We start from the raw sequence: 72,089 nt of genomic DNA on the forward strand, positions 1-72,089 counted from the left end.
AAACATCTAAAATACCAAAACAAAAATTATAAAATTTGTAACTACATCAAACTGAAAATAACCAAAACAGATAAGCCTTTCTCAAAAAAACCACAAAGTTAAAGGGAAGATGATGAAAATGGGTAACCAAAAAAAAGAAAAAGAAAAAGAAAAAAAAGAAAGTGGGAAACTATCCTGAAGACTTCAAATATTTTGGTATTAAAAACAAACAAACAAACAAACAAAAAACCATGCCAGATGTATACACCAAATTGAAATGCTAACAGAGAATGTCACTAAAATAAGCAAACACTTGCCAAAAAATAAATAAATAAAGTAAAAAAATGAAAGAAATAAAAATAGCTAGATACATAGGATCTAGGAAACTTAAAAAGCTCCCAAAAGGAGTATGAAAAGCTAAATATAAAGGTGTTCCATATTTTGTGATATAAAGATATACATTGGAAGAATACAAACTGATTATCACATTTTCTCCAAAAAAAGAACCTCATACAGCTCATCATCTGAAACTGTTTTTCCCATCTCACCATTCTCCATGCTTTAGGAATTAGAACTGACATTTCCCCTCTGTGTCACATCTAAACTTTTCCAATTGCTGTTTCCCCATCTAAATATATTCTCCTCGTTCTTTATTGGCTCACTCTTTTTTTCCTTTAGTTTTAAATTTAAAAATCATTCAGATTCCTCAAAAAAATAAACATTAACTACCCTGTGATGATCCTGTAGTCCCACTTCTGCATATATACCCAAAAGAACTGATATCAGGATCTCAAAGAGATATCTGCCCTCTCATGTTCATTGCAGCTCTATTCATAACTCAAATGCAGAAGCATATGTATATCAACCTATATGTCCATCAACTGATGAATGGATATATTAAATGTGGTATATTCTATGGAATACTACCCAGCCTTTAAAAAGAAAGAAATTTTGCTACATGCAACAACATGGGTGGACTTTGAAGACTTATTTTAAGTGAAATAAGCCAGACACAGAAAGATGAGTAATTCATGATCCCACTTATATTAAATATCTAAAATAGTCAAATTCATAAGGTCAAAAATTAGAATGGTACTGACTAGGAATAAGGGAAGAGAAAAATGAAAAATCATTAATCAACAGTCATCACGGAAATAAGAAAGCTCTAGAGATCTGCTTTACAATTTTAAACTGTCAATGTAAAGTTGTGAGGCGGCTACAATTAGGCAAGAGAATTTATTTGGGATCAAAGAACTGCTATTCAGGATATACAGACTTGGGTAAGTAACTCAAATAGTATCCTACCAGGGAGCAAAAGTCAGCAGTTTTTTAAGCAAAAGGGAATGTTTGTATACATTATTTACAAAGAACTTTTCCTTGGTGTTAGGCGTAAAAAGCCAATCTTGACGGAATACAATTGGTTGCTAAGCAAAATCTATTATTATAACAAATTGCAGGTATTTGGTTTGAGTCTTAGGGATATTTGGGATTTGGTCCAGTTTAAAATTTCATAGCTTTGTGGGTGAGGACAGGTTCACCTCATTAATGGCCTCCCAGCTTCACTGTAAAACCCCTTGATATAAGTGACCCCATCTCATTTCACTTTTCACATTTCCTCCTTTTGATTAAGATCTTTCTCGGAAAGCATCCTTAATCAGTCATATATTTACTTAGTCCCATGTCGCTGGGATGGAACTATCCCAGGAAATCATGTCCCATGTTGGAGGGAATTTTTAATCTTGGACAATTTAAGGACACTTTAAGGACACTGTCATTAGCATCAGACCACAATGAGCAACATGGAGGCAGTCAGAAAAATGGTTCTTAGACAGTTTCCTCATCTGGGGCTTTAATAAGCCACCTGGAATTTCAAGCGAATCAATCCTTGGAGTGACCATAATCAGATGCTCACCTTCCTTAGCAAGATGATAAGCATAAAAAGAACAATTAGCAATAATAATATTCCCTAAAACAAATGTACATTAGGTGTTAATCTAGAAAATTGTTAAGAATGTCGAATTATGAAGTATCTAAAGGCTCAGTAAAATTAGTGCAATAGTACAGATCTGAGGAAATAAAACCTTACTGTTGGCAAGTCAGCAAGGCCTGTTAAATTTCATATTTTAATGAGATAAAATCTGAAGTACAAAAATGGAATCATTGCTAGCAACTCTTTTCATTTCTTTTCCCTTTTCCTCATAAGTCCCTGAAGAATCATCAATAGAGTAATGTTAGTCACTAAAAGGCCAGCATAGTTTCAATACCTGCCCTGGTTCCATCCAGTCCCTCTGTGACAGAGTTGTGGGGAGCAAGTAAGGGGAGGTCCTGTGATTAATTTCTCCAAGTCTTCTAGTCTATAAAATCCATGCCTATTAAAATTATCTGACATAGTGTTCTGTGCTAACATAAGCTGCACAGTTGGGCAATTTACAGCATAAGATTCAATTTTTAGTAAACATCTGGTTAACACAGGAACACATATAATTAATATTAATAGCAATAAATGAGTTTGTCCTATCATTCTTAACCATGATCCTATTTCTGATGGTAAACAACTGAAGAAATTGAAATAATCTCCAAGTCCGGGCTTGTGTCCTACTTCACCTAATACGTTGATATTATCCTTTATTAATTGTAGTTGGGTTTTTTTTAAATATTTTATTTATTTATGTGACCGACAGAGATCACAAGGAGGCAGAGAGGCAGGCAGAGAGAGAGGAGGAAGCAGGCTCTCTGCTGAGCAGAGAGCCCTATGTGGGGCTCAATCCCAGGACACTGAGATCATGACCTGAGTCAAAGGCAGAGGCTTTAACCCACTGAGCCACCCAGGTGCCCTAAATTTTAGTTCTTATGTTGTTACTTCACTAGATTAATTACTATAGAAACAGCATTTTTCTCCTCATAAGGCACAAGAGCTTTCTTGTTGCTCCATTAAGATATCAAGTGCCCTTGATAGTCTCTAAGACAACTTCTGCCAGGCTACTGACTTCAGTTTGTTGATAATTCGAATTGAACAGAAGTTTTAAAAGTGCTGGTGATGACTATGGATAAGGTGCATATTTCTTTTTCTAAGTCTATTATTCCAGTCCAAGGGAAAAAAAGGCTTGGGCAAAAGTATAACCAGGCCTCTTTCTATCTTAGATTGAGAATTATAAGAAACAAATTGAAAGTTGCTGGAGGGGAGGGTAGTGGGGGGATGGGGTAATTGGGTGACTTCTGATGGAAATGACTCATCAGATGACCCACTGGGCAGCTGATAAACTTGTAAATGTCATGAAGCAATACTGGTTGGGAGATATTTCTAGGGCTGCCAGAATGGCACAATTGACTCCTTAGAAGAAGCTAAAAGCAACAAATCTAATTTTGAATGACCAAAAATCTTGATAATGGCCAATGCAGACAGAATTTGGTCAAAAATATCAAACCGTTTTAAACATTTGAGTAGTCTCGCAGATTATTATGAAAGATAATTAACTGTTATTTGACCAGAGACAATAAAAGATTTTACAGGCAAATGCCATAAGGTTACAGACTTGTGAGCAAAACCTATCAAAGACCTAATAAAGCACAGAAAATTACTTCAATAAAACACAAAATCTTTGCTTTTCTTTCATAATCTCTTATCAGAAGCAGACCAATAGTACAGGAAAACCTTGTCCTTTTAGCAGATGAAAGAATATTAAGTTTTATCCTGACATTGTTCAGCTAGACTAGAAACGATACAATAAGCAGAGGCAACAGGATCCCTGTATCACTGTTGAAGAAGGTTCTCAGAGAGCAAAGACTTGAAAGATGCGACGCCAACTTCAGAACTGATGACAGAGCTAGCAATATCTGTGATGCCATTTCCAGAATTCCCAGGCTTGCAAGTGACTAGGAAAAAATGAAGGAAGTTCTTTTGAACAAAGATTGTTGCCTGGCTGTAAGTCTGAAAAGACAACCTATTTATGAGGCAATCAAAGAGTGATTACAGCTTGGCCTCGAGAAGTTACGACTGTGTGTGTACAGGGCAGAAGAGTGATTGTTCTTATACTGACTTTGTCAGCCAGCTGCACAGATCCTTTTGTTGCTCAGTTAAATGTGGTATAAAACCAGTAGCTTTCAAACATGCTGGATCATTTCACAGCAAGAAATAGTGTACATTTATGTCCTAGGACATACATACACATTAGAACCATATAAGTAACTGAAATAAAAGTTCAATAAATGGACATGTATTTCCTTGACATGGAAATATTTTCAGGAAGTATTTCCTGACATGTATATATTTTCAGTATATGCCATGCATACTCTATTTTCCATTCTATGACATTATTCTTTTTTATTTATATAAAGGTAATAAATAAATCTATAATAAAATCTGTAAATTATAGGTAAAATTAAAGACACATATATCATCCATCCACCTACATTGATAGGTATTGTGTATTTTCTATTTAAATAAATGTTAACCATAACTCATCAATGGTCTGTGATTTCAGTTTGAAAAATGAGAAGTTACAGCAAATCCTTCCACAGGGTGAGAAAACTCTGTGGGAGTTCAATGCACCTTATCTTCTAAAGGGGCACCTGTGGCCTTGTCTGCATTCTCTCAGCATCAATGCACACAGTTTGCACAGAGTTAATTTATGCTTATTACTCTGTTTCAACATTTTCTCTGGTTCATTTTGTAATGTTAGCTCTTCTTCCAACCTTTTTAACCATTTGTAATCTTTCCTTTTCAGTGAAAACTAGGAAACCAGCAATTGGGGGTTATAATAAATTAGCATCCTGTAGTATATTAGCAACCTTTTAAAAACATCTGAAATTTTCAGAAATATATTCTTCCTCATAATACATTTTTGTAAATATTAAAAGACAAAAGTAAATAAACTTATGTTTAACAGTTAATGTTTCTCTGATTTGTAAGTAATTTAAATATTTAACAAATATCCATTATTTAGTTTAACTTAGTATAAACTTTGATCTTATTCATATTAATTACTTGCTTAACATCACAATTATATTTGGATTAAACACTAAATAGCTAAACACCATTTTGTTATTTGTCTCATTGACAAATTTCAGAACATTGAGATAACATGAGCTTATTTGATTGTAAACAAATGTAGAAAAATTTGTTTACCCACATTATATCTAATGCTGATAACTCTGAAGACATTCCTGTTTTTCTTAAACCAATAAACTTGAATTAGCTTTTATATATCAAAGATCATCCTAGATCATATGAACTTGAAAAAACGTCTATGTTAGTTTGATTATATTTCTGAGAACTTTAGGAATATTTAATTTATAAGCACTTGATTTTTGTTGACAATTAAATAGAGCTCTTACAAATTAATTTTGGTAATACCATCCAGAGGTTGAAAAATACTATGTCCATAATGTGTATACAGATAGACCAAGAGATCTTACAGATTTTGATGTTTCTTTTTTAAATATTCCTCATATTGTCATATGCCCCAGATATGAAACTCAAAAGAATAGCTGAAACCCAAGTTGTGTTTCTGGTAGATGGACCAAGTTAAAATCACCAGCTCAAATGTCCAAAGTCTTTAACCAAAGTCTTTTTAATTTATTATTATTATTATCACTTGCATGCTCTCAGAATCCTTTTAGAGCTGTATGGGAGCTATTTTGTCTTTAGAAGCTTCTGTATGCCAATCAAAGAATGCATTCCATGGTCTTCAAGTGGTTTGGAATCTTTTTTTCTAAGAGTCTCTGTTAAGGTGGGCTCGTTTAAAACAAACTTCTCCAAAATGGCCAATGCAATGTTAAATTATCCAACAGCTATTTTAAGGAACCAGGAATTACTCATATTCCCCCCTTGTGAAAGAAAAGTGTATTCACCAATAGGAAGACCCATTGCCACCACCACCACAACATAACTGTGAGCTGGCACCATAATCATCTCCCTTGGTATCTCCAACTTGGCCCCAAATAAAGGCTACAATCTCAACCAGAAGGAGGGAGGTTGGAACCTGAAAGAACTCACAGTTGAAGGAGACAGCTGTCCAGGGAAGTGATGAGTACAAATGCTTGAGTGAATACCACGGCCAGTTCTAGACCACACTGAGCCTGTAGCAGTGGGATTGCTTCCAGTCCAGCTTCTGACACCAGTCATGTCAACCTAAAATTGTCAGGAAGCAAGAATTAAGCAAGAGTATTTATTTGGAATCAAAGAATTTCAATTCAGGGTACACAGACTTGGGAGAAACTAAATAGTGTCTTACTAGGGAGCAAAAGCCAGGGTTTTTTGTTTGTTTGTTTGTTTGTTTTTATTTTTGTTTTTGTTTTTTTAAGCAAATAGGGAATTCTTGTATTAGTTGTTGACAAAGAATTTTTTATTAGTGCTGGCAACAGAAAGATACTCTTGACTGAATATAATTGACTCAAAGTCTATCACTAAATTGTCTCTTACTATAGTGAAGGCAGAAGTTCAGGTTGAGTTCCTGGAATATTTTGGGTTTGGCCCAGTTTAAAAGGTCATGGTTCCACCAGTGAAGACTTGTATGAGACCCATCTCCTTAATGGCCTCCTGGCTCCATTTAAAAACTCCTTAACATGGAGAAGGAGCAAGATGGTTGATGAGTAGGAAACTGAATGGATAGTTATCAAAACATTCTGAACACCTACAAACTTAACAGAAGGTCTAAGAAGGGAAGAGCAGCAATTCTAGTAACAGGAAATTGACCACTTTCAGGAAGGTAAGACATGTGGAGAAGTGAATCTGAAGAGACAAAAAGATAGACCAAGGGGGAGGGGTCAGCACCCAGCAAGTGAGAGAGCAGCAGAGTACAAAATCAGAATTTTTATAAGTCTGCTCCACTGTTGCTCCAGAGGCTAAGTAGGAGGTGGAGCCCTCATGGGGACAATGTGGTCTCAGCACCCACAGGGACACAAAAAGACCAGAGATGTCGGAGTGTGGCAGAGCTCCCAGGTATTGGAGCAGTGAAGCCAACCACAGAGACAGAGCCGAGGCGTGTGGTCTCAGCTTGGGGTTACCTTAAGCCATGATCCAAGGCACAGCAGGGCAACTGCAACTGAAGAGATCCAGAGAGACTTCATTCCTTCTCTGGGAGGTGTTACATAGGAGTACTTTGCAGGTATCTACTGGCAATGGAGACTCCAAACCCAGCCATGTGCCAGAGATAGAAATGCTTGTTCACAGGCTGGGTGATCTCGGAGCACACCTGGAGACCAGGGAGAGCTTCTCTGAAGCTAAAACTCAATTACAAAACCCACAAAAGTGGATTGACCACTTTTCTTGGAGGGTGCACTGAGGAGTGGGGCCCTGAATTCTTGGCTCTTATGGGGTGGGAGAATGGGAGGCTGCCATTTTCATTCCTGTCCTCCAAAGCTGTACAGAAAGTGTTCAGGGAAAAAAAAAGCTACCAAGAGCAGATTTCTTAGCCTGGTCCCTGTCAAGGGCAGTGCAATTCTGCCTCAGGAAAAGACATTTGAGAATCACTGCAACAGGCCCCTCCCCCAGAAGATCAGCAAGAACATCCATGCAAGAGCAAGTTCACCAACCAATAAGAAATGCAAAACTCCAGAGATAGGGGAAAGCAACATGTAGAATTCATGTTCCCCGCCCCCCATGGTCTTTTATTCGTTCAGAGTTAATTTTTTTTTTAATTTTATTTTTTTCTTATTACAGTTTTTAAAATTTTTCCTCTTTCCTATTTTAACATTGACTATTTTATGTTACCAATACCTTTTCAAAACTCTTTTTAAATTTTCATTGTTATACTCGTATTTTATTCCTTCATTGTTTTTAACGTTATTTTTTTGTATAAATATAGGGTTTTTTTTCTTTAAAATTTTGGATATGATTTCTTCTAATAGATCAAAATATAACCTAAATTGAGTGCATGCTTTCAAACTAGTCTCCAGCCTGATTGCATTCTTTCCTCTTTTCAACCGACTTCTTATCTTATCAATTCCATTTTTAGAATCTATTTTAATTTTAATCTTCACATTCATATTCCATCCCTTCATCCTGTTTAACCTTTTTTTTTTTTTTTGGTCTATATACAAGTTTTTCTTTTTTCAAAATTTTAGGAGTTAGTTTCTTCTAACAGACCAAAATACACCCAAAATTAAGTGTCCAGCTTTGTTCTATTCACCAGTGTAATATATATATATATTTTTTTCCTCCCCCTTCCTTTGCCCCCTCCCCAGTTTTGGGTCTCTTCTGATTTGGTTAGTATATGTTTTTCTGGGGTCATTGCTACCCTTTTAGTATTTTATACTCTCATTCACCTAATCTTAGCTGGATAAAATGACAAGGTGGAAAATCTCACTACAAAAAAAAAAAAAAAAAAAAAACAAAAACAAAAAACAAGAGGCAGTAGCAAGGGCTAGGGACCTAATCAATACAGACATTAGTAATATGTCAGAACCAGAGTTCAGAATGATGATTATCAAGGTGCTAGCTAGGCTTGAAAAAAGCATAAAATATATTAGAGTATCCCTTTCTGGAGAAAAAAAAATACAATCTAATCATGCTGAAATAAAAAAAGCTATTAATGAGAGGCAATAAAAAATGGAGGCTCTTACTGCTAGGATAGATGATACAGAGGCAAAAGTTACTGGTATGGAAGACCAAATAATGGAGAATAATGAAGCTGAAAAAAAAAATATAAACAACTACTGGATCATGAGGGGAGAACTCAAAAGATAAGTGATATCATAAGATGAAATAATATTAGAATAATTGGGATCCCTGAAGAGGAAGAAAGAGAGAAGATATATTGGAGCAAATTACAGCAGATAATTTCCCTATTTGGTGAAGGGAACAAGCATCAAAATACAGGAGGTGCAGAGAAGCCAAAATCAATAAAAATGGATAGTTATCAAACCCAAAATCAATAAAAATAGGACTACACCTTGTCATCTAATAGTAAAACCTACAAGTCTCAGTGGCAAAGAAAATCCTGAAAGCAGCTCAGGACAAGGAGTTTGTAACATACAATGGTAGAAATGTTAGATTGGCAGCAGACTTATCCACAGAGACCTGGCAGGCCAGAAAGGACTGGCATGATATATTCAGAGCACTAAATGAGAAAAACATGCAGTCAAGAATACTATATCCAGCTAGACTATCATGGAAAGTAGAAGGAGAGATAAAAAGCTACCAGGACATTAAATGTGTAGATTGCTTTAGGTAGCATAGACATTTTCACAATATTTATTCTTCCAATCCAGGAGCATGGAACATTTTTCCATTTCTTTGTGTCTTCCTCAATTTCTTTCATGAGTACTTTATAATTTTCTGCGTATAGATTCTTAGCCTCTATGGTTAGGTTTATTCCTAGGTATCTTATAGTTTTTGGTACAATTGTAAATGGGATTGACTCCTTAATTTCTCTTTCTTCTGTCTTGTTGTTGGTGTACAGAAATGCAACTGATTTCTGTGCATTGATTTTATATCCTGACACTTTACTGAATTCCTGTACAAGTTCTAGCAGTTTTGGAGTGGAGTCTTTTGGGTTTTCCACATATAGTATCATATCATCTGCGAAGAGTGATAGTTTGACTTCTTCTTTACCAATTTGGATGCCTTTAATTTCTTTTTGTTGTCTGATTGCTGAGGCTAGGATGCACGTGTACCCAAATGTTTATAGCAGCAATGTCTACAATAGCCAAACTATGGAAAGAACCTAGATGTCCATCAACAGATGAATGGATAAAGAAGATGTGGTATATATACACAATGGAATACTATGCAACCATCAAAAGAAATGAAATCTTGCCATTTGCGACAACGTGGATGGAACTAGAGCGTATCATGCTTAGTGAAATAAGTCAATCGGAGAAAGTCAACTATCATATGATCTCCCTGATATGAGGACATGGAGAAGCAACATGGGGGGTTAGGGGGATAGGAGAAGAATAAATGAAACAAGATGGGATTGGGAGGGAGACAAACCATAAATGACTCTTAATCTCACAAAAAAAACTGGGGGTTGCTGGGGGGAGGTGGGATTGGGGGGGCTATGGACATTGGGGAGGGTATGTGCTATCGTGAGTGCTGTGAAGTGTGTAAACCTGGTGATTCACAGACCTGTACCCCTGGGGATAAAAATACACTATATGTTTATAAAAAAAAATAAAATTGGAGGGGGAGGCAAACCATAAGAGACTATGGACTCTGAAAAACAACCTGAGGGTTTTGAAGGGTCAGGGGTGGGAGGTTGGGGGAACAGGTGGTGGGTAATGGGGAGGGCACGTTTTGCATGGAGCACTGGGTGTTGTGCAAAAACAATGAATACTGTTGCGCTGAAAAAATAAATAAAATGGGGAAAAAAAAAAAAGCTACCAGGACAAAAACTAAAAGAATTTGCAAACACCAAACCAGCTCTACAGGAAATAGTGAAAGGGGTCCTCTAAGCAAAAAGAGAGCCTAAAAGGAACAGACCAGAAAGGAACAGAGACAATATACTGTAACAGTCACCTTACAGGCAATACAATGGCACTAAATTCATATCTTTCAATAGTTACCTGAATGTAAATGGGCTAAATGTCCCAATCAAAAGACACAGGGTATCAGAATGGATAAAAAAAAAAAAAAAAGAAGACCCATCGGGGCAACAGGGTGGCTCAGTAGGTGAAGCCACTGCCTTCAGCTCAGGTCATGATGTCAGGGTCCTAGGATCGAGCCCCGCGTTGGGCTCCTTGCTCAGTGGTGAGCCTGCTTCTCTCTCTGCCTCTGCCTGCCTCTCTGCCTGCTTGTGCTCTCTGTCTCTATCTCTGTCAAATAAATAAATTAATTAAATCTTTAAAAAAACAAAAAAGAAGACCCATCAGTATGCTGTCTACAAGAAACTCATTTTAGACCCAAAGACACCTCCAGATTTAAAGTGAGGGAGTGGAAAACAATTTACCATGGTAATGGACAACAAAAGAAAGCTAGGGTGGCAATCCTTATATCAAATAAGTTAGATTTTAAGCCAAAGACTATAAGAGATGAAGAAAGACACTATATCATACTTAAAGGGTTTGTCCAACAAGAAAATCTACCAATTGTAAATACCTATGGGAGCACCCAATTATATAAACCAATTAATAATAAAATCAAAGAAACACATCAATAATAACACAATAATAGTAGGGGACTTTAACACCCTCTTTACTGAAATGGCCAGATCATCTAAGCAAAAGATCAGCAAGGAAATAAAGGCTTTAAATGACACACTGGACCAGATGGACATCACAGATATATGATACTTTATATGGAAAACACAAAAGACTCCACTCCAAAACTGCTAGAACTCATACAAGAATTCATTAAAGTGTTGGGATATAAAATCAATGCACAGAAATCAGTTGCATTTCTATACACCAACAGCAAGACAGAAGAAAGAGAAGTTAAGGAGTTGATCTGATTTACATTTGTACCCAAAACCATAAGATATGTAGGAATAAATCTAACCAAACAGTCGAAGGAATATGTACTCAGAAAACTATAAAGTACTCATGAAAGAAATGGAGGAAGACATAAAGAAATGGAAAAACGGAGACACCTGGGTGGCTCAGTTGGCTAAGCAGCAGACTTCGGCTCCGGTCATGATCCCAGCGTTTTGGGATCAAATCCCATATCGGGCTCCTTGCTCAGCAGGCAGCCTGATTCTCCCTCTGCCTTAGCCTGCCACTCTGTCTGCCTGTGCTCGCTCTCACTTGGCTCTCTCTCTGACAAATAAATAAATAAAATCTTTAAAAAAAAAGAGTCTTAGAAAAAAAATGGAAAACGTTCCATGGTCATGGATTGGAAAAACAAATATTGTGAAAACGTCTATACTACCTAGAGCACTCTATACATTTAAAGCAATCCCTATCAAAACACCATCAATTTTTTTTCAAAGAAATAGAACAAATAATCCTAAAATTTATATGGAACCAGAAAAGACCCGTAATAGCCAGAGAAATTTTGGAAAAAAAAAAAAAAAGTTGGTGGCCTCACAATTCCAGACTTCAAGCTCTATTACAAAGCTGTAATCATCAAGACACTTTGATACTGACCCAAAAACAGACACATGGATCAGTGGAACAGAATAGAGAGCCCAGAAATAGATCCTCAACTCCATGGTAAACTAATATTCAACAAAGCAGGAAAGAATGTCCAATGGAAAAAAGACAATCTCTTCAACAAATTGTGTTGGGAAAATTGGACAGCCACATGCAGAAGAATGAAACTGGATGATGTCCTTACTCCACACACAAAAAATAGACTAAAAATGACCTCAATCTAAGACAGGACTTCATCAAAATCATTGAGGAGAACACAGGCAGCACCCTCTTCGACCTCAGCCTCAGCAACTTCTTCCTAGGAACATCGTCAAAGGCAAGGGAAGCAAGGGCAAAAATGGACTATTGGGACTTCATCAGGATCGAAAGCTTTTGCAGAGCAAAGGAACAGTCAATAAAACCGAAAGACAACTGACAGAATGGGAGAAGATATTCGCAAATGACATATCAGATAAAGGGCTAGTATCCAAAATCTGTAAAGAACTTATCAAACTCAACACCCAAAGAACCAATAATCCAATCAAGAAATGGATAGGGGGTGCCTGCATGGCTCAGTTGTTGGGCATCTGCTTTTGGCTCACGTCACGATCCCAGGGTCTGGAATCAAGCCCTGCATCAAGCTCCCTGCTCAGTGGTGGGCCTGCTTCTCCCTCTCCCATTCCCCCTGCTTCTATTCCCTCTTGCTCTTGTTGTGTCTCTCTCTGTCAAATAAATAAATAAAATCTTAAAAAAAAAAGAAAGAAACGGACATAAGACATGAAGAAATATTTTGGCAAAGAAGACATCCAAATGACCAATAGACACATTAAAAAGTGCTCAACATCACTTGGCATCAGGGAAATACAAATCAAAACCACAGTGAAATAGCACCTCACACCAGTCAGAATGTCCAAAATTAACAAGTCAGGAAATGACAGATGTTGGCAAGGATGCAGAGAAAGGGGAATCCTCCTACACTGTTGGTGGGAATGCAAGTTGGTACAGCCACTCTGGGAAAACAATATGGATGTTCCTCAAAAAGTTGAAAATAGGGGAGTCTGGGTGGCTCAGTGGGTTAAGCCTCTGCCTTTGGCTCAGGTCATGATCTCCGGGTCCTGGGATCGAGCCCTGCATCTGGCTCCCTGCTCAGCAGGGTGCCTGCTTCCCCCTCTCTCTCTCTGCCTGCCTCTCTGCCTACTTGTGATCTCTGTCAAATAAATAAATGAAATCTTTTAAAAAAAGATGAATATAAAAAACACAGAAGGGAAGAATGTTATGTATGATTCCATTCATATGAAACACAAGAAAAAGATTTGCATTTGAAAATATCAAATTTAATATAAAATGATGAAAAGTATATTTCCATTAGCTGGGATTAGAGGGTTTTAATAGGAAGAGACATGAAGGGACTTTTAGGGAAATGGAAATATTCATTGTATTTTCAGTGGTAGTAATAATTAGAGAGGTATATTTTTGTAAAAATTCCTCAACTGAAATATTAAAAAATGGTCCATTTATTGTATGTAAATTTTACTGTAACAAATCTGTAACCCAACCTAGACCCATGTTAATCCATAAATGAATGGAGGTAATAATTACTTAAAAAAAGAAGATGTATCTTCATGACTTAGGTGTATGCACAAAGATACTCTTATACACTTAATCTAAAAGAAGATATTATTACTTAAAATAATGAATTAATAAAATTATTAATTAAAAACAGAAATATATCAATATTATGAAGAGAGTTCAATTCTATCATTTATCTGACAATGTACAAAAAATATTTTCACAATTTTTTAATCATTATAATTTTTTTATAATGATAAAAAATATAAAAAGAAGCTAAAGTGATGTAACGTCATTGGAAACAGTATAATTATCCATACAGTGATATTTTACAATGGTGAAACTTTGGAACCAATATACATTTATGACACTGATAAATTTTGGTTTAAATTCTGATGTCATATTAATATAGTGTACCAAAATTAAATAGATTTAAAATGATGCATCTCAATAATAATTAAGATATAATGAGATTCACACACTTCTAAGGGTAAAATAGCTTAGACAACTTGTATATCTCAATACAGAGGTATTTTGAATTTAATGTTCATGCATTTGTATTTGCTATATGTGACAAACATGCATATGTTTACAGGAAGGAAAGAAGGAAAGGTATTCTCCAAAATATTACCTCTAATATTTCACCATGATTTTTCTGTTGTTATATATCTAATCAAATATTTTAACATATAATTTGTTCATTCCATAACTATTCAAAAAAGGAGAGAGGGAGATCTATCATCTTTTACTACCTTATATCATAAGAATTAAAAAAAAAAATGGGGGGCGCCTGGGTGGCTCAGTGGGTTAAGCCTCTGCCTTCAGCTCAGGTCATGATCTCAGGGTCCTGGGATCGAGCCCCGTATCGGGCTCTCTGCTTGGCAGGGAGCCTGCTTCCTCCCCTCTCTGGCTGCTGCTCTGCCTACTTGTAATCTCTCCCTCTCTCTCTCTCTCTCAATCTGTAAAAAAGAAAAAAAATTTAAAAAAAATGGACTAGCTTAAGAGTCAATGTTCTCATACCAGTCTCTTAAATGACTCTGTTGCTTTTCCTGTCTCTAAAGGACATGTTCCCACTGCTACTGTGTTAAGGTTCATTTTTTTTTTTTCTTTCATGCTCCTGGATTGGAAGAATAAATATTGTGAAAATGTCTATGCTACCTAAAGCAATCTATACATTTATTTTGTTGTTTTTTTTTTTTTTACCCTAAGGTCAAATGATACAAGATGATGACACAGATGACTCATTAGAGATTTTTGAACCTGGGTCATCAAGGACTCTTCTGTCCTTGAAGATATGCTGCATATATGGCAAATAAATATCAAGCTTGGGAAACTGGAAAATTCTCTTCTCTCAGCAAAACAGTTCATAACATCCACTCTTCCAGAGTTCCCCTGAACCTGTTTTTCTTCTCGATGGCTGAGAGTTAAAACACACACACACAGACACACACACACACACACACACACACAAGACTATTTCCTAGGCTTGTGATGGCACTACAGCTTTTGTGTGGGAATTGATACAATCACCTGAAGATAAGAACTGTGAGGAAATTATGTATATTCCTGAGAGCTGTTACTGCAGGAGTGGCCAGACTCAGCCAGTAGGGACCAGAAGTTTTCAACATTATATGCATCTTTAAGTTGTAGCTATAAGAATAATTATAGTTAACTTAATAGAGAGAAGCTAAGATTAACTGCCAGAGTGTAAGTATTATGAATCCTGTCATTTCAGTTACATTTGTTTTGAGACTTGGGCCATATTCACCTATAGTAAGTGAATCTTTACTGATTGTATAAAATTTAGCAATGGAAGGGCACCATGGTGGCTCTCAGTCGAGCAACCAACTCTTGGGTTTGGCTCAGGTCATCATCTCAGGATCCTGGGCTCAGGATCAGGCTGGGCTCCATGCTGAGTGCAGGGTCTTCTTAGGATTCTCTCTCTCTCTTCCTTTCCCTCTGCCCCGCCCCCACCTCACACACACTCTGTCTCTCTAAAATAAATTAAATGTTTTTTAAAAACTTAGCAATGTCAGTTCTAATCTGGATATTAAACATCATTTTTAGAGCACTTTATTCTTGGATAGTGTGCAGTTACTGATAAGATTAGTTTAAGCAACAATAAATAAGAGGTCACTTAAGAGTTGCATAATTTGAATTCCATTATGAAGTTATACATCTCAAATGCAAATTCTGGGAGCTAAAAACTATTAACCAGTGGCTGGCTGAGGATGTGCATGCCCAGCAAAACTGGAGACTGGAAACTGAGATTGGGTGGGGAAACACGGCACAATGGAGGGAAGATTACTCCAGATAGATAATCCATGTAAAATGTTGGTTTCAGTACCTAGCATATAATAAAGCTTCAATAAATATACAAGTTAGATTATTAAAAAAACACAGGGGGAGAAATAGGATGAGAGTACAGAAAATTAAGAGTTTCATTTTGGACATTCATTTGTCTGGAGTGCATTTGTTTATGTAACTGAAGCACAATCATTTTTAGATAATAGAAGTTCAAGAAAACACTCAAAGGGAGCATTGTGTTAAGAAGTAAAAAAGTATTAACAACTGGGACACATGGGTCATGCAGTCCATTAAGCATCTGCCTTTGGCTCAGGTAATGTTCCCAGAGTCCTGGAATCGAGTACCACATCAGGCTCCCTTGAGCCTGCTTCTCCATCTCCCTGCTGCCCCCCCTGCTTGTGCTCTCTCTCTCTCTCTGACAAAATAAATAAATAAAATCTTTTTTAAAAGTGTTAAGAATTATGTCAACATATGAGAGACCAGAAAAAAAAATTAGAGAGACATTCTAATCTGGAGATTAGAATGCAAAAAGATGGCAGGTAAACATGTATGTGGTATTAAGGTAAGTTATGAGAGAATGCTATGAATATTGCGTGGTTGAAGGTACACATTCTACTTAGAAATTTCCTAAATTTTAAAAGCAAAAAAAACAAAAGAGATAAATTCTGGCACATATTATTTCAGTATGTTCTTGAGAACAAAACAGGACTATAGCGTATTGATGATTGAATGTAAGGTAACTAAAAGGTAAATCATTCTGGACAAGGTAATTGAAGTAGTTAAAATAAACCTATCACTCTTTATCAGCCATATACTTTCTAAGTACTTTATATATTAGTCTTTAATTTTTTGATGAAGGAAAATATTATTTCCATTCTGTAGATTATAAAAACTGAGTCACAGTGAAAGCAAGCCATGCTTGAAGAATGTGTTTAAGAGCTCAATCTGAAATTTTTTGTAGTTAGTGATATTAATAACAATATTTTGAAATGTGTTTCAACATCAACTAAACAGTTTGAAAACTAATAAAAATTGTAATTATTTTTTACATCCCTATATATCTTATATCCAACACATACATATTATCATTCTAAACAATATATTTGTCATCAAAATACTTCCTGTCTTCCCATATCGCAGTAGGAAATTAGTGTAATTTTAAAAAGAAAATATGAAAGTCAGAGAAATGGGTGAGTGAGAAAGGAGTTGTTTAAGGAAACACATATTTTAAAAATTATAATACTAGACCTCGCCATCTTCAGTAATGGATATGCAGAGCCTACATAGTGAGACTCAAACTATTTGTGATTTGTTCCTTATCAAAACAAAACTTCAAGGAAACGTATGAAGGTGATAATGAAAGTTTAAGATTCAGCTTTAGGATTCAGTCTGTGAATAGAGACAAAATAATCTCACAAAACATTAGCAGTCAAATCTATCTGTTGGGAAAATCAAATCCCAGGTATAAGTAAAAAATATATAAATTGCAAATAAAATATAATGAAAAGGAAGCACCCATAATATTTTGGAGTGTGATACAGATTTTTCTGATTTTTTAAAATATCTCCTGAATTTACCAAAACCACCCAATTGTAGAACCTAGAATACCAGTGTATTGATAATATCTGTAAACAAAAATTTTGTAAATGCATGTGATTATTTGCTTAGTTTTTTTTCCCATTAATTACCACCACATGTATATCAAATATATATACATGAATTCTAAATGCAGATTGAATTGAAGTCAGATGTCAATGATGAGAAACCACACAATAACAACTTTTATCCTGTTGGGACTGACCGATGATCCACAACTGAAGATTATGATTTTCATCTTTCTATTTCTCACTTATATGTCGAGTATAACTGGGAACCTGACAATCATCTCCCTTACCTTCATAGATTCTCACCTTCAGAATGCCATGTACTTTTTCCTACAAAATCTCTCCTTCTTAGAGATCTCATTTACCTCTGCTTGTATTCCCAGATATTTGTACAACATATCAACAGATGACAAGACAATCACATATGACAATTGTGCCTTTCAGATTTTTTTTACTGATCTTTTTGGTGTAACAGAATTTTTTCTCCTGGAAAACATGTCCTATGATCGATATGTTGCCATCTGCAAACCCCTGCATTATGTGACCATCATGAACAAGAGGGTCTGTAGAAGACTCATCCTTGGGTGCTGGACAGCGGGCTTCTTGATCATTCTCCCACCACTTAGCCTGGGCCTAAATCTGGAATTCTGTGACTCTAATGTTATTGACCATTTTTTCTGTGATGCATTCCCCCTCCTAAAAATATCATGCTCAGAAACATGGCTTATAGAGCAGATGGTCATAGTCTGTGCTGTGTTGACCTTCATTATGACCCTCATATGTGTACTTCTATCCTACATATACATCATCAAGGCTATTCTACGATTCTCTTCTCCCCAGCAAAGAAAAAAAGGCATTTTCCACATGTTCTTCACACATGATTGTAGTCTCCATCACCTACGGAAGCTGTATTTTCATCTATGTTAAGCCTTCAGCAAAGGAATCAGTGGCCATTGATAAGGGTGTGGCAGTCCTTACTACATCCATTGCTCCTATGCTGAACCCCTTCATTTATACCTTGAGAAACAAGCAAGTAAAACAAGCTGTCAAAGACTCAATCAAAAGAATTGCATTATTCTCAAAGAAATAATAGTATTTGCTAAAGTAGGGAACCACATTTTCATAAAAATATCTTTAGTTCCTAAGTATATATCTTTAGATTTTTATGCCATTCCTTTCTAGCAAAGAGTCTATTTCAGAAAGCTTTCTTTAAAATTTTTTTTTATTTATTTTTATAAGAGAGAGAGTGCACACATCAGGGAGGGGTAGAGGGAGAAGAGAGGGATAAGAAGACTCCCTGCTGAGCAGGGAGCCTGACTAGGGGCTTGATCCCAGGACTATCATGACCTGAGCCCAAGGCAGACCCCCAGCCAACTGAGCCACCCAAGGAAAGCTCTCTGAAAAAGAAAATGTGATACATTTCTAGGAAACAAAAGAATGCTTCAAATCTTAACAAACTTTTACAAAACTGCAAACAAAACAAGACAAAATAAGCAGAACCAATGAGTTAATTGTATATTTTGGATAGAGTAAATGTGTCTATTGCCTTCTCCATTTCTAGCTTTTTTTTTTTTGACACAGAGAGAGAGATCACAAGTAGAACAGCAGGCAGAGAGAGAGAGGGGGAAGCAGGCTCCCCACAGAGCAGAGAGCCCGATGCAGGGCTTGATCCCAGGACCCTGAGACCATGACCTGAGCCTAAGGCAGCGGCTTAACCCACTGAGCCACCCAGGCGCCCCACCATTTCTAGCTTTTAAGAGCATTTTTGATGCCAGGGACCATTTCAGGCACTGGCGATAGAGTAGAAAACCTACAGGTTTCTTGCCCTTAAATGCCTTACACTTTAGAAGGGATATGTGACTAGTGCATTAAATAAAATATGAACATCCTACAATTGTCAGGAAGCAATAGTGAAGCAAAAGTGTGTATTTGGGATGAAATAATTATAATTCAGGTACCAGAGTAGGGCAGCAATGTTCTACTAGGAAGCAAAAACCAGGGGTTTTAGAGACAAAAAGGGAATGCTTGTATAAGTTGTCTACAAAAACTTTGGTGATAGCAGCAGAAAACTAATCTTGGCTAAACATAACTGGTTGCTAAGGCCATCCCTAAGCAAAAGTCCATTACTGTAGCAAGTTGTAAATATTCTTGCAGAGTGCTTGAGGTATTTGGGATTAGGCCCGGTTCAGAAGTTCATGGTTCTACCTGATGAGGACAAGCATACAGCCCACCTCTTTAATGGCCTCCCAGATGCATTTTAAAACCCCTTGATACCAATGATGCCATTTTATTTCATTTTTCACAATTATAAACAACAAAAATATCTTAAAGTGAAAAAAGGAAGCTATGACAAATGTTTGCCTCTTAATGCCGAAGCTAAACTATAAAATGTAAATTCTTACAATTTTGAATACTCAAAAAATCACTGACTAGCAGTTTAATTTGAAGTAAAAGTGCTAACAATTCTTCTTAAAAGACAAGTAAATTTTATTTATTTATTTGTTTTGTTTTGCTTTGGTTTTGGTTTTGTTTTTCAGTTTTTTATTTAATCAATGTAACAGAATTCATTGTTTATGCACCACACCCAGTGCTCCATGCAATACATGCCCTCCATAATACCCACCACCAGGCTTCCCCAACCTCCCACCCCCCGCTCCTTCAGAACCCTCAGATTGTTTTTCAGAGGACAAGTAAATTTCTAAAGACAGTGGCTGTATATCCGTATCTGTATTTGTTTCTACACCTTTATAACTATATGCATTGGTTATTGAGAAACATGTAAAAAATAGAAAACAAGTAAAAACATGAAATGTATCTTAATTAGGAGCAGAAATGACTACAACACAAAGGAAACCTATGGAAGCAATACTTTCATCTACAGTACACAGTCAGCCATGGAAACAGTGGCTATTAATAAGGGCATGAGAGGGCTCCCTACTTCCAATGTTCAGAACTATTTCCTGGACCCCTTCATTGATGCCTTGAAAAACAAGGAAGTAAAACAAATTATAATGACATTTCAGGGACCTTGATTGTGAAATAATATTTGATATATTTGATTACATAAAATATACCATTTAAATTGATTTATTTTTAATTTATAATATGGCTATAGAAATGTCTGAATTAAATATGTGGCTTACATCACCTTTCTATTGAAATGCTTCAGATATTTAAGCAGTGTTGGTTAGTAGTGGACTCGGAATATAGGTTCTGTTTATTAGTCCCAAAATTCTGTATTTGACTAAAGAAAACTTCACCAAAGAAACACTTTTAGCAAAAAAGATGCTTTCATGAGACTTCTCAAGCAAAACCTACATGGAATGAAATCAGTATAAGTAACATTTTAAAATATTAACCCTAATGTTAAAAAATGCTCACAGAGACTTAACCTATAAAATGCTGTACATCTTTTTAATGTAAGATTAATAATGTACAAATGAAATTAATCTGTGGGTTAAGAATGAAAAGAACTTTCGGAAGAAAATACAAATGTAGTGACCACTAGCATAACTCTAATTTTCCTTTAAAAGTGTTGAACTTTAAAATATATATAAATTAAGATTAAAAATAGGAATCTGAATATGTAAGCAATGTGGTTTTTTAAGAGCAATACTCCTTGGCATTGAGTAGGCAGGAAGGATGCCTGAGTGCAATGAGTTCAGGAACCCTGGGAAACTCCTTTTAATGTAGGCAGAGCTTTTTGGCAACTCACTGTATCAATTGTTCTACAGCATTGACTTCAGTTCATACAAAAGCTCTGACTCTGGTGGACTCATTTTTTCCACATAATTTTTTCACCTTTGCCCAACCTTCTCCCATTTCCTTCATTGGTCTAGTCGATGCCCTCACTCCCAAGGAGACAATACTAAGAATTATATCCTCCTCGTCCAGAACCCCTGATCTGACAAACTCGGTGTTTCCAGAGATGAGTGGACATAATGACTAAGTTATTAGAAATTGTCAGTTTCTGGGAATTTCAACTGCAACAGTAACCCTCACCTGTCTTGAGAAAGTTGCAAGAGAAGGCCTGCGTTATAGGAATAAAAGTCCCTTACTGCTCAGGCCCACTAATAATAGCTTACCTGAGGACCCAGACTGAAAAGTTATAGTCCTCCATGTCTTGTTCTAAGACACCAGGGCTTTTTCAGTCCAAGGGTAATTACAACTAGTCTCCTAAATTCCTTAAAATGTCCAAAATGTTAAAAATATCTTTTAAAAAATCTTAATATCTGTTACGCTGAAAAAATAAATAAAATGGAAAAAAAATAAAAAAAAAATCTTAATATCAACAACAAATATTTTTGAGTGCTTATTCTACCCCAAGCTGTATGTTAAACACTTCATTTCTTTTTGATTTACATAGAGAAAACTTCATTATTCACGGTACTGTCTCAATCACATCAACAAGTATCAATTTATAGCCAACTTGTTTCATCTACAAACAGGTCTATTCCTTCCAACCCCTACTTGATTATTTGTCAGATACATACATTATTTCATATATATTTCAGCATGACTCTAAAAATATAAATTTTTTAAACATTGATGATAATATATAATATAGCACATAATTCACTGTGTACAGCTTGATGAGTTTTCATAAGCACTGATACTCATGTAACCATCACACAGATCCAGATACAGCACATTTTCAGCACCCCAGACATCTCTTTCATGCCATTCAATATCAATATCCTCTCAAATGCATCTGCTCCACTGACTTACAATGCCAAAGCTCAGTTTTGTATAATCATGACCATAAAATGAATAGGAATACACAGAACATACACTTCGGGGTCTAGTTTCGTTTGTTTGACATCGTGTCTGTAGAGTGGTCCAAGTTGTTGTGTTAGCAATTTATAAGTTCTAGTCAATTATAGAAATACAGCACAATTAATTTAGCCATCTCCTATTAATAAATATTTAGGTTGTTTCCTATATGTGACTATTATAAATAAAGGTCAAAGAACATTCTTGTACATGTTTTTCTGGCAGACATAAACACTCACATCTGTAGAATATAGAACTAAAAGTGGATTGATAGGCTATCTGTTAGCCATATGTTTAGCTTAGTTGATATTGTCAAACAACACTCAAAAATAGTGTACTGATTTATCTTCCTATCAGCAATATATATGGATTATAATTGCTTCATATTCTTGCCAACATGAAACTTTGCCAGACCTATTAACTTTAGCCATATTATGACTGATGATGTTGAATACCCTGTTATATGATTTTCAGATATCAGACATCCTATTTTGTGATGTGCTTATTCAAATAATTTGTCCTTTCTATTAGATTTCTTTCTTTTTTTTTTTAAGATTTTATTTATTTGTTTGACAGAGAGAAATCACAACAAGGCAGAGAGGCAGGCAGAGAGAGAGAGAGAGGGAAGCAGGCTCCCTGCTGAGCAGAGAGCCCGATGCGGGACTCAATCCCAGGACCCTGAGATCATGACCTGAGCCGAAGGCAGCGGCTTAACCCACTGAGCCACCCAGGCGCCCTCTATTAGATTTCTTTCTATTTGAATTTATTTTTAGGAGTTTTATTAATTTTCTATATGTCAGTCCTTTGTCAGTGGCAAATACTGAAGTTACTTATCTCTTATCTATGTCTTGCCTGTTTATGTTGTTTATGTTAAATTTGTAAAACAAAAGATCTTAACTTTAATGAAGTCCAATCCATTTCATTTTTGTTGTTGATAGAGGGTTCTTTGGTTTTTTATTTTGTTTTGGGGGCTTTGTTGTTTCAGAAATCTTTGTTAACTAAACATCATGAAGGTACATAACTCTGTTCTATTCTAAGTTTCCCTCACATTTCTCACAAACTAAGGCTAATGGCCCATGTGAAATTGACTTTTTCTATGGTTTGAGATAGGGAATGATGTTTTTTTTTTCCATATGGATATCAAAATAACAGAATTATTTCTTGAAAAGATTCCCCTTTCTCCTTGAATTCAGTGGCAATTTTGTCATCATCAGTTGATATGTGAGTGAATCTTTTTGAGGTTTCATCATTTAATTCCATTGATATGCTTATCTCTGAACCAATACTATACTATTCTATTTATAGTAGCTTTATAATAAGTTTTCATATCGAGTAGTGTAATCCAAATAACTGTCTTCTACTTCCTCAGGTATACTTTGTTCTTTTCAGTCCTTTGTTTTTCATAAAACTTTAAAAAACTTGGCAATTTCTGCAAGTAAAAAATTATCTTCAGTGATTTTAAGATCGCATTGAACCAACTGGCCAATTTGGGGGAAATTAATATCATTATAACATTAAGAACTCTAATCCACTAAAACAGTCTCATTTGTGTCTTTAATTACTTTCAAAAATATTTTCATTTTAACTGTATCGAGGCCATGCACAATATTGATAGACATATTACTGGTATTCGATAGATTCATCCCTCAGCCTTTGATAATATGTTGCTATATTACATGGACTTTTCTAATTTTTATTTTCTAATTGTTTGTTGTAGTTTTAGAGGTACTATTGTCTTTTAACATTGACTTTTATCGAGTAATCTTCCCAAATTTAGTAATTACTAATTCTTAAATTTAGTGATTAATTCTAGTGATTTACCTGTGGTGTATTTTAAATATGTCAACACACAATCAAATAATATGTAATAGTGACAGGCTACTATATTTTTTTTTTCTTTATTGCTCTGTTTAGGTCCCCCCAGTAAAATGATAAATAGAAATGGTGGGAGTGGACATTCTGTTATGTTCCTCAACTAAACAGAAAAGATTTCAGCATTCAGAATAAAATACTTAGGAATAAATTTAACTATGGAGGTGAAAGTCTGTACTCTGAAAATTTTATAAAACACTGATGAGATAAATTGAGGATACAAATAAATGGAAAGATATTTGATGCTCGTGGATTGGAAAAAACAATATTGTTAAAATGTCCATACTACCCAAAGCAATCGATTCGATGCAATCCCCATTAAAATACCAATGACATTTTTCACAGAACTATAACAAAGAACTGAAAACAATCTGAGGCTTTGAAGGGGCAGGGGTGGGAAGTTGTGTGAGCCTGGTGGTGGGTATTATGGAGAGCACATATCGCATGGAGCACTGGGTGTGGTGCATAAACAATGAATTCTGGTACACTGAAAAGAAATTAATAACATGTTTTCTAGATTCCCTTTATCAGACTAACAAACTTTGTTTCTATTCCCAGTTTGCTGAGAATGTTTAATAATGAGTGGGAATTATAGTTTGTAAAATGCTTTTTTCTACATTACTGAGATTATCATATTTTTTCCTTCATTCTACTAATGTGGTGGATTGTATTTATTGATTTTCAAAGGTTAAACCAACCTAGAATTTCTGTAATAAACTTCACTTGATGGTTACACATATCATTTTCTAACACTCTGTTTAACTTTATAATTCATATTTAAGAATTTTTATGATTATTATGACAAAAATCAATCTGTAATTTAACTTCTTGCAAAATTGTTTCCAATTTTGGCATGAAAGTTATTCTGCCCCCATAACCAAGTTGAGAATTATTCTTCCTTTTACTTTTCTCCGGATTGGTTTATATAAAATTAGTATAATTTTTTCCTTAAATATTTTGAACAATTTACTAGTGAAGCCATTTGGCCCTGAATTTTCTTTGTGAGAATATTATTAATTATGGATTCAATGATTTTGACTTACATTGACATATCTTTATATTTTCTTTTTCTTTCTGTCTAATTCTTTTAGTTGTGTTTTTAACATAAGTTAACATGCTATTTTAGGTAAGCTGTTTTATTGGCTTTAATATTCTTTATGACATACTTTATTATCTTTTAATATTTGTTGCATCTGTATTGATATTCCTGTTTTTCATTTGGATAATTTCCCCTTTTTATTCTTTTGCTTCTTCTTGACTATACCTACAAGTTTAACTTTCTTAAAAAAATCATTTTGTAATTGCATTTATTTTTTATATTATATTTATTCTCTATACAACTGATTTTTACTTTTATTATTCTTCCTTATAACTATTTTGTTTTAGCTCGTTCTTCTTATAGTCTCTTAAAGTGAATGTTTAGGTTACTGGTTTTCCACTATATTAAATCTTCTAAATTTTATATTTAAATAAAAATTTCCCTCTACACAATGGTATACCGCAGACAATTTGATATGTTACATAACATTGTAAGATGAAAGAAAAGTTACCATTACAACTCAGATCACAAGAAATTGCTAGAGCATAAACTATAGTTTTTTTTCCTAAGTGCACAGGATTAATCCAAGGAAATAATATGAAAATGAAAAGCAGTAGTGAATGACCAAACCAGGTGTTTATTGTGTAAATATAGTAGCTTGATGTGAAAACTATATGTGATAATTAAGTTAATAAACAATTGAGTTTATTAACGAAAGAAAACATATCTTTACACAAATTTTAAAAAACTATATATGAATCTATATAGACCCACCTTAGGTAGTGCTGAAAGGGGAAGATGAAAAATATATTTTTATTTTTTAAATATTCATATATGTTCATATAATTCCTTAAAATGTTAAAAAGAATTAGTTTTTTTGAGTTTTCTAATGTTTTCCTATTTTATCCTTTGTAATGACTGAGAAAAAGTGATTATTGGAATAGAGTTGTGATCTTTCACCTTCCAGATATTTTAGGGAAGAAAGGCAGAAAACGCAGACTACTTCTTGACCATCTGGTTTTTTAAGTTGCATCTTGACCTGTGTCTGTTGTTATTATCTTTGTGTCTCTAAGGACACTGGCCCCACTGCTGCATCTTTTAGGATTTTTGCCCAGATTCATTACAAAGGCTAATTAGTGATGTTTGAAACTGGGTCACCAAGGACTCAGTTGTTTATTATTTAGTTTGAAATTTAGCAAATAAATGAAATATAAATCTTAATAGTGTAAAAAAGCCTCTTATCCTTTCCAGAGAAGTCATAATGGTGACTTCAAAACAAGTGGGGGAAATGTTTTAACTATATTTTACTTTCAACCAAGAGAGAGCTAGAAAATATTTCCTAGGCACAAAGAGGACCAAAATTCTTGGTCTGAAAGTCTCAGTGTGTTGAAGATGAAAAATACAAGGGGTTCTAGGCTCTCCCAGTGCATCAGTCAGGGTAAGTAGATTCATAAACTGAGAACCTAGTAAATCCCACACAAACCTTTTCTAATAGATTGTCTTCATCAAATTAGCTTTTAGAGCTCATTGTTAAATAATTAACTGAAGGTAAAATTAATCCTCGGAACGGTAAGTATAGGGGACACTTCATTTTACTTTTTATCTTTACTTTCTTTTTTTTTTAAGATTTATTTATTTATTTATTTTACAGACAGAGATCTCAAGTAGGCAGAGAGGCAGGCAGAGAGAGAGGAGGAAGCAGACTCCCCGCTGAGCAGGGAGCATAATGCAGGGCTAGATCCCAGGACCCTGGGATCATGACCTGAGCCAAAGGCAGAGGCTTTAACCCACTGAGGCACCCAGGCGCCCCTTATCTTTACTTTCATCTTTTTCCATCTTTGGTAAATTTACATGTTAATTTTTCTCTGAAAAGCAAATGTAACATGATTTATCAAAATCAGATGTAAATAATATTTATTATATAAAGACACAGATCTTTCTGAGATGTATTTTTTGTTGCTGCTTTTTGTAGTTTACATCAATATAATGTAGTTATGTGTGGTGAGAAGTTATCTCTGCCACACACTCATTTTCTCTTTAAAGAGAAGATGTATATTACATTAAGATCACTGATATAACAACTTACATAATATTGACAAAGTTTGTTATCCTAGAACTTTTTTAAAATATAAAACTCTTTTTTAAATTTTTTTAAAGACTTTATTTATTTATTTGACAGAGAGATCACAAGTGGGCAGAGAGGCAGGCAGAGAGTGAGGGGAAAGCAGTCTTTCTGCTGAGTAGATGGCCCAATGAGGGACTCGATCCCAGGACCCCAAGATCATGACCTGACCCAAAGGCAGAGGCTTAACCCACTGAGCCACCCTTTTAGCCACCCCTAAAATATAAAATTCTTTTAAAGATGAAAACTGTTTTCTTAAGCCTTGTCTCTTAAAGACAGCATTAATGAATGGAATAAATGAAAAACATTTTGGAACAAGGGTTACCACCTAGAAGGTACAGGAAAGAGCACAGTACCATGTAAAGCTCTAGGAGCCACTGGAGTGAGGAATAACAGATTGAGGAAGTTAAGTAGACTTGAGAGTATCTTTCCACTTCATTAAAATTATCTATTGTAGTTATTATGGTGTGCCCCTGGGATATCCTGGGAATATCAAAGTTCTTCAAAAAAAAGCATTGTCACTGGAGTCCAGTGAAGGTAACAGTAAACCTTGGGGTTTAGTTGTAGTAACTGGGCCTACAGTGAGAGATAATCCTGCTCTCATCTCTGGAGAAAGTGAGTATTTTACAGGACAAATGAGAGCGAGTCACAGCACAAACAAACTGATTTTTGCCAGGAGATTGAAAAGCATATTACCTTCTATCCATTTATATAAGAGATACTCAAAACCTGGAGATACTAGTTCAAAACTAAAAAAGTTTTTGAGGATGCTAGTAACACTAAGTGTGATAGCTAAGGAAAAACTATAGAACAACTATTAAGCCAATGCAAAAATTAACGAGTTCTTAAACTTCAGTTTCAAAATATGCATTAAAGAGACATAAATGAAAATTTAAGAGGGAAAAAAATCTTCCTCTATGGAAGACAAGAATGAAAGTTTTAAATGTAAACTGAACGGTTGACTATTTCATGGTGTAGATTGTGTGAATTAACACCCAACAGCACTGGCCTTTATAAAATATGTGTCAATAATCTTGAAAAAAGACACAGTACATTACAGTAATTTTAGCACAGATACAATTAAAGTGGCATAGTGAGTTGAAGGAAACCATGACAGGAATGAAGTTTGTAGATGATACCTTTGTAAATGTATACAAAATTTCTAAGTGAGTATATTTTTCCTTGAAATTTCATTTGCAGAAATTATTATAAAGTCATGCAATAATGTTCATAAAAACTTGTTTTTTGAAGACATTCCAACCTTTGTAGAAAATAAAGATTCATAAAAGGGTGTTGGAAATTGATTAAAAACTTTAGCTATTTTCATATAAATTTTTGAAATAGTAAGAATTTACAAAAATAAAGAGCATCAGAAACAATGAATACCCAAATTTGTATCAACATGGATGGGACTGGAGGAGATCTTGCTGAGTGAAATAAGTCAAGCAGAGAGAGTCAATTATCATATGATTTCACTTATTTGTGGAGCATAAAGAATAACATGGAGGACATTGGGAGATGGAGAGGAGAAGTGAGTTGGGGGAAACTGGAGAGGGAGACAAATGATGAGAGACTGTGGACTCTGAGAAACAAACTGCGGGTTTTGGAGGGGAGGGGAGTAGGGGTTGGGTGAGCCTAGTGGTGGGTATTAAGGAGGGCACGTATTGCGTGGAGCACTGGGTGAGGTGCATAAACAATGAATTTTGGAACACCAAAAAAAAATTAAATTACATTAAAATTTAAAACCTGGAATTATATAAATACAGTGGACTGAGATTAAATAGAATTAAATGAAGTATATTTTATAATAGAAATGTAAAAATATTTATATTTTAAGAAAAAATAGCACGTGAAAAATTATTTAAATATGTAAATTTTTACCTCCAGTTTGAATATATTACTGACATAGTCCTCAAGAAAGCAAAACAACTACCAAGAAAAATACAACTATTTACCTGTTTGAAAGCTAAAGCAAGTCACAGATGCCATTTAATAGTTCAATCAGCATGAAAGGTAATAACATTCATGCATATCATGAAACCACCACCCTCTTTGCTTTTATTACCTTTCATGATGCCTGAACTACTAATGTTAGATACTGGCACATATAAAAGTTTAATAATTAAAATTAGTGACAAAGCAGTTTCTTTTTTTAAGATTTATTTATTTATTTATTTATTTATGTGAGAGAGAGAGAAAGTGGGGGTGAGGGACAGAGAGAGGGAGAGAGGGAATTTCAAGCAGACTTACCATTGAGTGCAGAGTTTCACCTGGGCTTGATCCCACAATCCCAAGATCAGACCTGAGCCAAAACCAAGAGTCAGACGTTTTAACTGACAGCACCACCCAAGCGCCCCAGAGAGAAGTTTCAAGATGAAACCCAAATAGGACAGAAGATAGCTTTGCATATGTAGGCAAGTGAATAAGATATATATGTATTTATACAACAATATGTCTTACCATTGACTATAAGCCTAGGATTGTTACTTTAAGAGCTATCCCAGTATAAAAGACAGCAGTCCCTGATTTCAACAAACTCACTTTCTCACTGAAAGTGCTAAGATGGAAGTAACAATTATTTGTTATGAGAGCACAAATAAGGACCAGTCAATACAGACATGAAGCTGAGAAGACTTCTCAGTAGAAGTGATGCTCCAAGTGAATATCACAAATAAGTAGTTGTACCTGGGTAGTTTTGGAGACTAGGAAGTAAAGACGGAATGTGGAAGGACAGAGAGAGAGATGTGGAGGGAGAGTTGTGTGTTTTTTTTCCAGATAGATAGTGTAAAGCACTTGACACAAGACCTATGACATGAAAAATTGTCAGTAAATATAATCTATTGCTCTTATTATAAGAAATGTGGAGTAGAAAGAAGATATCACTTACACAGACCATAAATCCCAGTTAGAATTTTGTGGTTTTGAGGTCATGTCACATGAATTACCTGTGGGACAGAGATAAAAGTAGCTGACATATATGAAGCATACACTATGCATCAGATTTTATCATAAATATATTAGCTCATCTAATCACTTTAACTGTATATGGTAGATACTCTTATTATCTCCATTTTATTGATTAAAAAACCCTGAAGGCCTGAGAGGTTGGGAAACTTGCCTGAAGTCATAGAGATGAGGGCAGGAAAGCCAGGTATTGCATGATGGAGGTCTCACAATAGGTGTGCTCTTAATCAGCATGATGCTGCCACTACAGTTTAGAGTGAGAAAGAGAGTATAGACAGGTGTGTGGAGAGTATATTCAGTATTTTTAATTTGATTCTGAACTTAGTGATAATGAGGTATTACAATGTTTTCCATACTTAAACAGACTGAAATAGGTGAGGTATTTTTCCAGTTGTGTATCATTGGTGCCAACAGTTCTTCATAGGAAGAAGATAAATTGTGCATTAAAATACTCTCTGTATCATGTGTCCGGTGGACACTGAGTGTAAATTACATACCACCAGAGAAACTTAAGAAGAGAGTCAGAGGAGTGACCCAACAATTTAGAAGTTGCATGTTAAAACATGAAACAAGACATAAAGACATGTTTGGTCATCGTGCCATGATGCCAAATACAAGTCACAGATGGATCAGCAGCTCCTGATGAAATCCAGATCAACTGTTATAGATTTCCATTTTATCATGACCAAGTCCTCAAGAAAAGGCATAAAACAAACTAAATTGAGATATTCATCTTTGAAATAAAGAAGAAATGCTAGCTATAAGAAGAAATCATAATTTTGCTGAATCACAATCTAATCACATGAGAAAATCCATTCTTGGGTATAGATTAAAGCTGTGAGGGAAAAGAAAATGAGATGGTAGAACAATTTTTTAAATATGTTTAAAAATCTATCACAAAACTGCCTAAAGAATAAAATAAAATAAAATAAAATAAACAATTGAGTAGCCAGAGTATTGGCAATATCAATTACTAATTTATAGAAGAAACCACATGTTCCTTTGTATGCTATCTCTGGTAGTCATTGTTTATTGCCACCTAGCTTTGATACATTCTATTCAAATAAAATATCTCTAAATTTTACATCAAATTGAATAAAATTTAGTAGTCAGTGATGAAAAATCACACAGTAACAACTTTCATCTTCTTAGGACTGACAGATGACCCTCAACTTCAGATTCCAATTTTTATATTTCTATTTCACACTTATATGTTGAGTATTACTGGGATTCTGACCATGAAATCCCTCACTTTAGTTGACTCTCACCTTAAAACACCAATGTACTTTTTCCCTCAGAATTTTGCTTTATTAGAAATTTCATTTACATCTGCATGTATCCCTAGATATTTGTACAACATAGCAACAGGTGACAAGGTCAATTACATATAATATTTGTGTTATTCAAGTTTTTTCATCGACATCTTTGGAGTAACAGAATTTTTTCTCTTGGCTACAATGTCCTATGACCCCTATGTAGTCATCTGCAAACCCCTGCATTATGTGACCATCATGAACAACAGAGTCTGCAAGAGGCTTGTCCTCTACTGTTGGATGACTGACTTGATCATATTCCCACCACTTTGTTCCTAAATTTGAAATTCTGTGATTCAAATGTCATTGATTATTTTTTCTGTGATGCATCTCCAATCTTGAAGATTTCATTCTCAGACACATGGCTCATAGAGCAGTTGGCTATTGTCTGTGCAGTGCTGACCTTCATTCTGACCCTTCTGTGTGTTCTTCTGTCTTACATTCACATCATCAAGACCATTCTACAATTCCCCTCTGCCCAACAAAGGAAAAGAGCTTTTTCTACTTGTTCCTTTCACATGATTGTTGTTTCCATTGCCTATGGAAGCTGTATCTTCATCTACATCAAACCTTCAGCAAAGGAATCAGTGACTATCAATAAGGTCATGGCAGTGCTAATGTCATCCATAGCTCCCATGTTGAACCCATTCATTTACACTCTAAGAAACAAACAAGTGAGACAAGCCTTCAGTGAGTCCTTCAAAAAAATTGCATTGGCTTCAAAAAAGTAAAAAAATGCTCAAGTTAATAGATTAAATAACTAGCTAAGCATAAACCATCAAACTCTTAATCTCTTTGTCTCTTTTTAACATGATCTCTATTTAGGTTAACTTTCTCAAACATTTTTTTTCTCCAAGAATTAATATATTTCACCACCTGAGTTCACACCTTTAACTCCCCACCCTGCAAACAAACCCAGGATCTCAATCAGAAGACATGATAATAATTTTCTATTAAATGTAAGCCTGCTGTTACTTCTAATCTCACAAACAAAATTGCAATGCAGAAAAATAAAACAAATGAGAACCAAACAAGGAAATAAATAGTTTATCTTATATTTACTTGGACTTGTAAAAAATAATTGATTTAAAGTTCTCTTCTAATCATCTAATCTAAGTTTTGCTGAATTTTAATTGACTAATAAAATTTATTGAGTACCTAGAGTTGGCAAGTCAAGTTCTGTGCAAAAAAAAAAAAAAAAAAAAAAAAAATTAAGTAGTCATATGCCCAATACAGGGTTTGAACTCACGACCTTGAGATCAAGACCTGAACTGAGATCAAGAGTCAGAGGCTTAACCAGCTGAGCCACCAAGGCACTGCTCTTGGTAGAAATTTTTAATTAGTAATATCCCTGATTGTACTTATCTCAGTATTATTTTTTTAAAGCAGCACTGGGAGGGGGAAAAGGGGTTAAATGGGTGATGGGTATTAAGGAGGACATTTGTGATAAGTACTGGGTGTTATATGTAAGTGATGAATCACTAAATTCTACACCTGAAACTAATATAACACTGTACGCTAACTAACTGAAATTTAAATAAAAACTTGAAAAGAAAAAAAAAGAACCACTGCAAAAAACTAATATGATATAATTGAAAAGTAAAGAAAATAAAAAATAAATACATTCCAGATAAATGTGTCTTAAGTGGAAGTGGAATTTGATATCTAGGATCCTGGAGTTTATTGGTAAATACACACACACTCATATAAAAATGCTGAAATTTTAAATGTAAAAGATTCACAGACTATACAAAATATAAAATGTTTTAAATGTGAGAAAAAGCTATTTTCTAAAAAGATATAAGTTCAGTGTCAAAATGTTAATTGCTATTGAAGAATTAAAGAAGTTGTTAAAATTTGAAATAAATTCAATTATTTAAAGTATGAATATCCAAATTCAAAATGTAGTTAAATTAACCAACAAATGGTTTATATCATGAAAACAATTTCAAAAGAAATCTAGAAAACAAATTATCAATATACATGGTAGTCTAAGATAATTGAAAAGGAATTCCAAATGAAAAGCTATAATTAAAATAATAGTTACATTTTTTTCATGAAGCAAATGGAATATAGATTAGAAGACCACAAAATGTACATCACTTTTTGTTAAAATATCTTTTTTTTTAATTAAAGCTCATAAAACTACTATGTAAATTTTCATATTGGTAAGTTTTCTCTTGGCTTTCTGGCATCCAGGCCTTATGACCATCCTTTTGGACTCTCTCCTGGTATCTCTAGAATATGGCACTTACAGTTGCCTTTGTTAAAAAGAAAAAAACAAAAAACAAAAAACAAGTCTCTCTTCCTCATTTTTTCATTCCATTTCCTCTATTTTTCACTTAGGTCTCAACATGAATGTCATCAATTTACAGGCTATCTCTTCCTCTCCCACCACACAAACATAAAAACTAAGTCTGGAGAAATTCTATCCTACCTGCTCTTTTGACCTAAACTTTCTCTTCTTTTGTACTAATTCACTAAAATTTTCTTTATATTGTGTATCTAAAAAATCTTCTAGAAAGGCAAACTCTACTTTTTATGCACACTTTACTATATATAAAACCTAGTAAATAAATGATATTGAATATATTATTTTCAAATATACTGAATGAGAAAGCCTCACAATTATTGAAAAAAATGTTACTTATTAAAGAAAAATGTTAATTTCTGTTAAAAAATTCATAAAATAATCAAATGGGTAAAATATGCTATACATTTTTAAAGAACTTTAAATCAAGATTAAACTACCCTGCTACATTTGATTTCTATTTTAAGATACAGAAAATAATTAACAAAATTGTCATTTACTGAGAGATCAATTTAAGCTAACTTTACATGACCTACAATATTATCTATCTATGAATTTATTTTTTTATGATTTTACTTTAATACACACACATGCACATGCATATTTCTTTAATGAATAATCTTCCAAAGACCACTGGAGTTGGTTTTTAATCTTTATTTCATAGATTTGTAAACTGAGATGTGGGACTATTAGGTAGTGTTAATAAGTGTTGGAGCCAGGGTTCAGTCCTGTTTCATGTTATTCCAGGTCTGTAATTTCTCTGGGTATGGCACTGCCTTTTCAGGATTGCACACATAATCATCAAAATTACATCAAGGAACATCTTAAGAAATTTTATCTTACCTAAAACACTCAACAATTAGATCAAGAAAGTGGAATAAAATCTAAACAAATAAAGGTTGATAATTTTATAATTGGATAGAATTACTCAAAATCAAAATACCATTATTGGATGGACAATTTATGATGTAAAAATTAAATTACTTATTGAAATGCCACATTGTATTGACTATCTTGCAAATTGTATGATTTTTAAAATATGTAATTGAATAAAGAAAAGCTAATAATCGACTATATAGAAATAAGGAAGAGGCAAACACCACTTAAAGTGTAATTCAGAGACTTCCAGGGAGGATGGCAGAGTAAGAGAATCCTAAGCTCACCTCACACCATGGACACACTTAGATAAGAGCCACATCAGTGTAAATAACCCAGAAAGTGACCTGAAGAGTGGCAGAACAGACCCTCCACAACTAATGGTAGAGAGGAGGCCACATCAAAAATGGTGGGAAGGGTGGCCACTCAGTTAGGAATAAAACTGACTGTAAGACTGTCTACAAGAGGGAGAGACATCAGCCTATAGAAAGGACAAGGCAGACCCCACACCAGGCATCTCAGGCATTGGAGACACACACTGGGAAGATGAATCTCCATAACATTTGGCTTTGAAAACCAGAGGGGCATAACTTTATGTAATCATCATCAAAATCTATTGATTTTGTAATCAATAGAGCTTAACACCTGGAACTTTAAAAATCAGCAGGCTTGGCTCCGAGAGAGCAGAAGGGCAAAGCAAACTTATTCCCTGCCATTAAAGAAACAGTATAGAAAACAGCACCACTGAGATACAACATAAAAGCAGCAGTTTAAAAAATGCTGGTAATATGGGAAGGAGATTTAATTACTAATCTCAGAACATGTCCTGGAGGGGTAGGGATCTTTAGGAGTCTTCTCCAAGAACAAAGAGTAGGCAGGCACTGTTTCACTCCACCATCATTCACAGACACCTGCAGAAACCAGTTCAACACTCCCTACCTAGCTTGCTAACAGTGTGCCCCATGTCCAACTTTTCCTACAACATGCCCCATCCAAACTAACCTTGACAGGAATTCCATAAAGCAGATCCAGGTCTCCTCCCACAGCAGACTGGCACAATCTTGCTAACACCATGCACCCCACTCTCATGTTCTCCTCCAGACCAGCCCTCAGCAGATGTCCATCCAAAGCAGGACCACAAGTGTAACACTGTGCCAGCAGCCCTAACAGTGGCCAAAACCACTGTAAAGTGACTCCTACCCAGGGGCAAGGGAAAGAGAACCACATATGCCAGTCCAACTGTGGCCCAAGCATAGGGCTAGGGGCAGATATCTGGTCTGAGTGCAGGCCAGGCCTGTTAGGGCCAACTTAATGTTAAAACGTGTTTAACTATTAGGGCCTGCTTAGCCAGAGCAACTCCATATTGCCTAGGTAGCCATATTGTTGTTTACATCCGCGGACTTCATTCCAGAATAAATGCCCCAGTAGTTCCTGGTATGGTTCCGGTATCGATTCCAGGAGTAAACACCTTAACAATAGAAGCCACGTACCTTGGGTCTGTGGTTATGCCCTATAAAACCAGTCTGTGAGATCAGGAGGGGGTCGCTCTCTTCAGAGGCGGCCCTGGCTAGTCAGTCTGACTTCTAATGCTTGGCATAGAATAAAGCTTCACATAACTTTCACTTTGTCTCCATATCGTTCCCCTGGCCAGTCAGTCTAATTTCTAATTCCTGGCATAGAATAAGGCTTTGCATAACTTTCACTTTGTCTCAGTCTCATTCCTTTGATAACGGACCCCAACATTCTGGAGGCTTGTCCATGATCAAACGATGAGAACTGAGTCAGCATCAGAATTTCTGGGAAAAGCCTCTGGAGGTAAGATCTCGATATTTTATTCTGTAGGATCTGGTCTGTCTGTCTGGTTGTGGAGCTCCAGGGTATAGCCCACCGGGGAGAAGCTGGATGCAGCATTGCTCCCCAGGGCTGGAGTGGATGCAGGGATGCCCCTTCCCTCCACTGGGAGATTGCTAGGGGCTTTGAATCCCCCTAGGCGGTCAGGCCCCTGCCAGGGGGTTCATGTCTGCCTCGGTGGTCAGGGGGTTCGGGTCCCCTTAGGTGGTCACCAGGGTTTCGAGTTCCCCTAGGCAGTCAGGGGACCGAGAAAATCTCCACCAGTGGCAGGTTGTGTTTTTGAGTTGGGATTATATCTTGAACATCCTTAGATTGATATCTGGATGAGGAAGGGCTGCTGGGTCTGGTCTGTGTTTGTCTTTGTCTTGTCTATTTGTTGTCTGTTGTGTTGTTTGTTGTGTTTGAATAAATTGGGGCAAGCAGAGAGTAAGGGACCTATGACACCCCTAAGTCTTGTTCTCCAGCATTTCAAGGATTTTCAAAGTAAAACCTCCCAGTTGGGTGACAAGGCTTACCCAGGAAAACTCTCTAAAACTGAGAATCCTTTCCCTGCCTTCTGGCAGCTCTACCCCTTCTGTTTCTGCACCAACTTAGGTGCGGCCTGCATAACTGGCCTCTAGACCATCCTCGGTGCTCCCTGCACCATGGCTCCTTCCCTCTTCACTGTCAAGGAGCAAGAAGAGCAGCCCCTGGACCTAACACCCCCCACTCCAGATCTTCCCACCTGTGTCTCAGGTAAATATTAAAAATGGAGTGGGGCCAGGTGAAACATAAATCAGTATTTGAACTAAGTTAATTTTGATGGTTTAATTAAGATAGACATATCTTTAAAATTACAGCAGTAAATGTGAAACTTCAAAGTTTACTGAAGGTCAAATACGCTCATGCTATTTGTTAAAATCTGTTAGCAAAGAAATACTTGAACTGATGATTAATTGTCTGTCTCAAAGTTTTAATGGGTAATTGTTAAAATAGCTTTAAAAGTCTTTGGTAACCTGAAACCAAAAAGTTTTGTTTGGATGACAAATGGAGTTAAATTTGTTGGACATCTAGGTCTTAACCAAATGGGATAAAATGCTAAAGCACTGGTTGCTGGAACTAGGTTTGTGCTTTTGGAATCTGTTGGTAAACATGTTTTGTGCTTAACTGATTCATAAATTTTACTCCTAAGAATTCTGTTGTAACTATTTACAATTGGTTAATACTTAACCATCACTAGAGACTGAAGTGTTTCTAAGAATAGAAAATTCTGCTAACTCTAACTAAGACTGATGGAAGTAAGGGAAATAACCCTACATGTAAAAAAAAAAAAAAAAAGAAAAAAAGAAAAGAAAAGTAGGAGATACATAAGAAAGATAAAGAATGGGAATACATTTTTCTTAAAGATAAAAGGCAATTTTGTCCTAAATGAGATGGCTGTTTGAAAGGAAATAACTTGGGACAAAACCTGGATACAAAAGAAAGTTATAAAAGGTTTGTGAAGGGAAATCTTCAGAAAAAAAAAAATAGGTATGGTCAGAATGGACTATCAAAAGAAAAACTCCATAAGGTTTTTATTAAATGTTTTAGTGTTGTCTGAAAAACCAGAGAAAATAGCACTGTCCAACAGGACACTCTCACTACCATTGAATCATCTAAATAGCCTAACACTTTGCCTTTACCTTTAACTGAAATCGAAACCTTGGTGCCTACAGTCAAAGAAGTTAAATCTGCTCAGGAAACTCCTGAGAGCTCTCTGGCTGGAAGTCCCGATACTGAATCTCCAGTGTTAGTGAATGACTATGAAGCAGAATCTGGTAACATAAGTCAAAAATTGGATGAAGAAGACTTTGTGAAAGTTGAAGATCTACCACTGACAATATATTCAGAGGCAGATCTAAGGAAGAAAATGGTAGAAGAAGAACAGAAAAACCATTTATCTGGTGAAATACTGTGTGAAATGCAGACTGAAGAATTGGCTGGGAATTCTCAGACACTAAAGGAACCTGAAACAGTGGGAGCCCAAAGCGTATGAGATGTCTTCTGAGACTCATCTAACTCACTTTACGTAGTCAATGCATATATGAACGTGGCACTAGATAAACATCTGTTTTGATCTGTATAAAAATGTAAATTAGTTTGACACTGCATTCTTGATAGGTGTGCTAATTTCTGCCCGTGGCAGTTTAAAACATCAGAAACTGAATTCTGGACAGATTGAAGCCTTGATACCTGTGGGGTTGTTTGTTTTTCTTCTTTCTTTCCTTTTTTTTTTTCTTTTTTGGATTTCATTTTTTTTTTTCCTTCCTTGTGATGTTTGGCATCGTTAAATTTAAGATGTAGTTTTAAATAAAGATTGGACTTATCTGTAAAGTAAAAAAAAAAATAGTAAGTTTAGAAAAACTGTACACACAAAAAAGAGGGCCTAAGAGAGTGAATAGTTTTGTCTTAAAGTAAAAATGTCTGGTTGCACCAGAACATAAAAGGAGATAGTAAAAGCTAAACTTGAGGGTATGTAGTAAGTTGTAGAAGACTTGGGCAAAGTGACTTTTATTTGCCTTGGTTTATAGGTTTGAATGGAAACAATGAAATATGTTGAAAATTTGACCATATTAGATCAGTTTTGATGGATTTATTCACAAAAAGGGGGAAAAAAGACTAATAAATCTTTTCTGTAAAATGCTTCTGTTCAAATGAGGCATAGTATTTAAGGAAGGAAGACTAAAGCCCTGTGTCATGGCAAATCTATATTGGTGATCCACTCAAGTAAATGTTGACTATTATGTAAACTAAAAAGACTCTGGTATTTAAAAAAAAAAATCTGCTTTCTCTCTGTTCAAAAAGACAAAGTTTTCTTTGATTAATTGATCTGCTGTTAAAAAGAGAATGTAAATGGTTTTCTCTTTGCCTGCCCAGAGAAACCAGTTTCTATGTTTTGTTTAATTAGATCTTAAACATCTGTAATCCTATTTGGCAATGGCTTTAAAACTTAGATTTTAGCAAATGTCAACAAGATTTAAATTGTAAATGAGATCTATTTGACTCATAAGGCTTTTCCTTGGTATGCTAAGTTACTCAGGAAGTACTACTAAACCAATGATAAACCTTAGGTTACACTTGGGTAAATACTGTAACTATTCTAGAGGTTCTATAAGGGTCATCACTTGATATTTAACCATATCCGTTCTAAGTTTTTGTCATTTGCAATTGTTTTAATTCTCTTGTAAAATGAATTCCGACTTAAAGGAAATTCATATAGGAAACTTTAACGACAAATACAGGTCTTTGATATGTTGTAATCCTGGAACTTAAATGAGTAAGAATTTCCAGAAGTAAGAGCTGCATTCAAACTAAACCAGAATTAGTAACTTGGGAATAGATAAATTAAAAGATTGTAATGTTATGTCTCTTAATGTTGTATCTGTTATTTTAAACATTGCTGGTTCTATAATGTTTGCTCTTCCAGACTAGGGAAACTTTTTCTTAAGTTATCTGTAACTTACAGAAATGTAAAAGTATCCACTTGTAAACAAATCAAGGCATTCAACTTTTCTCTCTATCTGAACCCTCTGAAACTCAAAAGGTCTCAGTAAGTATTCTTTCTTCCATGGCAATCAGTCATTTGCATTAGTTCAATAAGAATCTGTTCTCCTTGTAATGGGACACAATTGGAAATACTGGCTATTCTACCAAGGCATTGACTGGAATGTCATATTTAAAAAAGACTCAGATATGACCAGAAAGCTTGAAGAGACTAAGGTTGACTTTATAAAACCTGGAGCCATAAAGCTCCCTGAAACTGTTGGCCTGTTACCTTGCTTACATAGTTCCCAGCAGCCTCACCAGGTGAGTAAAGAATGTCACTTCCTGGCAGGTGCAGGAACCCAGGATACATTGGGGTCCTCAGGAAGAGGAATTCACCCAAATTAACAGGTATTGCAGGCATGTCTGATGGCAAGTACTTGACTTGCCTTCTGGCCTGGAGAGGCTATTAAAAGTTCAACCTAGAGATTCCTTAAAAGAAGTTCCAGCAAAACAGATCTTAAAAGATCTATACGATCACTCACTGTTCTTACTGAGCTTATGTAAATAACTAGACCAAGTTTGTTAAAACTGGACTTGTTTTTCAAATAAATTAGTCCTGATTTGGCTATCTCTGGAAATGAGGGTTATTCCAGAGAGAAAAAAAAAATTTCAGTAACACAATTTTGTGGATATTAAGTTCTAGATTTGTTGTTTTTAAATGGTTGTTTACCTAAACTAGCCAACTTGAGGTAAACTTCAGAGAAATTGCACAATAGCTTGTTACATGACCTTGCCTTTGCCAATCAGTCAACCCCAGATAAAAGGAGGGAACTTCAGAAAATTGAAGGATTTGAAAGGAAGAATCTGACTGAGTTAATGGGAATAATGGAAATAGCCACTGAGGACTATGCTTGTGGGGGATGAGAGCTCTCTTAGAGACTCTGCAGGAAAAAGAGTATTGGGTGTCAGCAACAAAAGCACAGCTTTGTCAGAGCCATGCCACTTATTTAAGCTTTGATTTCCACGAGGGAATGCGTTCACTGTCTGAGTCCAGAAAACAGGTGATCAGCCGATACCCCAGCTCCACCACACCCTGACAAGTGAGAGAGTTTCTTGGGACAGTGGGCTCTTGTATGCTGTGGATACTGCGGTTTGTGGAGCATGCCTGACCTCTCTACGAACTGACTAAGGGAGGACTCACTATAGTAGAATGGACAGCTGAGGCAGAAGGAGCATTTCAGGAATTACAAACAGCCTTACTGAGTGCCCCAGCATTGGCCATCCCAGATGTTACCAAGCCATTCCACCTGTATGTGGATGAAAAGGCAGGGATGGCCAAAGGAGTTTTAACTGACTCTGGTGCCTTTGCAAAGGCCAATAGCCTATCTTAGCAAAAAACTACATCCAGCAGCAGCTGGGTTCCCCCTTTGCCTCTGCATAATTGCTGCCATGGCCCTCCTGGTCAAGGATGCAAGTATAATACAGAAATGGACTAAATTAGACTATGAAGGGGATTGGGCTAAGACTAGAATGGAAAGTTAATTCTTCCTCGAAGACTAGGAAAAAAATTAGTAAGCCAAATACATCAGGGCACTCATTTGGGGACAAGTAATCTTAAGGAGCTTATGAGCAAGCAGTTCCAGGTTTCTAAATTAGGGCGTATGGCTCAGGATGTGGTTGGTAGATGTGCTCAATGCCAGGTGGTCAATGCAGGAGGAACTAGAATGGGAAGAGGGAAAAGAGAAAGAGGTAAAGAACCAGGAATTTATTGGAAAATGGATTTTACAGAGATGAAACCAGGAAAATACGGACATATGCATATGTTAGTTTTTGTGGATACCTTTTCAGGCTGGGTAGAGGCTTTTTCTGCTAAACATGAGATGGTGGGAGTAGTAGCCAAAAAGCTACTAGAAAAAAAAAATAACTCCTAGGTTTGGGTTGCCTCTCATAATTGGGTCAAACAACAGCCCTGCATTTGTCAGTTCAGTCTCACAGGCATTGGCCAAGGCCATGGGCACTAATTGAAAACTACATTGTGCCTGCTGGCCACAGAAATCTGGACAAGTAAAAAAATGAACCGGACTCTTAAAGAGACCTTGACAAAGTTAATTCTGGAGACTGGCAATGGATGGATGGACCTTCTTTCCTTCGCCCTCCTTAGAGTGCGATATATGCCCTACTTAAACTAGGTTACCCTATTTAAAATAATGTTTGGGGGACCCCCTCCACTCTGTCCATGGTTACAAGAGGTTGCCCTAATGGAAATGACTGATCAGTCTGTACTCCATTCACTGCAGGCACTACAGTCTGTCTTAAAAAGAGCCCACGCAGAGATCTGAGCTGCCTACACTGAGACAGAGACGGAAATAAAACTGCATCCTTACCAACCCGGAGACTTGGTTTGGATAAGTCACCACTGAATGGAAAACTTGGAGACTCGCTGAAAGGGATCATTCACTGTCATCCTGACCACCCCCCACGGCAGTAAAAATAGAAGGCATCAGGGCCTGGATTCACATGTGTCATGTCAAACAAACCGAAAACAAGGACACCCCCCAGAAATGGGAGCTACTGACAGTGGACTCCACTAACTGTGAACTAAAACTAAGACCCAAAAGGGTTTCAAAACTTGGTCACTTTTAATCCTGTTCTTACTCAGCAGCAGCCAGCTCATTGGCCTAAAACAGCCCAATAGAAAATCAGAAAGACAGCAGATGGAACAACACTCAAGGTTAATGACACCTCAGGTCAGCCCGTTTCCACCCTCAAGAACTGGCTGAAGAGTCAAAGAATAGACTAATCTCCAAAGAAAAGCGGGGGATGTTAGGGCCAATATAATGTTAAAACCTGTTTAACTATTAGGGCCTGCTTAGCCAAAGCAACTCCATATTGCCTAGGTAGCCGTATTGTTGTTTACATGCACGGACTTCATTCCAGGAATAAATGCCCCAGTAGTTCCTGGTATGGTTCTGGGTATCGATTCCGGGAGTAAATGCCTTAATAATAGAAGCCACGTACCTTGGGTCAGTGGTTATGTCCAATAAAACCAGTCTGTGAGATCAGGAGGGGGTTGCTCTCTTCAGAGGCGGCCCTGGCTAGTCAGTCTGACTTCTAATGCTTGGCATAGAATAAAGCTTCACATAACTTTCACCTTGTCTTCGTATCGTTCCCCTGGCCAGTCAGTCTAACTTCTAATGCCTGGCATAGAATAAGGCTTTGCATAAATTTCACTTTGTCTCGGTCTCCTTCCTTTGATAATGGACCCCAACAAGGCCCACAAATGAAGTCCTTTCAGGAATAAGACATGGAAAAAAACCTGCCATTTAGTGTGACCATAGCTCTGGCAAATGCCTGATTAGACCCAACTGAAGCCCAAGGCAGCCACAGACTGGCACATTAACAAAACAGGAACTAAACTTCCTCACACTGACAAAGTGAGCCACTGAAGATGACTAAACTGAAGGCAAACATAGCTCAGCCAGAACAAGAGGGTGCACACAATAAACATAGGAGACACCCCTAAAGCACCAGGTTCTGGTGAAGAGGGGACACTGCATTGCAGCATATTACAGGGCCTTTTCTTCATACAGCCACTACTTCCAAGAGCAGGAGATGCACCTAAATTTCCTAACACAGAGAAACAGACAGAGAGTTAGACACAATGAGGAAAGAGAGGAATATGTCCCAAAGGAAAGAACAGGACAAAATCATAGCAAGAGAGTTAAATGAAATGGAGATAAGCAATATATTGAAAAAGAATTTAAGGTAATGGTCATAAAGATACTCACTGAACTTGAGAAAACAGTGAAGGACCTCAGTGAGACCCCCCTCAACAAAGAGAGAGAAAATATTGAAAAGAACCAAGTAGTGAGGAAGAACTCAATAACTGAAATAAAAAATACACTAGAAGGAATAAATAGTAAACAAGAGGAAGCTGAAGGATGAATCAGCAATCTAGAAGACAGAGTAATAGAAAACGATCAAGTTGAATAGGAGAAAGAAATAAGAATAATTTAAAAAAAATGAGAATAGAATAAGAGATCTCAGTAACACCATGAAGCATAATAACATTCTCATTATAGGGATCCCAGAAGGAAAGGGGAGATAAAAGGGGGCAAAAAAAAATATTATTTGAAGAAAAAAAAGCTTAAAACTTCCCATATCTGGGAAAAGAAACAGAAATCCAGATTCAGAAGGCATAGAAAGCACCCCAAAAAATCAAGAAAAAGTTCACACAAAGACACATACTAAGTAAAATTATGGCAAAAAGTAGCAATAAATAAAGAATTCTAAAACCAACAAAAGAAAAGAAAACAGTTACATATAAGGGAAATCCCATAAGGCCATCATCCCCTGAAACCTGGCAGATTAGAAGGCAATGACATGATGTATTCAAATTACTAAAAGGAAAAATACCTGCAACCAAGAATACTGTATCCAGCAAGGCTATTTTTCAGAGTACAAGAAGAGAATAGAGTTTCCCACTAAACTTCAAGGAATTCATCACCATGAAACCAGCCTTACAAGAAATATGAAAGAGGATTCTTTCAATGAAAAGGAAAGATAATAACTAGGAATTTTTAAAAAGTAAGAAGAGGGGTGCCAGGCTGACCCAGTCCATTAAGTATCTGACTCTTCATTTTGGCTCAGGTCATGATCTCAGCATTCTGGGATTGAGCCCCATGTGAGGCTCCACACTCAGCATAGAGTCTGCTTGTCCCTCTTCCACTGTTTCTTCCCCACTCCTCCTCATTCTTTCTCTCTCTCTCTCTCAAATAAATAAATAAATGAAATTGTTTTATTTTTTTTAATTTAAAAAGTAGGAAGTACAAAACCAATAATTTTCAGTATACCTATAAAAATCAGTCAAAATTCACCAAAAAAGGATTTAAAGTATAACACCATGTATGTAAAATAGAGGAACACAGGAGGAGTACACATTTAGTATTTTTAGAATGGGTTCAAACTTAAAGTAACCATCAACTTAATATTAGACTGTTATGTACATAAAATGTTGCATATAAACCTAACAGCAACTTCAATTCAAAAAACCAGTAATAGGTAAAAAATTAAGAGAAAGTAATCCAAATATTTGACTAAAAAAAAAAAAATATAACCCATCAAACCCCAAAAGAAGAGATCAAGAGAATAAAGGAAAAAGAACTACAAAAATAACCATAAAATAAGTAACAAAATGGTGATACATACATGCCTATTAATAATTACTTTGACTGTAAACAGATTGAACACTCCAATCAAAAGATACAGAATGATGAAATAGGTAAAAAAGTAAGACCCATCTACATGCTGCCCACAAGGGACATTTTTCGTACTTAAAAACAAGCTAATTGAAAATCAGGGGATGGAAAAAGTATTTATCATGCCAGTGGAAGTGAAAAGAAAACTGGGTTAGCAATATTTATATCAGAAAAAGTAGATTTTAAAACAAAGACTATAACAAAAGACAAAGAAGGAAAGTATATAACCATAAATGGGACAATCCAACAGTAAAATATAACAATTGCAAATATTTATGCATCTAACAAGGAGCACCCAAATATATAAAATATTAATAACAAACATAAAGTAAATAAATGATAGAAAATAAAATAATAGGAGACTTTAACATCCTACTTACATCAATGGACAGATCATCCAAACAGGTAATTTATAAGGCAACAATAACTTTAAATGACATATTGGTCCAGATGGATTTAATGGATATATAAAGAATATTCCACCCTAAAATAGCAGAATATACATTCTTTTGGAGCATATAGAACATACTCCAAAATAGATCACACATCAGGCCACAAGATAAGTCTCAACAAATTCAAAAAGATCAAAATCATACCATACATCTTTTTCAACCACAACATCATGAAAAAAGACACTAACCACACACACACACACACAATCTGGAAATCCACAAATTTCCCCACATAGAGGTTAAATAACATGCTATTAAGCAATGAATAGACCAACAGAGAAATCAAAGAGAAAATTAAAAAAAAATGACAAATGAAAATGAAAACACAATGGTCCAAAATCTTTGATATGCAACAAAAGCTGTCAAAAGAGGGAAGTTTACAGCAATGCAGACTACCCCAAGAAACAAGAAAAATCTAGAATAAACAACCTAACCTTATACCTAAGGGAGCTAGGAAAAAGAAAAAATAAAATCTAGAACCAGTAGAAGGAAAGAAATAGTAAAAATTAGAAGAGAAATAAATGAAATAAAATTTTAGGAAAAGAATAAAGCAGGTCAATGAAACCAGAAGCTGGTTCTTTTCAAAGATGAGCAAATCGGTAAACCTTTAGCCAGATCCATCCAAAAAAGACAGAAAGAACTCAAACAAAAAAAAATTAGAAGTGGAAGAGGAGTGACACCTGGGTGGCTCAGTCAGTTAGGCATCAAGCTCTTGGTTTCAGCTCAGTTCATGATTTCAGGGTCATGGGATCAAGCCCTGTGTCAGTCTCCATGCTCAGCTCAAAGTCTGTTTGAGACTTCTCCCTCTGCCCCTCACTCCACTCATGCATGCTCTCTCTCTTTTTCTCTTTCTTTCAAATAAGTAAGTAAAATCTTAAAAAAAAAAAAAGAAATGAAAGAGGAGAAATAACAACCAACACCACAGAAATACAATTATAAGAGAATAGTAGGAAAAACTATATGTCAAAAAATTGGACAACCTAGAAGACATGGATAAATTCCTAGAAACATATAACCTCCCAAAACTGTATCAAGAAGAAATAGGAAATTTGAACAGACTAATTACCAACAATGAAATTGAGTCAGTAATCAGAAAACTCCCAAAAAACAAAAGTCCAGAGTCAGATGGCTTCACAGGTGAATTTTACCAAATATTTAAAGAACAGTATATACCTATTTTTCTCAAACCACTCCAGAAAATGTAAGGTGAAGGAAAGCTTCCAAATTCATTCTACAAGGCCAAAATTACTCTGGCTCCAAAACCAGATAAAAATGCCCCAGAAAAAGAGAACTACAAACCAATATATCTGATACACATAGATGCAAAAATCCTCAACAATGATGATTCACAGACCTGTACCCCTGAAGCAAATAATACATTGCATGTTAATTAAAAATTAATAAACTAAAAATTAAAAAAATAAATCCTCAACAAAATATTAGCACACTGAATCAAACAATATATTTAAAAATCATTAACCATGATGAACTAGGATTTATTTTCAGAATGTAAGTGTGGTTCAATACTTGCAAATCAATCGATGTGATACATCACATCAATTAGAGCAAGGACAAAAACCATATGACCATTTCAATAGATGCAGAGAAAGCATTTGACAAAGTACAACATCCTTTCATGATAAAAACCCTCAACAAAGTATGTTTAGAAGGAACATACCTCAACCTAATAAAGGCTGTATATGAAAAAAATCCACAGCTAATGTCATACTCAGTGGTGAAAAACTGAGAACTTTTCCCATAATATCAGGAAGACAAAGATGTCCACTCTCACCCCTTTTTCAACATAGTACTAGAAGTTCTAGCCACAACAATCAGACAAGAAAAAAATAAAAGGCACCCAAATTGGTAAGGAATAAGTAAAACTTTAACTGTTTGCAAATGACATAATACTCTGTATACATAAAAAACCCCAAGGAGTCCACCAAAAAACTACTAGAACTGATAAATGAATTCGGTAAAGTCACAGGATACAAAATCAATGTACGTAAATCCATTGTATTTCTATACACTAATAATAAAGTAGGAAAAAGAGAATTTAAGACAATCCTAAGGATTGGCACATTCTCCTTGCTTCTTCTTGGGGTTTTGTCCTTGCTCCCTCCCTGCAAAGAGTCTGGACATGTCCATGTGGATCTTTCCTGGTGGGGTCCGTAGTGCTCTTGGGTCCATACTAAGTCTCTGCAGGGACAGAAGCAAGAGCCATGAGATCACCAGCACCCACAAGGTCACTTCCAGGTGGAGGAGAATGAGAACATCACCATGGTAAAAGACATCTGGCTTTTGGAAAATGTGATTGATTGTATGAAGGAAACCTTCCCATCTGGTCCAAAGTCTCAACAGTATTCTGGTGCTTATGGTTCCTCACTTTCTGAAGAAGAATTGAAAAGAAGAGTGGCTGAGGAGCAGGCATTGGAGCAAACCAAGAAAGAGTCAGAAAATCAGAAACAACTAAAGCAAGGCAAAGAACTGAACTGAGAGGGCTTTTGCCAATGAGCAATTAACCAGAGCAATTCTTCACAGAAGGATATCAAGTGAAGAACAAACCAAGGAAGCACCTGGCTAAACAACTGGAAGAGAAAGATCGAGTGATAAAGAGGCAGGATGTATTCTATAAAGAGCAACTGGCTAAAGGAGAGGAGCTCAGAATTCTACAAAGTTACCATTGAAAAAGTATCAGAAAGTTGCTGAAGACAGGGAGGCAAAATTCAAGCAATATGAGTTTCATCCTGGCTGGGCTGATATGCAGACCAAAATTCTCCAGTTGTAGTAACATGTCTGACTTAGAGATCAGGGTAACACTGACCTGTTATCAATGAATTTGGAAGTGTCCCTGTCTTCAAATTTTTAGCACTCTTTGAAAAGGACTGGCATTTATTCTTCATTTAGTAAAATTCACCAGTGAAGCCATGTTTATAATTTTCCCTTAGGTTTATTTTTTGGAACATGAGTAATTTTTAAGTTTGCTATTCAGTTTCTAAATACTTACGGGTTTCCTGGAGATCCCTCTTTTAATACACAATTTTAAGAACACATTTTGTGAAAGTTGAATGTTCTTGCACAAAGATTTGTTTTATGGTTCAGAGTATAGTTTATCTTGACAAATATTCAGTGTACATTTAAAATGAATATATTCTTCTCTTATTGGGTGAATTATTCTGTAGATGTCAGTTAAACCTCACTGGTTCATAAGTTTTCAAGTCCTCATTTTCCTTGTTAATCTTCTGCCTAGTTGTTTTATCCATTAGTCATTAGTCCATAGCATTGTTCAAATGCTCCATATCCTTACTGATTTTCTGCTTATTTGTTCTGCCAGTTATTGAGAAAGAAGTATTGAAATATCCTATTATGTATTTGTCCATTTTTGCTTACATTTATCAGTTTTTTATTCAGATAATTTGAAACTCTGTTATTAAGAGCATAAAATCCGAGAATTTCTATGCCATTTTAATAAATTGATCTCCATCATTTTGAAATGACCTTCCCTGTTTCTGATATTAAACTTTGTCCTAAAATCTAGTTGTCTAGGGGCACCTGGATGACTAGTCAGTAAAGTGCCCAACTCTTGTTTTTGGCCCTGGTCATGGTCTCAGGGTCATGAGATCAAACCCTATGTTGGATTCCCCACAGTCTGCTTGAGATTCATTCCCACTCCTCCCTCTGCCACTCCTTTCACTCTCTCCCTCCATCTGATAAATAAATCTTTAGAAATAAATAAATAAATAACAAAACATTGAATATTATGACTAGAAATATATTATAGAAATGTATATAACCCATTAAAAAAAAGATATACTCTAACACGGAGGACATGGGGAGATGGAGAGGGGAAGGGAGTTGAGAGAAAATGGAGGGGGAGATGAACCATGAGATACTATGGACTCTGAAAAACAATCTGAGGTTTTGAAGGGTGGGGGTGGGAGGTTAGGGAATCCTGGTGGTGGGTATTATGGAGGGCATGTATTGCATGGAGCACTGGGTGTGGTGCATTAACAATTAATGCTGGAACACTGAAAAGAAATAAAATAAAAAAATAAAATGAAATGAAAAAAGATACATTTTTCTTAATTTTATCTTATTTTAAACATTCTGCTTCAGAGAAATAGAATGGTGAGACATTTGAGCACAGTGATGCAGTTATGGCTTTTATTGATATTTTTAAAATCATATCTATATCTAAACACTATCCTTTGATATATATTTTTTGATTCTTACAGAGAAAATACTCTAAGATATTATTTGTGAAAATCACACCAGAATCACTGAATTTATTCTTCTCAGTTTTACAAATAACCCTGAGATGCCATTTTCCCTCTTTATTTTGTTCCTCATCATCTATACAGTCACTTTGTTGGGCAACTTCCTTATCATCCCAGTCAACAGTATGGATCCTGCTCTTCAAACACCCATGTACTTCTTTCTCCAAAACCTATCACTTCTTGAAGTCTGTTTCACCTTAGTCATGGTGCCGGAGATGCTGGTGGATCTAGTGTCTCCAAGGTAAATCATCGCTTTTGTAGGCTGTGGGATCTAGATGTACTTTTTCTTCTTCTTTGGCAGCTCTGAATGTTTTCTCCTGTCTATGATGGCATATGATCACTTTGTGGCTATTGGTAACCCTCTCCATTATTCAGTCATAATGAGTAGGTCCCTATGCTTATGGATGGCTGTCGGTTCTTTGATGCCTGCTGTTCCTGTCTCTATGCTATAGACAGCTTGGTTGATGGGCCTTCCTTTCTTTGGACCAAATACTATAGACCACTTTTTTTGTGATGGTCCTCCAGTGCTGAAACTAGTCACTCAAGATACAACCATGTATGAAATGCAAGCACTTGCTTCCATGCTACTATTTATCATGTTTCCCTTCTCCCTCATTTTGGTCTCCTATACCTGCATTATCATCACTATCCTGAGGGTGTTGACTACTGGTCGCCAGAAGGCGTTCTCTATTTGTTCATCACACCTCATTGTGGTATCCCTTTTCCATGGAACAGCCAGCTTGACCTACCTAAGGCCCAAATCCAACCAGTCCCCCAAGAGCAAGAAGCTAGTGTCATTGTCCTACACTGTCATCATTCCTATGTTAAACCCCATCATCTACAGCCTCAGGAACAATGAAGTGAAGGGCACAGTCAAGAGGACATTTACTCGAAAAGTCTTGCAGAAGTTAGAAGTGTTTTGAGTTCCATTGCATAGTATTTCTAAACAAAGAAGAGACAGCAGAACCCACAGAGAAAAGCTTAAAAGGAGTGCAAGATTAGCTCTGATTTTGCAGTGTCACTTGCTGTGATAGATGGGTCTCCGTGTATCAGTCAGACTCCCAGCAATAGACAGATGGTACTCTTGGGATAATTGAGAGAATATTTATGAGGGCTCTGTTTGTGAATTGGGGGGCAAGACTAGATAATTGTCACACAACTCAAATGATGGAAAATCCACAAGTATTGATCTGAAGGGGTAAGGAGAAGAAGTATTACTTGGAACCTGGAGGATGCTACAACTATATGTAAAGCCACACAACTGGAGCCCTGTTCTTTAAAGGAAAAAGGCAGCCATCCTGGTCTTATGCTATTCTAACTCTCAAATCTGCTGATGCCTGTTCTTCATCAAACTAAATCTGAAACACAGGACAAGAATTTCTGCCAACGCAGTTCATAAAGGCCAGCCTAGTGGGGCACAGATCAGAATAGAAAAGTTATGAAACATAAATGAAAATATTCACCAGAGACCCCTATATATTCTGCTTATAATACGATGCAAATATAATCTTGTAATGTGCTTTAAGTAACTTTTAAAAAGATGTATTGAAAAGTGGAGACTTGTAGTTGCCAAGGATTCACAGTGCAAATTCTTTATGTAGGTTGCTGCTTTAAATGAGGTTATATAATAAGATTACCTTCATATGAATATTTCATAATATGGTTCTGGACCTCTTTGATCATTGGCCTAATCATCTATTATTTTTTATTTTATTTTTAAAGATTATTTATTTGAGAGAGAGAAAGAGGGGAAGGAGGAGGGAAAGAGAATCTCAATCAGTCTCCATGCTGAGTGCAAAGCCTGACAGGCGGCTCAATCTCATGATCCTGAAATCATGACTTGAACCAAAAACCAGGACTCTCACAGTCAACTGACTGAGCCATTCAGGCTTGCTTATTAATTTTTATTCATTAGCTGTTGCTTAGAATTTAAACAAGAAATACTTGCTTTCCACTATAGTAAAAGCAAGAATAGTGATAATAATAGCCAACATGGAGGGGGGAGTCAAGATGGCGGGGAAGTAGGGGGAGGCACCATTTCAACCTGTACCCTAAAGTGAGCTGATTACCTACCAAAGAACTCTGACCACTCATGAAATCAGCCTGAGATCAGAATTATACACGTCTGGATCTCTACAGGAGCAGAAGATGCCAGTGGCAGGTAAAGCAGACTGGGAACGTCCGACTGATATCGGAAGATAAACAAAAGGGGGAGGGAGACACCAGAGGTGACTGATCGCAAAGTAACACCCCAACACGAGAGTGCTCTGCATCTGGGGACCAGCATTAACTTGGAGTCTGGTTGAAAGCACTCAAAAAACAAACAGCAAAGGATCACGGGGGGTAATAGTGGGAACCTGGGCGGTTAGGGTCAGGGACCTAAGTCCCCGGACCCAGGACAGCCTCCCCTGGCACGGAGCCAGAGAGAGGGCGGCGGAGAAATCAGGTCCCCGTCCCTGAGCCGCCAGTGCGCATGAACGCCAGTGCGCCTGAGAACAAGTGGGGTCTGGCTCCCGTGAGGGGCTGGGAGCCTGGCCAGACGACAATCCTGAAACGCACGTGTCCCACACCCTCCCTTGGGATATGTGCTCATAGGCGCTAGCCTGGAGCTCTGGCAGCCGGAAAAACCAGATATTCCCAGCCCGGGACAGCGGGAAAATCTCAGTGTGCGATCTCTGCTCGGAACCTCTCTGGCGGTCTGGAGATGCCTAGACAGCCACCGCGGCCCTGGTTTTGGGTACAACGAGGAGCTCCTGCATCCCCAGGGACAGTGACTCAGAACCGACTCTGCCAGCAGCTTTTGCAAAACAGTCTGAGGCTTCTCTCTGAGAGGGAGGTTGGGGTGCTGTTTGCTCTCCTCTAAACCTCCAAAAACCATCAAAAGCTGTCAAGGCGAGAGAAAGCAGATGAAAGAACATAAAAACCCCCAGAGAACAAAAGGCTGAAAAAAACAGTTTCCTGAAAAAAAAAGAGCTCACCCCCTTGAGGGGAGCCGGAGGACCTAACTCAGGGAACATCATTGTCTGAAAACCCACGTGGCAGGCCCCTCCCCCAGAAAACCAACCAGGAAGGAAGAAAAAAAAAAAAAAAGACTACAAGAGAACAATCACCACTACTTCATAAATACAACTTTTATTTTTAACTCTTTACCAATATTCTGGTTCTTTTTTATTTTATACATACAGATAATTTTTTAACCTATTTACCATCACACTGAGATGTCCAGTACATCAAATTCTTTAATAACCTTCTAACCTGAACTTTTTGATACATATACCCGTGTTTTTCTTGTGTTTTTCTATTTTTTTAATTCTTTTTAACTTAGTTTAGTCTAGGTTATTCTTTTTTAATTTTTATTTTCTACTATACATATAGAGTTAAACTTCAAGGTAATCCCCTTTCCCCAATCAATGCTACCCCTATAGGCAAACCAGTTTCTAATCCCCCTGTAACTTAAGAAAGTTGAGTCCCTTAACAAAACCATCAAGATACCTTCAGGAAGAATCAAAATAAACTTCCTCACCCACACTGAGAATCTATAACCATTCTCCCAATTTTTCCTTCTGTCAGTGTTTCTGTGAATTTGTGTTTGTCCTGATAATATATAAACCTTATACTTGGGGTTCTTTCTGATGAGGTTCTTCCCTTTTTTTTTTTTGCTTATATATACATATTTTTTTCTCTTGTCATATACTTTTATCACTCCTTTTGTCTGTCTGTTTTTGTTTGTATACTCCACAAATCTTACCTTGTGGCCCATTTGGGCTGAGCCTTCTCTTGTATCTTCCCTTTTTTTCCCCTGTCTCTCTCTCTCTTTTTTTTCCTTTTTTCTTTCCCCTTTTTTTTTCTTTCTTCTTCTCTATTTCTTTTTCTTTTCTTTTTTCTCTCATTTGGGTGGGGAATCCTGATTGCACAGAAGCGTTCCGGGGTGCACATTGACTGCACCACAATCGATAAGTCCAGCTGCATCTGTTTAGTCATCTCTTACCAAAATGACTAGGAGGAGGAATACCCAACAGAAGAGAAATACAGAGGATGGGCCTTCTGCAACAGAGCTAATGGCTATCGACATAGACAATATGTCAGAAAAGGAATTCAGACTAACAATTATCCAGGCAATAGCTAGGTTGGAGAAAGCCATGGATGACCAAACAGAATTGATTAGGGCAGAACTGAAAGCCACCAGGGATGATGTTCAAAATGCTCTCAATGAGTTCCAATCCAATCTAAATTCTCTAAAAGCTAGGGTAACTGAGACAGAAGATAGAATTAGTGATCTGGAGGACAAACAGATAGAGAGAAAGGATCAGGAGGAAGCCTGGAACAAACATCTCAGAAGCCACGAAAACAGAATCAGGGAAATAAACGATGCCATGAAACGTTCCAATGTCAGAATTATTGGAATCCCTGAAGGGGAAGAAAAAGAAAGAAATCTAGAAGATATAGTGGAAGAAGTTGTCTATGAAAATTTTCCCAATCTCACGAATGGAAACAACATTCATGTACTAGAGGCAGAGAGATTTCCTCCCAAGATTTTAGATTCTCGAAAGTCCTCATGACAGCTTAGAGTTAGAATGAGGAATTATGTTTCAAGAGAGACCCTCTTAAAAGCAGCTAGGACAAAGAACCTTCTTACATACAGAGGAAAGCCCATTAGAATAACGTCAGACCTTTCCACAGAGACCTGGCAAGCCAGGAAGGGCTGGCAAAATATATTCAGAGTACTAAATGAGAAGAACATGCAACCAAGAATACTCTATCCAGCAAGACTGACATTTAAAATGGAAGGAGAGATAAAGAGTTTCCAAGACCAGCAAGGCTTAAAAGACTATGCAACCACCAAACCGACACTGCAGGAAATATTAAGAGGGGTCCTATAAAAGAGAAAAAATCCTAAGAATATCATTGAACAGAAATATAGAAACAATCTATAGACAGAAAGACTTCAAAGGCAACACGATGTCAATAAAAACCTATCTCTCAATAATCACTCTCAATGTGAATGGCCTAAATGCACCCATAAAATGACACAGGGTTGCAGATTGGATAAAACGACAGGACCCATCCATATGTTGTCTACAAGAGACCCATTTTGAACCTAAGGATATACCCAGACTGAAAGTGAAGGGATGGAGAAGCATCTTTCATGCCAATGGGCCTCAAAAGAAGGCCGGAGTAGCGATTCTCATATCAGATAAATTAGATTTTAAACTAAAGACTGTAGTCAGAGATACAGAAGGACACTACATAATTCTTAAAGGGACTATCCGCCAAGACGATCTAACAATTGTGAATATCTATGCCCCCAATATGGGAGCACCCAATTACATAAGAAAACTATTAATCAAGATAAAGAGCCATATTGATATGAATACAATAATAGTAGGAGATCTTAATACGCCTCTCTCAGAAATAGACAGATCATCGAAGCAGAAAATTAATAAAGAAATAAAAGCATTGAATGAAACATTGGACCAGATGGACCTCATAGACATATACAGAACATTCCACCCTAAAACAACAGAATACTCATTCTTCTCAAGTGCACATGGAACCTTCTCCAGAATAGACCACATACTGGGTCACAAAGCAGGACTCAACCGATACCAAAAGACTGACATTATTCCCTGCATATTCTCCGATCACAATGCTTTGAAACTGGAGCTCAATCACAAGGAAAAGTTCAGAAGGAACTCAAACACCTGGAAGCTAAAGACCACCTTGCTTAAGAATGCTTGGATCAGGGGCGCCTGGGTGGCTCAGTGGATTAAGCCGCTGCCTTCGGCTCAGGTCATGATCTCAGGGTCCTGGGATCAAGCCCCGCATCAGGCTCTCAGCTCCGCGGGGAGCCTGCTTCCTCCTCTCTCTCTGCCTGCCTCTCTGCCTACCTGTGATCTCTCTCTGTCAAATAAATACATAAAATCTTTAAAAAAAAAAAAAAGAATGCTTGGATCAACCAGGAGATCAAAGATGAACTTAAACAATTCATGGAAACCAATGAGAATGAAGACACCTCGGTCCAAAACCTATGGGATACAGCAAAGGCGGTTCTAAGGGGGAAATACATAGCCATCCAAGCCTCCCTCAAAAACATTGAAAAATCCAGAATACACCAGCTGTCTCTACACCTTAAAGAACTGGAGAATCAACAACAAATCAAACCAACTCCACATGCAAGAAGGGAAATAATCAAGATTAGAGCAGAGATCAATGAGGTCGAAACGAGAGATACAGTAGAATGTATCAATGAAACTAGAAGCTGGTTTTTTGAAAGAATCAATAAGATCGATAAACCATTGGCCACACTAATCCAAAAGAAAAGAGAGAAAGCCCAAATTAATAAAATTATGAATGAAAAGGGAGAGATCACAACTAACACCAAGGAAATAGAAACAATCATCAGAAATTATTACCAACAGTTATATGCCAATAAGCTAAGCAACCTAGATGAAATGGATGCATTCCTGGAAAGCTACAAACTCCCAAAATGGAACCAGGAAGAAATTGACAACCTGAATAGACCGATATCTAGTAATGAGATTGAAGCAGTGATCAAAAACCTCCGAAAAAACAAGAGCCCAGGACCTGACGGATTCCCTGGGGAATTCTACCAAACTTTCAAAGAAGAAATAACACCAATTCTCCTGAAGCTGTTCCAAAAAATTGAAGCAGAAGGACAACTTCCAGACTCTTTTTATGAAGCCAGCATTACCCTGATCCCCAAACCAGGCAAAGACCCTACCAAAAAGGAGAATTTCAGACCAATATCACTGATGAATATGGATGCAAAGATTCTCAACAAGATCCTAGCAAACAGGATCCAGCAGCACATTCAAAAGATTATCCACCATGACCAGGTGGGATTCATCCCTGGGTTGCAAGGTTGGTTCAACATTCGCAAATCAATGTGATAGAACACATCAATAAGAGAAGAGAGAAGAACCACATGGTCCTCTCAATTGATGCAGAAAAAGCATTTGACAAAATCCAGCATCCGTTCCTGATGAAAACGCTTCAGAGTATAGGGATAGAGGGAACATTCCTGAACTTCATAAAATCTATCTATGAAAGACCCACAGCAAATATCATCTTCAATGGGAAAAAGCTTGCAGCCTTCCCGTTGAGATCAGGAACACGACAAGGATGCCCACTCTCACCACTCTTGTTCAACATAGTATTAGAAGTCCTAGCAACAGCAATCAGACAACACAGAGAAATAAAAGGTATCCAAATTGGCAAGGAAGAAGTCAAACTCTCTCTCTTCGCAGATGACATGATTCTTTATATGGAAAACCCCAAAGACTCCACCCCCAAACTACTAGAACTCATACAGCAATTCAGTAACGTGGCAAGATACAAAGTCAATGTACAGAAATCAGTGGCTTTCCTATACACCAACAATGAAAATACAGAAAGGGAAATTAGAGAATCGATTCCATTTACTATAGCACCAAGAACCATAAGATACCTGGGCATAAACCTAACCAAAGAAGTAAAGGACCTATACTCGAGGAACTACAGAAAACTCATGAAAGAAATTGAAGAAGACACAAAAAGATGGAAGACTGTTCCATGCTCTTGGATTGGAAGAATAAACATTGTTAAAATGTCTATACTGCCTAGAGCAATCTATACTTTTAATGCCATTCCGATCAAAATTCCACCGATATTTTTCAAAGAGCTGGAGCAAATAATCCTAAAATTTGTATGGAGCCAGAAGAGACCCCGAATTGCTAAGGAAATGTTGAAAAACAAAAACAAAACTGGCGGCATCACGTTACCCGATTTCAAGCTTTACTACAAAGCTGTGATCACCAAGACAGCGTGGTACTGGCATAAAAACAGACACATAGACCAGTGGAACAGAGTGGAGAGCCCAGATATGGACCCTCAACTCTATGGTCAAATAATCTTCGACTAAACAGGAAAAAATATTCAATGGAAAAAAGACAGTCTCTTCAATAAATGGTGCTGGGAAAACTGGACAGCGATATGTAGAAGAATGAAACTCGACCATTCTCTTACACCGTACACAAAGATAAACTCGAAATGGATAAAAGACCTCAACGTGAGACAGGAATCCATCAGAATCCTAGAGGAGAACATAGGCAGTAACCTCTTCGATATCAGCCACAGCAACTTCTTTCAAGATATGTCTCCAAAGGCCAAGGAAACAAAAGCAAAAATGAACTTTTGGGACTTCATCAAGATCAAAATCTTCTGCACAGCAAAGGAAACAGTCAACAAAACAAAGAGGCAACCCACGGAATGGGAGAAGATATTTGCAAATGACAGTACAGACAAAAGGTTGATATCCAGAATCTATAAATAACTTCTCAAACTCAACACACACAAAACAGATAATCATATCAAAAAATGGGCAGAAGATATGAACAGACACTTCTCCAATGAAGACATACAAATGGCTATCAGACACATGAAAAAATGTTCATCATCACTAGCCATCAGGGAGATTCAAATTAAAACAACATTGAGATACCACCTAACACCAGTTAGAATGGCCAAAATTAGCAAGACAGGAAACAACGTGTGTTGGAGAGGATGTGGAGAAAGGGGAACCCTCTTCCACTGTTGGTGGGAATGCAAGTTAGTGCAGCCACTTTGGAGAACAGTGTGGAGATTCCTGAAGAAATTAAGAATAGAGCTTCCCTATGACCCTGCAATTGCACTGCTGGGTATTTACCCCAAAGATACAGATGTAGTGAAAAGAAGGGCCATTTGTACCCCAATGTTTATTGCAGCAATGGCCACGGTCGCCAAACTGTGGAAAGAACCAAGATGCCCTTCAACGGATGAATGGATAAGGAAGATGTGGTCCATATACACAATGGAGTATTATGCCTCCATCAGAAAGGACGAATACCCAACTTTTGTAGCAACATGGACGGGACTGGAAGAAATTATGCTGAGCGAAATAAGTCAAGCAGAGAGAGTCAAGTATCATATGGTCTCACTTATTTGTGGAGCATAACAAATAACATGGAGGACATGGGGAGATGGAGAGGAGAGGGAGTTGAGGGAAACTGGAAGGGGAGATGAACCATGAGAGACTATGGACTCTGAAAAACAACTAGAGGGTTATGAAGGGGCGGCGGGGGGGTGGGGGGGTTGGGAGGTTGAGGAACCAGGTGGTGGGTAATAGGGAGGGCACGTACTGCATGGAGCACTGGGTGTGATGCCAAAACAATGAACACTGTTATGTTGTAAATAAACAAATAAAAATAAATAAATTTAAATTAAAAAAATAATAATAAAAAATAAATAAATAAATAAATAAATTTTAAAGTAAAAAAAAAAATAGCCAACATGATTTATCAAAGCATTAATAAATGCCCTGTGGGGTGTCCAGGTGGCTCAGTCAATTGAACGTCTGCCTTCAGTTCAGTTCATGATCCCAGAGTCTTTGGATCAAGTCCTGCATTGGACTCCCTGCTCAGTGGGGAGACTGCTTTTCACTATCCTTCTGTCCTCCCCATGCTCATGCTCTTTCTCTCTCTCTCAAATAATTAAATAAATCTTAAAAATCTTTAAATAAAATCCTAAAAAAAAGTCCTTGCAACAACCCAACACGTAGATCCTATTATACATTTATTTTTCATAAAAGATGAATTAGGATCAGAAAATTTAAGAATCTTGACAAGGTAGGGTTATTGAGAGGTAGTCACAGGAATTCAAATTCAGACCCTTCTACATTTGAAATTCAATATGCTAATTTCTTAAAAATTCTCTACGACATTTTCATCCTGATAAAGCACCACTTATACATGGGAATTTTGTCTGTAAGTCCATAAGTGCCTTAAATCAACTAAGAAGACAAAATGAAATTGTGTCAAATGTAATTGTGGAAAATTTCACATTCCCACTCTCATAAAAATATATATCAAATATGCAAATTATACCAATAATATCTGTTGCTCTAATTCTTCATTAACCAACATTTTTCTTAATTGTATAGATTTTTCTTTAAACAGCAACTAGCCTCTATCATTCTTGGTCAATATGTCAGAGAAATTTAAAATCACCACAAATTTGCAATTTGTCATATTTATTTTAATTTAATTGTGATTTCCAGAAGTTTATATCCATTGAGCATAATGGGAATTTGGGATATTTGGAAATATCAGTACCTTTAAATCTTTCTCCTTCAATGGGCTTTTAATTGTTTAAGCTTAACTCACATATTCCAAATTAACGTTGCTAAATTCAGTGACCATCTGGTAAGACTACTGCAATGGTTTTTTCTTCTCTTTTCTTTTCTTTTCTTTTCTTTACCTTTTCCTTTTTTAAAATAGATATATTTATTTATTTGAAAGATACAGAAAGCACAACAGGAGGGGTAGAGGGAGAGTGAGAAAATCTCAAGCAAGTTTCCCACTGAGGATGGAGCCTGACATGGGGCTCATTCCCATGACCCTAAAATCATGACCTGAGCAGAAATCAAGAGTCAGATGCTTGACTGACTGAGTCACTCAGGTGTCCCTGGTTTTCTACTATTTGCATGTGACTCATGAGTAGATTGTGAGGTTCTAAAATCAGTTTAGTAGTGAATGTGTATGTGTTTAATAAGCTAGCATAATAAAATCAAGAATAGAATAATAGTAATTTATGAAAAGAGTTTATGGAAACACCTGACACATAATAAACCCTGTCTGAGTGTTTGATAGTATTATTGTTAGAATAACATAATATATAGATTAGATCCCATATACGAAAGGGTATGCTTTAGTTATGCATTTTTATGATTTGGGTGAAATGTAAAATTAATTTCCTCTTTGAAGATGCAAGAAAAATTTTCATAAGGTATTCACTTATTTCATATCTTGTCTGATTTAAAGTCCATGGCTTCTTTGGGGCATTTATAATATAATCATTATGTTTCATATAGTTTTTAGTACAGTTATACCTATATATTTCATATAGTTTTATAAATTTAATGTAAGTATGAATAAATTTATAAATTTATAAATAAATGTATAAATTTAGTGTAAGTATAAATAAATTCATAAATTTAATGTAAGTCAGAGAGCCACTTGAAGAGACTTTTTATGAAGCTTGTCATCCTCAATTTACAAATTTGCATATAGTTTTATAAATTTAATGTAAGTATAAATAAATTTATAACTTTAAGTCACAGAGCCACAAACTCTATCCTCAATTTACAAATTGATTTCTTCTTCAGAGTCCTAAAAGCTAATTAATAAAGTCATTATTATATCTGAAGACATGATTAGAAGGACTTATTTGTTGAGTTGTTCACCCCCCAAAATGCTAAAATTTTTATCACTAGCAACAATTCCAGAGTTTTCTTTGGACAAATATTTTCATCATTTTTTATGGTGATATAATTGTCCTTTTTAGTTGTATGAAAAAAAGGAATTTTTCTTAAGTTTACAATTCCATAGATTTTTCCATATATATATTCCCCTATATTGTTATTTAGAAGACTTTATGGAAATATTTCTTACAAATGTCTGTAATTTTGAGTGTCAAAAGATGTCTTCAAAGGCCAAAACTGGTACCCCTGGCACCCCTAAAATAAGAATTGGTTATCTCTTACTTTACATGTTATCCAATTCTGTCACATATATGAGGGCTGAGGCAAGAAGAACAATTAACATGTTGATATTTCAATGTAGCTTAAAAAAGTCTAACTTTGATTTCAATGTTGGTCAGGTCAAATTAGTGAATCAAGTCCAATGTATAGCATTGCTTTATATTTAAATTTAACATGCAGGAAATAACACTGCCCAAAGAGAGTTTTAATTGTGGTTAGGAGACAAAACCGTAGAGCAATTCATAAAAATGTAATTATATAATGAGGAGATAAATCAAAATTCTCAATTGCCAAAATCAATGCTACAAAATGCACATAATACACATTTATAATCTCAGACTACAAAATAATATTGATAGTGAGTGCTATGGATTTTCAGGTAGTAGAGTGAATAAAATATACTTCAAATGCTGATTCATTATGGAATGAAACCTACATACTAAGTTGAACCAGGATTAATAACCAAAATATATAAAGAACTCATACAACTCAACAGCTTAAATCTGCAAATAATCCAGTTTGAAAATGGGAAGATGACCTGAACAGACATTTTTCCTAAGAATATATTCAAATGCCCAAGAGGTACATGAAAATGTGCTCAAAGCCACTAATCATTAAGGAAATGCAAATTAAAACCACAGTGAAATATCACCTTGGACTTGTTGGAGTGAATGGCTGTCATCTAAAGGACAAGAGATAACAAACAGTGGGGAAGATGTGGAAAACAGGGAACACTAGTGCACTCTTGGTAGGAATGTAAAGTGGAACAGCCACTATAGGACATGTAGTATAATGGTTCCTCAAAAAAAAATAAATAAATAAATAAAGTGAGAACTATGGTATGACCTAGCAATTCCACTTCTGGGTATGTATCAGAAGGAAATGAAATCACTATGTCAAAGAGATATATGCACACCCATGTTCATTGCAGTATTATTTACAATGTAAAATATATTTACAACACATATATGCAATAGAATATTATTTAGCCATCAAAAATAAGCAAATCCTGCCATTTATGATAACATGGATGGACCCTGAGGACATTATGCTAAGTAAACTAAGTCAGGCAAGTAATGTATGATCTCACTTATATGTGGAATCTAAAAAACACTCATTAAAAAAGAGATAAGATTTGTGGTTACCAGAGACAAGGTGTATAGGAAGGGAATACACAAAGTAGGCAAAAGGTAAAAACTTTCAGTTATAAGATAAATAAGTACCGTGGATGCGATGTACAATGTATAATGTACAATGTACAACATGACTACAGTTAATGCCAGTGTAGGGTAAATTTGAGAGTTTCTGGGGGGAGGTGGGATTGGGAGAGGGGGAGCGGGCTATGGACATTGGGGAGGGGAGGCGAACCATAAGAGACTATGGACTCTGAAAAACAACCTGAGGGTTTTGAAGGGTCAGGGGTGGGAGGTTGGGGGAACAGGTGGTGGGTAATGGGGAGGGCACGTTTTGCATGGAGCACTGGGTGTTGTGCAAAAAGAATGAATACTGTTACGCTGAAAAAATAAATAAAATGGAAAAAAAAATAAAAAAAATAAAAAATAAAAAAAAAGTTAAAAAAAAAATTTGAGAGTTTCTTCTCTTTCTGTCTCTTTTTTTTTTTTAGACTTTATTTATTTATTTGACAGACAGAGATCACAAGTAGGCAGAGTGGCAGGCAGAGGGAGAAGATGGGAAGCAGGCTTCCCTCTGAGCAGAGAGCCCCACATTGGGACCCACATTGGGACCCTGGGATCATGACCAAGCTGAGGGCATAGTCTTTAACCCACTGAGTCACCCAGGTGCCCCAATTTGAGAGTTTCTAAGAGAGTACATCCTAAACGTTCTTATCACATAGAAAAAATTTTTGTAACTATATGAGGTTATGGATATTAACTAAACTTACATGGTAATCATTTTGTAATATACATATGTCAAGACAATATACTTATACCTTTGGCTTGTATGGTGTTATATGTCAATTTTATCTCAATAAAATGGGAAAAAGCAAAATTAGTGAAATCTGAAAATAAAAATAAAAATCTAGGTTCTGGGGCGCCTGGGTGGCTCAGTGGGTTGAGCCATTGCCTTTAGCTCAGGTCATGATCTCAGGGTCCTGGGATCAAGTCCCTCATCGGGCTCTCTGCTCAGCATATAGCCTGCTTCCCTTCCTTTCTCTCTGCCTGCCTCTCTTGTGATCTCTCTCTGTCAAATAAATAAATAAAATCTTTAAAAAAACATCTAGGTGCTATTTCTGGCTCTTTCATTAACTATCTTATTGATTTTGATCAAGATAGAAACTCTCTGAGACTCACTTTGGTCATCCATAAAGGAACACATTCTAAAATTATATGAAACAAAAATTTGACAACAATAAATAGTAATGTATGGATTATAAATGGCAAAGTGGTTAGCAGATGGGGTAGGAATTTTCATGGACAAGTATGCAAAAGGAGCTTAACTTTAAGTTGAAAAAGAAGCATGCCTTGTGTTTAGCAAGGGAACACAGACAGCAAAGGGCCAAAAGAAAGTAAAGGAAGCTGTTTGCATGTTAATTGGCATTTTCTCTTTTTCTTATACACTTGTTTATAGATTGGGATTTTATTTATTTTGCTTTGTTTTTTAATTACAGGCTTATGTTTTTAATGATTCTCAAGGTATTTGATTTCTCTTCAGCATATTCCATACAATATATATGATCACTGTTGTGAATGGAATTGTGTCATCCCAGAGATAAGTCGAGCTCCTAATAACGGATACGTGTGAATATGACTTTATTTGAAAACAGGGAATTTACACATGTAATTACAGTGATGATAAAGTTATGCCAGATTGGGGTGGGCCATAAATCCAATGACTAGGGTCATTATTTTATTTATTTATTTATTTATTTATTTGTCAGAGAGAGAGAGAGAGGGAGAGAGCAAGCACAGGCAGACAGAGTGGCAGGCAGACGCAGAGGGAGAAGCAGGCTCCCTGACAAGCAAGGAGCCCAATGTGGGACTCAGTCCCAGGATGCTGGGATCATGACCTGAGCCAAAGCTGCCACTTAACCAACTGAGCCACCCAGGCGTCCCTGACTAAGGTCGTTATTTAAGATGAGATTCAGAGACACAAAGATACACAGATCCACAGGACTGACAGCCATGTCAAGATGGAGGCCAAAGATGGAGAGATGCATCTGCAAGCCAGGAGTACTAAAGCTTGTTGGCCAGCACCAGAACCTAGAAGAAAAGCATGCAACAGTTTTTTTCCTCAGACCCACCAGCCTTCTGGCATCCTGAACTGTGAAAGAATGAATTTCTGTGGTTTTAAGTCACCAGTTTGGGGTAATTTGTTATGGCAGCCCTAGGACAGCAATATGGTTTACACAGCCTTTTAGTGATCAGGTGATTCTTCACGAGCTGTATGGTGGATGGGTAGGAAAATGGTCATGTCCTTTGCAATGTTATGCTACAGCTCCATTCAGCAGGAAAATGTCTGTTTATCATTCTTTGAATTTAGCTTAGTCCCATGACTTGCTTTTGCAAAGAGATGCAACAGAGGAATATTGTGACAGTTCAGAGTGTAAGAATTAAGAAACCAAGAATGCATCCTCTCTCTGCCTCTTGAACTCCACAATTCGCATGAGAACAAGCAAAGGTCAGTCAGGTGGAAGAGACAGCTATTGAAACTGAGCTGATTCATCCCTCCTGAAGCCATTCTAGACACTGATCTCAGCAGGAACTCTAGCTGCAGTTAGAAAATATTCCTAACCACCCCAATAGTCCCCAGATACCACTACTCTTAGTGTAGTTCTGATATATCACCTTTTAGAAAATAAAACATGCATTTACTCACTGAGGTTTATGACCAAAAAAAAGTGATTAAGAATAGCTATTTTAAAAAAGAATCATTATAAATAACATTTGCTGTATGCTATATTTTAAAACTACAGAAAAATGGTAATGCTATGATGTTGAGTATTTGTGGAAAATATACAAAGGAAATAGAATATCTGAATAGCTTTTTGTTTATAATGCTTTTGGAGAAATTAGAGTGGCAGTTGGTTAAAAAATAGGCCCTTTATTCCTTCTTCTTTTGGAAAACACCCACACGGTTGCAAGGCTAATGAATCCTTTCCCAGTGAACTTAACTACTATGTGAGAGTATGGTGTTGGTTGCAAGGCAAGGATTAAAAGGCGTTTGAGAAAATTTTAAGATTGGTGGGTATATTTATTTTCTTGATAGTGGTGAAGTTTTCATAGGCTATGAAATATCTCAAAACTTACCGAACTATATATTTTAAACATGTTTATTATATTATAAGTCAACTATACCTCAATAAAACTAATTTAGACATCTAATTTGGCTTAAATAAATTCTCAACAAATATTTCCTCAGCAAATATATCATGCTGTGTGTCCTTCTTGTAGGGATTACATATATATAACTATATAACTATATATATATATATATATTTACATATATATGTAATTTATATATATAAATATATATATTTATATATATTTACATATATATGTAAATATATATATATATATATGTAATCCCTACAAGATCCCCCTATATATATATATATATATATTTACATATATATGTAAATATATATATATATATATATATATATATAGTTACCAAAAACTTGCACAGGCATACAGAGAAGCTAGTACATAAAGTCCTTCATTTAGTGGAGCTTACAGTTTAGTGAGGATGCTAGACGACAAACACATAGCAAATAAAGAAAGAACAAAGTCTAAGAGTGGTGTGAACAACAATAAAAATCTATTATGCATAAAATATCAAGCCAGTTAAGGATTAGACAATGATTGAGTAGTGGTTATCTTGATAGTATGATCAGGGAAACTTCTCTTGAGAAATGCCCAATTCTGAGATCTCAGTGACATGAGGGGGTTAGTCATGTGATGTTTAGAGAAAGAACAGCCATTGCAAAGTCTTTGCGATGACTTTGAGTGGGCTTTGAGTTGACTTTAAGTGGCCATAGGTGACAAAGAAATAGCAAAAGACCCATTCATATAAACCAAAATGAATAAGAAAAATAGTGATAGATAAATTCTAACAGCAACGGAATGACAAGAAAGCCTTGGCGGGGGATTTCAATCTGCTTATATGCTCTTTGTTTCTTCTTTTTTTTTTTTAAGATTTTATTTATTTATTTGACAGAGAGAGAGATCATAAGTAGGCAGGGAAGCAGGCAGAGAGAGAGGCAAGCAGACTTCCTGCTGAGCAGAGAGCCCAATGCAGGGCTCCATCCCAGGGTCCTAGGATCATGACCTGAGCCAAAGGCAGAGGCTTTAACCCACTGAGCCACCCAGGCGCCCCTTTGTTTCCTTCTTTTTACCTGCTAGTATGACCTATGTTTGTTGCGACAGAAAACCAGGCATTCCTGAGTATTTTTTTTTTTTAGATTTTTTTTTTTATTTGTTCATTTGACAGACAGAGCTCACAAGCAGGCAGAGAGGCAGGCAGAGAGAGGAGGAAGCAGGCTCCCCACTGAGCGGAGAGCCCGATGCAGGACTGGATCCCAGGACCCTGGGACCATGACCTGAGCTGAAGGCAGAGGCTTTAACCCACTGAGCCACACAGGTGCCCCCATTCCTGAGTATTTTGAAGCAGACAAATTCTGATGACCCAGGACCATTTCCCAGTGGGTCCTAAACCTTTATGTTCTCTGATTTAGCCATAGAAGGAGCTCATTTGAAACTAAGGCAGAACCAATTCACCTGTTTGAGGTAGGAGAGGGTTGGTAAGGGAAGCATTGAACTACAGATGTATAGTCTCTTTATTGTTTTGTCTGTTACCTTTCATGTTTGCCTGTTGACACAACTGTGTACATATTATTTTTAAATAAAATGTTGGTTGATCTAAGCAATGACAGGTAAAAATTTCACAATATGAAAGTTCAGGATATGTACCTATTTTCAGGCAGAAAATGTTACACCACACTCACAGAATAGAACTTAAAGTAAATCAAATCACACTTTCTTCTGTTTTTCCGTGATGCCCATTCCCATCAGTCATGGATTCAATGACAACAAATTCAACTTTCCTCCTAAGTGCTTCTTAAACTAGCAAAGAGGTCCACCACAGAAGGAGGCAGAGGTTAAATATGAAAGTTATATACAATTCATTGTAGAGATTATTTTACTTTAGGAGAAGCTATTGATATCCAGGGAAAGTTGGGAAAGCTTTTCCACATCCTTTTAGGAACAAATAAAACTTTTTTTTTTTTTTTAAGAAAAGAAACAGTTTCTTACAGTAAGTCTTTTGAGTAAATACATCATGTTTGGGTCAAGTATTTATTATTTGATCATTTATTATTTGATCACATATGGTATATACATTATTTTTCTGGGAATAGCACTTACCTTTATTATAAAAGGTTATCATTTTTTGTTCTGCTGAAAGAAATTTGGTTGATATAAATGTTTTTTCTTATATAAAAGTTCTCATTTTTTCATCTTTTATTTATTAGAAAATGATGTCACTTACTACTACATAAATGTTTTTGATCTCATTTTTGGACTTGTCTATTTAATCAATAAAGTATTTCCATTATGTGGGAATCATTTATGAAGTCTTCTTTTATTAAAAAATTATTGTTTAAACAATGGAAATTTCAGGGTTTTAATGGTCTTTAGTGAATGCAATTGCTTGAGTACTTTCTAAGTTATAATCTTCAGTCTTAATAGCTAGGATCTCAAACTGGAAGATTAACAACAATATCTCCAAATTATCTGACACTAGCTATTTTCATGTAGAAACAGAATATCATTATCCATTATTCAAACCCCAAATTTATTTCAACTTTTGGCAATATTTCAATTTAATGAGCTGTTTTGTCATAGTGGAAAGGAGTGCCCTAATATTTTCTGCATATAAAATACTGTAAAGCTCATTTGTGCATAATTTTTATTTCCTGTATTTATTTTCTGTACTCAGTATGAAGTAGTCAAGATAATACTTTCAAACATAGCTAGCCATTATTTCAGCTAATACTTAAATTTACATTCTTAATACATTATTCTAATTGTCATTAACAAAACAGAATTTTTAATAATACTGATAAGTGTATAGCATTTTTGCTTTAAAAATATATTTATATAGCGGTATTTAACAAAAGAAAAAATCATCTACAAAAGCACAAATTGATTGAAGTTATGTTAGGAACCCTGAAATTTTTGGGATATAATTCTAGACAATCAGTCTTCCTGAGTTGGCAAAACTGCTCTTTTGTTGTATTAAATACTTCTGGGGTTTTCACCTTGATAAGAATATATGATGATGTGGAGGGGGTGGGGTGGGGTGGGAGGTTGAGGAACCAGGTGGTGGGTAATAGGGAGGGCACGTACTGCATGGAGCACTGGGTGTGATGCCAAAACAATGAACACTGTTATGCTGTAAATAAGCAAATAAAAATTAATTAATTAAAAAAAAGAATATATGATGTGTGCTATTATTAACTTATTACTTCTGGAGCTTTCCTCTTGATAAGAATATATTATGCATGACTATTACTAACTTATTACATAGTATGATATGAAAATATGTCAACATATGTAGTAAAATAATAGTTAAGATGAAAAGAATTTTATTTTTTGAGTAGACAAAAGCATTCCTAATAGTATTTCTTTGTGTCTGATGATGAAAAATATTAAGAGAATATTCTTAAGAGCTGTATGGATAAGCTTAATTGGAACTTTTGTTTGCATAAAAACCATAGCCTTTAATAAAGTAGGGCTATGCCTCTAAAAAAAAGTCAAAAATATTTTACATTAAAATTTTTACCAAATCTGTACAATTTTCTGTACTCTGTATAAAAGATATGCCTTATTCTTATGGGTAACTTATTTACGTTAAAGCTGGACAGATAAAGTGTATATACTTGATATAACTGGAAAATAATTTGACTTTATGACCAAGTGTTATGTTGTGGTAAATTATAATAAAGAAGAGGAGAATCAATTATGGTTGATTGCAATTGTTAGATACAATTGTATGAAGAGCTGAGCTTGAGCTGACATTTAAGGAACTGTAATTTGTGGATGGGCAGTTCTTGCATACAGCAAAAAAGCACAATCAGTGAGATTATTTTGATTTAATGTTTTGCCAAGTGTTGACTAATCCACATATCTACATTAAATGGTGGTAACATTTATTGAGCCCTTGCCATGATCAAAGAACTACAAGTAATATGAATTCCTAACACTTTTTTTGTCTTTTAGATTTTTTAAATTAACATATAATGTTCCGGGGGTACAGGTCTGTGTTTCATCTCTCTTACACAATTCACCACACACACCACAGCATATAGTCTTGCCAGAATTCCTAACACTTCATTAAGAATTAAGGAAAAGGGGTGCCTGGGTGGCTGAGTTGGTTAAGCATTTCCCTTAAGCTCAGGTGGTGATCCCAGGGTCTGGGGATGGAGTCCTGCCTCAGGCTCCCTGCTTAGCAGGGAATCTGCTTCTCCCTCTCCCCTTGCTCCTACTTTCTATCTCTCACTTGCTCACTCTGTCACTCTCAAATAAATAAATAAAATCTTCACATAAAAAAAAAAGATGAAGAAGAAGAATTAAAGGAAAAATCATCAGGCCTGGAGCCAGGGTTCTGCTACTGCAAGGAGGGTATTGGGTACAGGGAGGTGCCTGGGCCAGCCATCGCCACCTCACTAGGTGAGCACAGCCCTCTGGCAGAGCAGGGACCCAGCAGCCGCAGCATCATGGGCCAGTGCAGCGTCACTCCTCCAAGACTGTGCTGGTGTTTCTCAACCTTATCTTCTGGGAGGCAGGTGGCATTTTACCCTATGTGGGAGCCCATGTCTTTATCACTTATGATGATTGTGACCATTTCTTTGAAAATGTGTATACTCTCTTCCCTGTGGTAGTGATCATAGCTGTAGGAGCCCTGCTTTTCATTATTGACCTAATTGGCTGCTGTGCCACAATCTGAGAAAGCCACTGTGGACTTGCCATGTTTGTCATCATCCTATGCTTGGTTTTTGTCACAGAAGTTGTTGTAGTGTCTTGGGATGTGTTTACAGAGCAAAGGTGGAAAGTGGTTGATCACAGCACTCAGAAAGTGTGTAAGACCTACGAAAGAACCAAACCTGATGGTGCTAGCCAGGCTCTAGGTAGCAGAGACAGCTGCACTGTTGTGGAATTCACAACTAGTCAGACTGGGAAAGTACAGACTGGTTCAAAGAGACCAAAAACCAGAATGTCACTCTTAGCTGCAGCGGAGAGACCCCAGCAGCTGTAATGGCTGTAATGGCAGTCTGGCCCACCCCTCTGACCTCTATGCTAAGGGATGTGGGGCTCTAGTTGTGAAGAGGTTACTAGAAGTCATGATGCCTATTATCTGGGCAGCCCTGGCATTTGCAGCTATTCAGCTGCTGGGCATGTTGTGTGTGCAGGAGTAGAGATCCTGCTTGTGAGCTTCCCCTCACCAGCAGCTCATCTACTGTGCATACTAGAAAACCCAAGCCTGAGCTTGTTAGTCCTGTTCTGATTTGGAAGGTGAATTGAGCAGTTCTACTGTGTTGGCAGTCTGAGTTTGTTTAATTAAAAGCAGCTTGGCTCTTCAATGGGCCGCCCTACTTCCCCACCCACCTAGGACTTTCCTTTCCTCTATTCTAGCTGACTCTCCATGTCCCTAAGTTTTTTTAGTATAGGAGTATATGTTCTAATTTCAGAACCGTTTGCAGTTTGCATAGTGTGGGAGAATCGAAGGCAGTCTATGCTCCTTCTTCTACCTCCATGGAATAATGGGACTACTGCCAGAATATCACTGGACCCTTTCAGTCTTCACGATGGAGAAGTCTTGGCCAAAGGTCTTTGAGGGGAGGAGAAGGAAGCTGCAGTTAAAGTTAACACCAGATGGTGCCCCTTGTGAGTGTCCCTTTAAATAACATATACTGTAGTGCAATAAGATAGCGACTGCACAAAATTGCTAAGACAGATGATAGAATCATAAGAAAAGGGAAAAATCATTCTAAGCTTAGAGCTTCCGTAGGTGCACAGAATTATTATTCTAAATGAGAAAATTGAAAGAAGAAAAAAATATAAAACAACAAAAAGAAGAAAACAACCAAGTTCAGTTTTAATTCTGTAGTTCATACCTTAATTTATATTTACTTTATTTGCTAATAAACTGAGCGTTAAAAGGCTGATTTAAGAAATCTATTTAATCAAATAAAATCTACCCTCTAAATTTATTTTGGATTTGTCTATGCATATGACACATAATATATATACACATATACATAGTATACACATGTACTCATAATAACTTAGAGGAAAAACAAAACAGAAAGATTAGGAAGGAAAAGATAAATTAATGAAAAAAATGATGAGAGCAATTGAAAATGTTCCTAAGAAGCAAGGCCTTTGTTAATTATAAAGTAAAATAAGAAAATGT

At 36.3% G+C, this 72,089-nt stretch overlaps 5 pseudogenes; all 5 read left to right on the top strand.

The window, feature by feature from the left end:
• The first annotated feature begins 17,621 nt into the window (after nt 1-17,621).
• Nucleotides 17,622-18,558, top strand: LOC123946060 (annotated as a pseudogene).
• Nucleotides 18,559-31,353: 12,795 nt separating this feature from the next.
• LOC123946065 lies at nt 31,354-32,282 on the top strand (annotated as a pseudogene).
• A 4,225-nt stretch (nt 32,283-36,507) lies between these two features.
• On the top strand, nt 36,508-48,591 carry LOC123946441 (annotated as a pseudogene).
• Nucleotides 48,592-48,767: 176 nt separating this feature from the next.
• LOC123946442 lies at nt 48,768-51,003 on the top strand (annotated as a pseudogene).
• A 19,389-nt stretch (nt 51,004-70,392) lies between these two features.
• LOC123946443 lies at nt 70,393-71,091 on the top strand (annotated as a pseudogene).
• Nucleotides 71,092-72,089: the final 998 nt, after the last annotated feature.

This window comes from Meles meles, chromosome 7 (assembly GCF_922984935.1).
Source record: "Meles meles chromosome 7, mMelMel3.1 paternal haplotype, whole genome shotgun sequence".
Taxonomy (NCBI): Eukaryota; Metazoa; Chordata; class Mammalia; order Carnivora; family Mustelidae; genus Meles; species Meles meles.